The sequence below is a fragment of the Euprymna scolopes genome, chromosome 13 (assembly GCF_053919585.1).
Source record: "Euprymna scolopes isolate OS-2025 chromosome 13, ASM5391958v1, whole genome shotgun sequence".
NCBI lineage: Eukaryota > Metazoa > Mollusca > Cephalopoda > Sepiida > Sepiolidae > Euprymna > Euprymna scolopes.
Genome location: NC_136494.1, coordinates 87,102,313 through 87,174,401, shown reverse-complemented (window position 1 = coordinate 87,174,401; position 72,089 = coordinate 87,102,313). Strand labels below are relative to the sequence as shown.

Below are 72,089 nucleotides of genomic sequence, written 5' to 3'. Positions count from 1 at the left end.
ACCGTACTTTTTTAATGTACTGTCATATTTTTTTAAAGTTCAGTTTATGTAAGGGATGCTAAACAATTTGTTATGCAGAATACCAGACATGCAACACAAGCAGACCATCAGTTGCCCTTCTTGTCAGTTTCTTCAGTAAATGTTATATTTTTATTATTTTCTTTGTTTTCAAAGATATTAAATCATATTTTATGACTAAAGGTAAACTTTTGGCTCCGGCAGAGTGAATTGAAAGGTAGAATTACTTTACCGCTTTAGACATGCCAATGCCATTACTATGTACAATGTTGATAGTGTACACATCTTTGAATTAAAAAAAACGTCCTAATATCATTCCTCGCGCGAAAGAAACTCAGTAAATAAATGAAATATTAAAATATGTTACTTATTAATCATGAATTAAAAAAAAACACAAATAACTAAATATAAGTATACTTAAATCTTCATCAATATATATATGTATATATATACATATATATATTTATATATATATATGTGTGTGTGTGTGTGTGTGTGTGTGTGTGTGTGGGTGTGTGCTATAATTTCAACCTCGGGTGTATTAACTTAATTCATTACAAGTTGTTTCAATAGATGGGATAAAAATTGTCCGTCTATATCGTAAGATTATTAAAGGCAAAATAATTTAAAGGACATATAATGTACGGACTTTCTTTTTGTAAGGACTTTGTTTTTTACCGGCACTATATTCATTTATAGTGCAAATAAACAGGTATGTCCGCTATTATTATATAATCGAGAGTTATTTGTTCCGTTATTCCAAATTGTCAGTAAATAGAATTTGAACTAGTAAACAGATTAGTCAGCTCAGGATATTTGGAAAAGATAAATCTGCACTTTCTTAAAATATCCGCTGCTATATACGTTATGTCTTATTTGATATCTCTCTATATGAATAGTATATCAAAAGTGCGTACAAGGATTTATAACAACGTGAGAGAGATTAAAAATGTCGTTTCTCGACCTGGTTGAAAAGAGGGTTGTTTCCGACAGCCAGCGATGCTTAGCTCAGTGGTTAGACGCCGACGTAGCTCCACGACACTTGTCGAAACCTAAGTTGCATCAAAAGAAGGTCATATTGATTGTTTGGTGGTCTGCTACTAGTCTTAATCATTGCAGTGTTTTTTTTCTGCAGGAAAAACATTACGGAAGGGAAGTACTGAAAACAAATAGAAATAATGCATCAAAAACTTCAACAACACTTAGTATTAAACAACAGAAAAAGCACAATTCTCCTCCACAACAATGCCCGACCACATGTTGCTAAACTAACCCTACAGTAGTTTAACTAATTCGGATACCACTAAATCTCTGACTACCACTTCCTCAACCATCTTAATTACTTTCTGCGTAGGAAATGCTTCGATAACCTAGGCGATATCAAAAAACGCCTTCACTCACTTAATCACTATGAAAACGCAAGATTCTTATATTACTGGCAGAAATACACTTGTTTTGCGTTGGTAAACGTATGTTGATTCTGATGATGCTTATTTTGATTTTCTTTAGGCGAGATATGTTCATGCTTAATATTGAATTAATTTGATGCGGACCACTACATAGTTGTCTATAAATTTAATGTTAATTTTATAATGAGTCGTCTATAAATCTCATGTCAATAAATATTGCTATCAGCTGTTCTGAAAAATAACCATTTCTTATTCATTTTCGTTAACATTTACAATCCTTTCATAGTTTTGTTATAGTAATATTATACTGATATCTCTCCATCTAATTGACCCCTATCCTAGAGTTGCTTTGTTAATTTAATTGTATATAAAAGAATATAGACCTATATATTCATATATTATGGCCATGGACATTTAATTTAGCTATTATGGATATGGACAAAGGTAAACCTGAGCGCATGGTAACAAAGCCGATAAACCAGAATCATTCTGAGAGTTGCATAAAATATGTGGGACAAGGCAGGGGGAATAGCTCAAACGCAGTAGACAAAACCGCCAAAAAGGAACTGCTCTATTATTTAAAAAAAAAACATTGATTAGAGCAAAACAAAATACAAGAAAGCTTTGTAGGTGCATAGAGTGCATATAAACACATGTTACCTATATAAATTTTTAGTGCACCTTTCTTTATTTTATCCTTGTTTCCATACTTTATGCTCAACAGATCCAAAAATGTCGGGAATTCACAACATTTACATTGCATAAACTCAGATTAATGATACACATTGACTCTTAGCGATAGCTTTCTCTCCGTTATATTCGTTATAATTGACCAATCAGTCAAAAGACAATCATTTAAAATCGTAAATGAGATTAGAAAGCGAGGTAAGCCGTATACGTTCGCTTAGATATTTGGTATTTTGACATCATCGCCCGGAAGATATTTATATTTAATTGAAATCGTCAGCTAAAGACAGTCATTATAAGGGGCGATATTAGCAACAAGATATTTAACGATTTAACTCTTTAACGCATAGTATGTTGTACTCGGTATTCACCATCTAAATGTGTTTTCAATGTGAGTAATATATATATATATATATATATATATATATATATATATATATATATATATATATATATATATATATATCCTTTTTCACCATAATAGTAAATGATTGTTCGCCAATTTCAGCAAGGAGCTGTTGAGCATAAAGTATGGAAACAAGGATAAAATAAAGAAAGTGCCATTGACAATTATTATTGGTAACATGTGTGCATATGTACTCTATGCACATACAAAACGTTCTTGTATTTTATTTTGCTCTAACCGAAGTTTTTCAAAATAATAGAGCATTCCATTTTGGGCGGTTTTTTTTACTGCGTTTGAGCTATTCCCCCTGTTTATCTGACATATTTTATACAACTCTCAGAATGATTGTAGTTTAAATGTTAAACAGATAAAAAATGAGCATATATTTTCAGGTTAGGTTATTCATATAGCAAATCATTGATGGAGAAGAACGCATTTGCTGAATTCTTAATTTGGAATTAAAATGATACATTTTCGAATAAGTTTCCGTTAAAATACATTATTTTATTTAAAGAAAGATTTTCGCTCTATCTAATTTTTTAAACAATATTGTTTCTCTTTAGAACGTTTAATACAATACGGGGAAAAAGCAAAGTCGCACAATATTTTAATTTCAATTCAAGCTACGCCGATAAGCTGCTAAAGACGCTCGCGATATCAACAAAGCGTTTGACACAGAAACCACAACTGCACGCACAACACACTGGTGTTTTACGAGATTTCGTGGCGTAATGAGAGTCTTGAAGATGATGAGCGGGGTGGTCTGCTATCGAATGTCCACAAGAATCAATTTAGAAGCTTATCCACGCACAGCTGTTCGAGAACTTGCTTCTGAATAAGGCGCAACATATACTACGGTTTCCAAGCACTTGAGAGAGATTGGAAATACAAAAAAAAAAAATTAAAATAGATGCCTCATCAATTGAACGACAACCAAAATTACTGCTATTAAGTGTAATCTTCCCTTCTATGACGCAACAAGAACAACCCGTTTCTCATACGCGTTTGGCCTGTGGTGAAAAGTAGATTATTTACAAGAGATTACACTCAACATAGTAGTAAGTCACCGACGAAACTCCATGAACTTCCCGAAGCCACGGTTGAACCAAAACACCGTTTGGTGGTTTGCGACCGATATCATCCATTACAGTATTTTTCAAGGCAAGCGAAACCAAAACGGCGGAGAAGTACTGTCAACGAAGAGAGTAAATGCATCAGAAACTTTGACAACAACAACCAACATTAGCCAATAGAAATAACACAATTCTTATCCACAACAATGCCTATTCGCACGTAGCTAAACCGGCTTTTCAAAAGTTGAACAAATAAAACTACGAAACTCTACCTCATCCTTCACACTCTCAAGATATCTCACTTACGGACTACCGCTGTTAAAGGATCTCAATAACTTTGTACGTGAGAAATGCTTAAAAACCGAAGCAATATCAAAAACGCCTACAGCGACTTTATCGTCATCGAATCGCAAGGATTTTACGTTGCTGGCATAAATACATTTGTTTTGGGTTGGAAAGTGTGTTCATTGTAATGGTGCTTATTTTGATCAATAATTTTTTTGTTTGAGCCGAGATAAGTTTATCTGAATGAAAAAGTTAAAAATGTATTAACTAGCTTTCCACATGTTATACATGCGTTACATTTCCCATCCCGACACAAATCCAGTCTTTGTAGTGCCACACGACAAAATGAATACATCAGTATTTAATGCAAATAGTTTAAGAGTGAACAGATCAGCATTGCCAATAGAACCAAACATTAAATCCATTAAAACTGGGATGTCTTATCTTCATTACAGGTAGGGTCAAAAATGGTTACATCTGTTGTATCTTGTATTGCAGCAGTGAATTAATTTATGATGCGTTTATTTTAATGCATATCCAAAGATTGAATAACAAAACAATTGTCTATTTAATATACATTCTAGAAGACATTCTCTGCTGTAAAGCAAAATACAAGCATATTAACACTAAAGGACTTTTCAACCACAGTAATGAACTGTGCCTGGAATAAAGCAATGGAAATGCAAACTTATGGGAAATAGAAAAATGGTAACTAAACTATATATTTTTTTAGCTTTGTAATAATATTCTCACTGAACAGCACCGTTTGTATTTGAACAGTTTATTAAATGTGATGTATTCACCCTGCCAATTAAAATCAATTTAAATGACTTATTTTAAATATATGTCAAGGAATAGATAGCTAAGTACAGTTTTGTAGACTGCTTAAATAATGGATTACTCTACTGTGACAAAGAATTGGATATGATGTTTGGCCATGATCAAGGACTGATGACATTATTGTAAGAATATAAGTTGTCTCAGCAGTGACAGCAATTTAAGATTCTTCCAAAGAGATTCTTAGTGTGTGAGTTACTTAACATCCACTTATAAATTTCTGCTGGGAGACAACTACTGCAAAATTCGACACAACATAGTGTGCAAATATCTATAGTAGACGATCTGTAAAAAGTTGAATATCGAATGTGTCATCATCTCCCGTGAACATCTAGAGGTAAGAGTAGTTTAATAGTTAAAAATTAGTTATACATCATCCGCTTTGACTATGCAATATATAATATTTATTAAAAACGAGGCTATTAAACTTGACAGTAAGTTGCAACCAAAATAAAACAGAAGCAACTATAGTAGAATCTAGTGTCATTACTGATACCAACTGAAACAGAACTGAGAGGGCAAAGATAACAAAATATCATTGGTCTTATGTAGGGTTAAAGAAAAAATTGAAATATTATTAAGATTCCATAATTTCAGTAAATAAAGGATCAACTCGAACCATGAAAAGAAAATTAAAACTAAATGACAGATATACCCGGCGAATTTAGTGTAAGAGGGATACCAAGAAACTGAAAGGGACGGTTAGAATCTTAAAAAGATCTCTCGGTTAAAATTATGAGATAGCAGGAGAATATCTAGCATCCGTTAGGATGTCTTTTACTCATCTATACACGAATAAGACAACTGGAAAAATATTCAAAGCATATATTGCTGTTCATTCTTTCTTGCAAGTTAAATGTTGACCACATGAAGAATTAGCCTGCAGACATTTTTTTCACTGGCCGAAAATAAGGAGCAAAAAATATACTAATAATTAGACACAACGGTTGTAACCAAAAATACGTTTATTCATCTTAGACCCTCTTGTCACTATGGAGGGAACAGAGTGTTACTAATTACTATCTAATCGTATTTCATTAGTACATTTTCAAAGGCGCTGGCTCGAACCTCAAGCCCTCTGATAGAACTTACGGCAGTGTTCTCTTACATAGACTTTGACCCATGTGAATTCATATGGGTTTCCACCATACAAGGGTTCGTACTGACATCTGAATATATTAAGCTGGCCACGATTGAATCTTAATCCATATAAGTCTAAACTAGCAAACTTATAATCCCTTCATTTTCATCAAATATAAAATATATGATTCTCTCGTACGGTAAACAACGGATTATCTTGGTTTATGCAGGAATCAATCTTGAAAATGTTACACATGATATACACCGTTTACCATAAATTGAATAAATCAATTAAGATGGAAGAATGTACAAACTTCATTGTATTGTTCAAATGAATTAAAATGTTGCATACATCGATAGACATTTATTTTATCCCGTTTTTCCTTGCTGTTTTCATATTTTGTGGATTCCTTTTACAAATATATTAAAACTATATACGCATGGATAATATATTTTTTTCAATTTAAAACATTTACATATAATGTGACGGAACATTCTGCTATATTGCTGTCGTCAGCAGTTTTTATAATAGTGACGTATTTGTGCCTTATTTATTGCTGTTACGATTTACTCTAATTTCAGTAGTAAATTCGCTCAATGTTTCGTAAATGTATGGGCTAATCGAATCTAACATATAATATATTTACATTTTAATGGTTCAAAATTAAATTATATGTACTAAAGCATTAGTCCTTAATATCAATGTAACCACCTGACTGCGGGGTGAAATTATAATATAAAAATGTTCGTAAAGTTACATAACCCTATTCCAGAGTACTACACATTATCACGTGGTATCATGACATTTATTAATGTCCAGAAAAGCCTTACTCACCATAATGTTAACGATTTATTACAAGAAGGAATTTGTAAGATCATTGAGGAAGTCGGGAGCATCGGGCTAGAAGAAATACTTCAGCTGCCAAAAGAACAATCAACTAGAGTTACAACGGCTGCAATAATAACGGTGATTTTGCCCTTTAGAAACTTATGCTATATAATATATCGCTTACTATCTATCTATCTTTCTATCTACCTATCTATCCTTCTCTCTCTCTCTCTCTCTCTCTCTCTCTATATATATATATATATATATATATATATACATACATATATATTATTTTATAAAAACAAATTTCTTTCTCTATATCTTCCTTTTTCTCTCTTTCTCTCTCTTCCTCGTTCTCTCTCTCCCTCTTGTTCTCTGTGAGTTACTTTTCACATTTTAAATCCGAAAAGATTGTAAATGCATCTTAAACTGGTCGGAGGTAACATTGTGAAATAAAAACAAAAAACAAACGCGACCAGAGCAATAGTCCAGACAATCCAAATAATAAAAAATAATTATCAAGCCTCATCTAAAAAAATTACACATAAACGTATTCACCAATAACATCCCGTGTGAATGCACATGAAGACGGTCGGAGGTTACATCGGCCCAGACGTTGTGAAAAAAAAAACAAGCAAAATAAGGGCAATAGTTCAAACAACCAAAATAATACAAAACATAAGACTTGTATGCATTGAACTTTAAAACGACCAGGAGGTAAGCATCAAGATAGCAGTCTCTTAGTATAGAGTTTTACATCCAAGCAGTAGAAAGTAAAATTACTTCATTCATAGAATGTACGTTTAGTTGTATGCAATGATACAGAGTGAGAGGAATTGTTGACGAAGATTTTAACTAGTTGAGTGTTGCGAACATTTTCCAGGTTTGAAGAATATAGACTTGAGCTCAGTCGAGAATCTGCCATGAAAATTAATTACAGAGCAGTGATAAGCACGACAAAGGCTATTCTGTGAGCAAGATGATTTAAGGAGAAATTTGCATCGTTTAATAAGTTCTGGAATACTGCATGAATATTGTTTTTATTTTCAATATAGATTATATATGAAAACTAATGGAATGTAATATTCCAACACCATATCTTTCTTTACCATTCATAAATCCGTATATTAAAAACAAAGTTCACTACATATTAACAAGTAGATATACAAAGTGACGCAAAAAACGGGCCCAACTCTAATTAGGCCCCGTTTCTTAGTGTTTTGTCCGAATGAAATGAAACTTTGGTCATAACTAGTTTATTATATTCAAAACATCACATCAAAACATTAGGGTCTTTGGCCTTTTTTTCTCCGTTCTACAGCATATGTTCTAGATGGCCTCCATTTTGCTTTTGATTTTTTGGGGAACACCCTGTATATCTATATGTGTGTGTGCGTGTGTGTGAGTGTTCAAGATTTCCCACACGTGTGACCCTCTTTATGTGGTAGAAGTCGTATTGCGAAACAAAATAGCAATACAAAAAACAGCATTGACAATGTTCGAAGATGATAAAATGCAATTTCAGGAAAGATTCATTAGTAGTGAACGCACTGTTAATCCTCTAAAATCGAAGGTGTACTATTATTTTATTTTATGTCTTTTATGATGTTTCTGGACAAGATTTCATCACATGTGAAAAATCGTACGTAAGGACACTTCAGGATATATGACTATACTTATTTGTTTGTTTATAGACAGAACTCTCAGTTAAATATAAAGAGTGTTTCGAAAGATAAATAAAGGACAGTAGCGCAAATCAATATATATATATATATATATATATATATATGTGTGTGTATGTATATATATATAAATGTAATTCTTGGTTCGTTCAAAATCGATAAAATCATATTTCGACATTACCAATTTAATTGAAATTTTCAAACAATTAATCTGTAAAGTCAAGGAATGTTCTATATTATTAAAATAATTTAACATTGCGAATTATAAAAATATTAAATAAAATAAAAATATTATTCGTAACTCCCGGACTGTCCGCCATTTCATTCCCAGTAGAAATGATCCTTTCACTTATTGCACCAAGAGTTGACGACTTTCGAATTACAACATTTCATTATCTACTAAATAGATAAGTACAAAAAACATTCCCTACTTCTTTCAATTTAAATTAATTTGTCTATCTTATTTTTTATTTTTAAATTAATTTGTTTATATTAAGGTTTTCCACCCATCAAACATTACGTTTTGTTTAGATTTTTTTTCACGGCATCTACCGATATCTCGATTTCCAAGAATCCATTTTTTGGCTTAAAACTTTCCTGGCGAAGCCTACCAGAAATAAATTTGTCTAATTCTTAATTTCTGATGGTATTGAAAAAAATAGCATCCCAAAATTTTGATAAAATTTTCCATTAAGGCCCTTCACACTTTTCTATATATAAAAAAAAAATTTTTTGGGTGGGCGTTGAGTTCCATGGCGACCAGCAGACTTATCCGCTCATGCAAATTCAAAATGTTTAAAAAAGTGAGAAATTATCAATAAACGGTTTAGTTACTTTTTTTTATAATTCATGAAAAGAGTTAAGCCAACGTAAGTACGGGAGCATTTATTAATGCATGTTTAGTAACGTTTTCCTTTTATTATTCTTATAGAGAAATTTTTTATTCATGAAAGGAGTTAAGACAAAGTAAATAAAATAAATGTGTGTACAAGTTACAAATTATCAATGAATGGTTTCGTTAATTTTTGTATTATTTATGAAAGTGTTAAGCCAACGTAAATAATGTTTGTAAAAGTGCGAAAGGCAACGTAAGCAAATAAATAAAAAAAGTTACGTGCGCATGCATTAGCCTTGACTAAGGGGGGACTAAGGGAGCGACCATTAAACAATTCTACGAGTCGCAATGGAACTCACCCCCCAACGAGTACTAAAAATAGTTTTCATGATATTACGAAGTTACTTTTACGAAAAGTGGGTGATCACTTTTCCATGTAAATTTAACTTAAGATGAGCATCCATTTCTGGCCACCTGAGGAAGGTGGTATTTATTTTCGTGTTTATTGGCTTAAAGGTTTTTTGACAAAGAAATTTCGTACGCGAGTGCATATTTAACAGTCTTCGTTTATGCTCGCGCGTAGTATAAACGGAGGCTACATACGTGAAATGGAAAATAGTCCCAGAGTTCAGGGGTTATTACCAGCAAAAGAAATCAAACAAAAAATACTTTTTAGCCAAGAAACACACAGAAAAATAAAAAAAAATAGCATCCATTTTTTTTTTTTGTAGATTTCGGTGTGCTAAAAACGAATCTGCAAACCGTTTCCGTCTCACAAAATAGTTTCTATGATATGAAAAAATGACTTTTTCGAAAAGTTGGTGATCACTTTTCCATGTAAATTGTACTTAAAATGAGCTCCCACTTTCTAGCCACCTGAGAGAGGAGGATTTTTTCCTGTGTTTGTTGGCTAAACAGCCTTCGTTTATGCTCGCGCGTAGCGTAAAGGAAGGATACGGCTGGGAAATTGAAAATAGTCCCAGAGTTCAGGGGTTATTACCATGCAAAAGAAATCAAACAAAAAAATTTTAGCCAAGAAACACACAGAAAAATGTTCCTCTCTGGTGGCCAAAAAGTGGGTGCTCCTTCTAATTTAAATTTACATCGAAAAGATATCACCCACTTTTCGAAAAAGTAATTTCTTCATATCATGACAACTTCCTTTTTGCGACAGAAACGGTTTGCAGATTCGTTTTTAGCACACCGAAATTTACAATAAAATATTTTGTTATATACGAATGTGAGACGGGGCTTAAAGTAAAATAATACCCGATTTTTAGGGGCAGATTTGCCGTTTAGTTGTACAAATATCCTCAAACAGGTAATTACTAAAAGGGACTCTTCGTCACCTGTATTGAGCAAACGTTGAAAACCACCGATTATATGTCAACTTACGTCACGGTAACATATATTGAGTGAGTTCCTAACAGTATTTTGTATAGCTTTTTTAGTTTAAACACATTTTCACAAACTCTCCCCAAACTTAACGTGGTCGATACAGTCTGCCGCCATGTGTATTTTTCAAATATACTGATAAACACTGCATGTGCATGTTCTGAACCGATTAAACATTATACATTACATAAAAACACTAACATCGTATCCAGTTAGGTAGACCATTTACTTTTCTTGCCTTTGATAACATTTAATTTTTATATATTTATTTTTTGACTTCTTTGTATCTGTGTTTAGTAATACAAACCCTTTTCATTTAATGTAACGTTTAGTCGGCTCCGAAACAGTGTTTATCGGTGTATTTGAAAGATACAAATGGTGGCGGACACTGTTGATTACGTTAACTTTGAGAAAGTGAGTTAAAACTGAAAAATAAACTATACAAAATACTGTCAGAAACCCACCGATTATGTCAGCCTATGGCATGGTAACATATATTCGGTGGGTTCCTGACACTGTTTTGTATCGTTTTTAATTTTTAACTTACTCTCCCAAACTTAACGTATTCAACATAGTTCGCGACCATTTCTGTTTTTTAAGCCGATTAAACATTTTACATTACATAAAAACACTAAACAAGTATCCAGTTAGGTAGAAACGTAACTTACCTTACCTTTGCTTTCATTTATTTGTTTTTGGACAACTTTTTAGAATCTGTGTATAGTAACCCCCATCACCCAAATATTAGTTACTAACTCACATTTTAGTATACAAAAAACCCAAAAAACATTTAGCGTTTCAACATTTTTGCTACGTTCGGCTTCATCCACTGATTATTGGCCGAGCCCAAACAATGATTGACGGAAACTCCCGAGGACCCGGATCAAATTCTGCAAGAGTAGCAGTTGTTTTTTTATTTTCGCTTTCTTTTTCACTTTTTGGAGTGGATTGCTGTACTAAGAATATAAGAACCATACCTCTTCTCTTTTTATTAGATTTTTCCATTACACCAAATTGAGCCACTGCAACGCGTAGCAGGTTACATCTAGTATATATATATGTATCTATACTTCTATAATGTTTTTTTTTAATTAATATTCATAATAACACCCCTTTTTTCTAATTATTTAAAAAGAAAATATAACCTTGCTATATATGGTTCATAGAATTCCAAAGAGCAAGCTTATATATATATTCTTTTAAGCATTCATTTTAAGTAATTTCCTATTCGTTTTTTTTTCGGTTTTCTTATGGGATGAACATCTTTAGCAACTATTACGTAACTTTATATCAATTCAAATATTCTACATGATTTTTATTTGCGTAATATTTGCGTAAAATGTTTATAGTAAACATAAATATCTTTCTATATATATTTAGGTAGGAGTATATATATATATATATATATATATATATATATATATATATATATATATATATATATTTATATATATATATATTTGTTTAAAAAATGTTTCCTACTAAACTCTTTTGTCAGTTTTTGGTCTAGAGACCTGAACAATATATAAGGTATCGGACCCCATGCGAGACGTTATATTTGGAAGGGACAACCTGTACAAAAGTATGAAAATTAAAGAAAAATGGATTTGCCAGATAAAGGTAGAAAGACAGCATGCGTAACATAATAGATATTGGTTACTGTTTAAACATGTTTTCATAGCTCAAGTATTAACGTGAAAAGAAAAAGTAAATCGTACGAAAACCATTTGTTTTTCGATAATCGGTGTTGGCGCATTATTAAAAAAAAATGCTTTAATTATGACTGTATATTAGGTCTAATAAATTATAATAATAAATACAAATTCTGCATTAATAGAAATATCATATTTAAGCGTATGTTACGATGGGGCAATTTTAGGCGACATGTAAGGATATGTTGTATATTGGTTTATATTTAAGGAGATGATATATTAAAACGTGTCATATGTTATCTAGTGGATGTAAGATATTGTTCTTTTACCAGACAATTAATAAACGTATGAATCGTATGTATGTTGTCTAGCGAGGAGGACATGATATTGAGGTGTAAACTGAATAATGTTGTATCAAACTTATCACAAGGAATATTTTTACAATTCATATGTAAGAAGAATAATATATATGCCTCATACCTTTTGTTTTCTTGAAGAGTTCTTCTGTATCTTTCCGCTGTTCCGTGACGAACCATGAAGCGATCAGCACCACCCAATTGAGACATCTGTTCTTCTTTGTGGAACCATTAAAACAACTCTTTATATTTTTATAATATAAATTTATTACAGATGTCTCAAATGGTTTTCAAAGGATCTGCAGTTTGTCTACATTTTCTATTCTTACAGCTCGCTCCCTAGCTGTCTTTACACCCCTGTCTAGACGTCTGTCCGCTTTGGTGGTCAATTCTCAATTCTCTGAATCTCTCCAAAACTAACTACATCACGCGTTCTCTTACGTCACGTAATTACGTGTCTCAGGCTAACCTAATGTCCACAGCTAGTTATTTGTTTATTCAAAACCCCAAAATAATGTTTACATATATTTTCTATTTCCCCATTCCTTTTGCGATTCACATGTCAATCATTTCTTCCGCAATTTAATTGTTTATTCTTCTAATCATAATAACTGATCCAGCGACCATCCGTCGTTCAAATCAATTAATAAGAATACAATAACAATAATAATAATGTTTTGACCATTGACCCCGCTTGTCACAGTTAACAGATACTACGCTATGATCAAAGCCTAAAGGGTTATAACATTCCATACATACATATATATATATATATATATATATATATATATATATATATATATATATATATACGTGGTATCATTTCTCATTACAAAATTATGTAAAATATTCAGAAGAAGAAGTTTTGTAATTTAACATTAAAATTTCAATTTATGAGTAGTTGGCTGGCAAGTATAAAACGCACACACACACACAGACATATATATATATATATATATATATATATATATATATATATATGGTAGTGTTCGAATATATGGTTGAATGTTAATTTTACTCATTTAAGAACTGCTTTGAAGCTTCACAGCTCACTGATTTTGTGACTATATTTCAAACAATTTTTACATTTCATGTGTCACCTTTTTGCTATGTTAAAAATATCAATTTTCGTTCAGTAAACAAAAGTAATAAAACAATTACTGTGTTCAAATTTCTCAGAATCTGTGTGGTAGGGAGATAGAGTTCTTTTTCATTGGCTGTTGGTTACCATAGTAATTACATCTATTACGCTAACTCAAATCTGCTGGGAACGGCGAGGATTAAAACGAAATAGGATATAAGCTGAAATGTTGCTAATAAGTCACAGGTAACAAGTGAAACGGAAAGAGAGAAAATTTTATTTCAAAGCAAAGCCTGGAAAATCATGGATTATATATATATATATATATATATATATATATATATATATATATATATACACTTACTATTCCGCGTTTCATCGACTCTAGGACTCGTCAGGCTTATGAGCATAAGCCTGAAGAGTCCTACAGTCGATGAAACGCGGAATATTCAGTGTAGCTTAATCGCCATATACATTTTATAACTTACTAACCTTTGAAGTAAATACTTAAAGTTTACGCATAAATCTATACTTTCATATATTAATTTTATGTGAGTAGAGTAAATTAAGTAGTTATATATATATATATATATATATATATATATATATATATATATATATATATATATATATATATATATATATTCGAGACCCCGCGGATTAAGGACTATCCACTTATCTAGTGTTTCCTTTGCATATTAAGTATGTTTTTAACTCATTTCAAAGTGTTTTTAACATGTTTTATTAATTGTTTACTCGTGTATATATATATATATATATATATATATATATATATATATATATATATATGAAAAATGAAAAGTAATTTGTCTATTAAACTGGATCTGACTTTTTGTTGCAATTCGAGAAGCACACAAGATAAAGGCAGCCACTTCTATATACACACACCCACACAGACACATGCACACACACATACACAAACACACACACGGACACACACACACACTTATATATATATATATATATATATATATATATGTATGTTTGTGTGTGTGTGTGTCTGTGTGCGTGGGTGTGGGATTAACCTTTTATTTGGATCTTCCATTGTGTTCATATAAGAAGAAAATAAAACAAATGCCGTAAAACTGCAAGTTATGTTATTGTTTTAAATGTGCGATTATGATGAAAATCAGGATGGTTATTTTAAATGCGCTCTTTCGTTTAAACTTCCCTGTTAAAATTCTTCCAAAGATAACACCTTACTTTGATTTTTTTTGTTCATTTTGTTCTTAAGACACGGAAATAAAAAAAAAACTGCCTAAATGAAATAACAACGTGTGTTCCTAATGACTGGACTCTGATTAGCATCTATACAGTATGAGTATTAATAAAGGATCGCATATTACAGTACTGTTATGGCCCTTGATGGTTCACTAAGGAAAAAAAACACGGATACAGAGATGAGTTCCATAAGGTAAAATATACTGAAACTAAAACAGCATATACAAAGAGCAATCATCGTATTTAATGTCATCAAGATGGTAGACTACAAAAGTAAACTGACCACTCAAAGAGTTGAAACTCTCAGTTAATTTATACATTTTCGAAGATTTCATATAGTGCGCATGGGGAAGTCCTCACAACACCCCTTAAGCTTTTTATGCTCTTCAGAAAGCTTGTAATTTATTTCTGTTTAGGGTCAATAATCAGCGGATGGTTATTTTTATTACATCTAGACAGTCGATTCTCTGGTTGAGGCAAGTCGCGAGCGAACGTCTTAAAATGTTCTCGATCGGATTGTCTTGTACGTATAATTTTTATATAGTATTTTCTGTTAGACTTTTTCTTTGTTTTGTTGAAGTATTACGAGTACGTCCTGTCCCATTTTTGATGTACCCACTTTGACTTATCCTGTAATTATTGATTAAAGGTCTGCCTTACTAAATAATGATTTTTATAAATTTCTGAATTATATTTTAATTCCATTACGCCATCATAAACACAATTGCAACTACCTTTCCGTTTTTTGTTTTTTTTTGGATTTATGCAATCATGCCATATTTTATGGTTACGTATTTGCCACTCCTTACGGTGTTATTTCTAATATTATTTAATTACTTACATATGTATTATATACTATAATGCATTTCCTTCCTACATCTTACTACCGTGTCCGGGGATTCTACTGTATTGAATTTATCTGTGGATCTTTGCCCGATACGTGTTCTGCTCCTCAATAGTAAAATAACGATTTGCGCGGTTCCCAAGTAAGGCGGTATTTATGCTGCACATTTTATTAGTCTGTAAAGAAATTCAATTCAAATTTAAGTTGCGAATCAATCTTATTTTTTAAATCATTATGGCGTAAAAAGCGAATTAGAATTTTTTTCCGCCAAACAAATCTATTTTCATTTTTAATTTATTTATGCATGTGCAGACACCCTTACGCCTCTTTGCAACAACGATCATTTTAATGGAAAGTGGGTTTCGTATAAAATGTTAAACAACAAAAATTAAAGTAAAGAGATGTCCAGAAATGTATGTTACCAAGACATGCCACGTACACTTTCTGGCACCACTTACGTTTGTAAAAGAAATAACTGTTTTTTTTAAATATTATTTGATTTTTTTCTTGATAGATGAAATAAAAAAAAACAATTATGTAGAGTTTCTTTAATAATAAAGACTAAAATGAATCTCAATTCTCTACGTTTCTTATTCTGTCCAGTTTTATAGCTATTATCGAAAAAATGAATGAATTCGTGATGATAAAGGTTTAATGAAATTACCTCAGTAGTAAATCAAATCAAACATGATTATTATCGGGACTCCGATTATCTGAGAAAAAATACATCGACTTGCATTAGATATTAGTGTTCGATATCGTAGCCTACATATTTAGAAATAACAAGATATTTATCTATTCTATTTAAGTATCAGATGTGCGTAATCCGCACTTTCAATCCATATTCTTTCCATCCAATAACGCATTTTAAAGCTGTTTATGAATTTATCTTCAAATTACTGATATATGCTGGTCGTACTTTGTTCCAGACATCTTGAAACCGATCAGTTGTATCTTGGCTTAGAAAAAAAAAACTCTGCACAGGTATTAGTTTCTGGCCCTGACACCATAAATCAACCAGGGATGATCTCCCCTGAATAGGAAGTAACCAGTGGTGACCTCCTCTGATGTCTCTATATAATACAGCCGGATGGTGTAAATGTTTGTATTTTGTGTTGAGCTCATCACTGAGCTGGGAGGATACATTGTCCCATATTTTCCTACCATTAGATAGCGCTACACATAGGATTACTACTGTAAAGCGTGATAATTTGTGAAAATGACATTAAAAATTGAAATATTCACCATCAAAATACCAATGAATAAGAAAGCGGGTTTTTATTAATGCAAATTGTTGAGCTTAAGAAAAAGAACGTCGGGCTAAGGGAAAGGATGCGTTCAGTCGTCCTAATATGTCGCGAACGAACAATCCTGAACGATAGGACTAGATACCACTAACGGGGAATGGGTGTTCTTTTTGGGTGTGCTATAAAAAGGTTTGCAGATTGGAAGAGACAGCCGCAATCCCGAAAGAACTACGGGAGACCTGTAGGCCGGAAAAAAACAGGTTACTTTTTGAACTCGTAGTGCTAGAAAAGGTCCCTACTCTGCCCCGGTCCTGGATATTACCTTAAACTATATTCAGTGGTGAGGTCCCAGTTTGTGGGCTTTGGGGAGTGTGGAGCCACCCTTTAATTACCATTGCTCCTAGGTCCACTCTGACCCGGAGTGGTAGTACCTGTTAGGGTCCCAACTATGGGTTAAATAGAAACCGACGTGAAAACAACAAATATATTCTATTAAAATATTTTTTCTTCAAAACTTTTGAGTTCGGCATTAAATAACCCGAAAAGGGTTGATATGCCGTAATACAAAAACAACCAAGCAACCAACCTACTCTGCCTCAGAGGAGTACCTTCTTTGTCAGCTACGACTAGTGGTTGGGGGAGGATTGTACAAAGAGGTCACCAAACGGAAATTCCACTTCACAAAACAGAACGAGGGTGAGTCAGTAATTAATTTCTTATCGAGCCTTTGTGACCAAACAAAATTTAGTTAATTTCGAATTCAACGTCCGAACGAACGGTAGCAAGCGGACTATTTAGACGATATGGTTGTCGAGCGGATGATAGCTAGGCTGAAATATATTGAACACCAACGAAAGTACTGGTGACGCGAGATTCGCTTTCTACATTAGAGCAGAATTTCTCACAGTTGGCTGGCCTGGAGGCGACAGGCAAGCCAACTCCCAATTTTAACGATGCCACGCACCCTCTTACATTATTTAGTGTACAAAGGTCGAACCAAGATAAGCAATACTAGGAGAGAAAGACTCCTTACACCCAACGATATACTATACGTTGCAAGGGTTACAGGAAGACAACACACCCAAGAGGATCGATGAGTCAAAGGGATTGTCTAGCAGTTGAACTCAAGGGCCATATTTCCGGGATGGTGGGGCATCTGAAAAAATATGCCATTAATTTGATACAAGCAAAGTATCGAGAAGTGGGAAGTCATTTATGTTTACTGATGGTTATTCGAATATTTTTCTGCTCATGAATACTATAGTATACAGCCGGTGAGGTACCACACTTTGAGGGGGGATGGAAAGCAATTTCAGGTGCGTGTCCCAGAGTTTTTCTCCTAAATTATACTTAGTGACTATGAAGGCTGAGACATGCCAAATTCGAATATATACTGAGAAAACCGGTCAGCTAGCGCAGCCATCGGATCTCTGCTTGTACAGACGCAGGTGCCCAGACATGTTCGAGTGGGCCAGAAATCCAGAAACTGCTGGGATATCAAGTGAATACCTTGTGTCATCCACTCATCGGATACGCGGTATAAGGAAAGGCAGTTACACAGCAGAAGTGTTTTGTTTCTGCGCAGAAACATTAAACGACAGAGACACAACATACCGTCTATGGGCTTTATTTATTACAAACGACCTTGAAAGAGCTAAACTTATTGCCTCGCAATTTCCGGTCCTAACTATTAAGGAATAACTTTTTGAGAAATATAAGATAATTTGCTCCATGTGGATGCTCATGCGGAACGTATGCCCCAAGACAACTAGAAACCATCTCATTCAAGCCAACAAAATCTAACGGACAGGGATTTGAAGAATAGCCAAAGGAGCACTTTAACTTAAGCGCGTTAGACACGTGTTGACATCAATCACTACAGGCAATAGAATTTACGCCCTTACCACAGACTACCTGTATCTCCAGCCTCACGGGACGCTATTACGTTCGTTATCGAGTGGAGCCGATATATATATATATATATATATATATATATATATGTATATATATATATATATATATATATATATATATATATATATATATATATATATACTGTCAAGCCCCTCTAATATTCCATGTACCAGGTGGTGGATTCACCCCTCAGTGTGATGACATCGCTGTGGATATGGCTCCTTAATCCCATGTATGTATGTGTGGTGCAACTTAATAGAACCTTCGTTCTGATACACGATTGACGATATAAATCACTTCAAGATAGGCGTTGTATTTAATCCCGACAAGTTTCACTTTTCGGAAAAAAGTTAGAGTTCGCAGAATTTCTAGTTACTGCAAACAAAAAGAGTGTCAATAGCGATCCTTAACTTTCCTACCCCATCAAATACCACTGGGGTTTGATCTTGGTTTAGACATATGAACTTCTCACAAACAGAAGCCATGGCTGCCTTCCAGAAGTTATTGAGGACGAAGGAAATAGTTATATTGCCACGAAACTCTAGAAAGCCTATAATACGAACGTATTGGAAAGAATCGATAAAGGTATGCGAACGTTCAGAATGAATAGAGTGACCGAACTTGTAACAGATTATAGTTAAACAAGAATATTGTATTTTCTATTTAAGAAACATTGAAGATATGAGTGTAAATTTAACATAAAGTGTCGGGTATTTGTCTTAATCCCGTTTTACAAAAGTACGTGATATCACGATAAGCACTAGTGAAAAGAGAAGATGTAGCCGAAGTTTTTGGGCGAGAGTCTTGCTGGATGTTCATACTCGGATGCCTAGACTTGCTAATAACAGTCACTCACCTACTACTAATAAAAGTATTTTCATATTTCAAAATATCAAAAGCTTCCTTGTAAAATATCAAAGAAAAGACACTGTACAAATTCTAGAAAACATTGTCTTGGAAAACTCAATTTAGCAGCTGATTGTACATTCTTGTACCCACCAAAAAACCATGACCAAACAATTGGCACTGAAATTAAAGCCGCTTTCACACTTATGTCCGTAAACGATTCTAAATTGAAAGTTATTACAGAGGAAATGGGTATGACTATGGCAGCTACAGATGAATGATGCAAAACATTAAGAGATCTAATTTAAAATAGCTTCCCTAAGTCGTGCTTCGATATGTCACCCATGGTTCCAGTTTTCTCGTCTATTGATGAAGAATTATGTGCCTGGAAGATTTATCATCAAAGACAACAAAATCATGATAAAGATTTCGCGTAGAGGTATTAGAATTTTCACTTTGCCCGTCGACGCGTAAAGGATATGCTGGCGAATGCAATGCAACGATTTTTCTGGACAGGTTAAAATGCTAAAATTAAGCAAACCAGATCTCAGTGCCGAACTTACAACACAATTGCATCATCTCAGCCCAGGGAACTTAATTTCTCCAGCTGATCCTTAATTTGCATTCCAACAAATGGTTGTCGACTTTGTCGATATACAGGGTAGGTATCCGCGAATCGATATACTGCATGGGCCCAAGTGCTCTTTTTGACGTTTGAAAGGGTCAAAAACGTATGCGATACTTTTGGGTCTTGGTTTTGTACTTACGGTGCAGCTGAAGAAATTTCTTCAGACGGCGGATTATCATTTGAGTTCCAGGAATACGACTTCTTTTGGGAGAACTGATGTATACGGAGACCTACATAATCGGCGTAGTATGCACAAAGAAACGTTTGCACAGAATTAGTTGTTAAAACCGCAACACGCATACTAGTCGACAACATGGAGAGTTATAGACGTCTATACTACGGTTTTGCTGTTCGGCTATTACTAACCCATCGAAACACTCCTGTCCAAATCCTTGACATGTCTGTAGCCGTAATGCTATGTCAAGTTATTAAATACCACTTCCCTGTCTTGCGGAATAAATACCATACGAGGAAACAGTGGAGGGAAATATGTAAATTAAGATAGGTGGAAATAGCTAAGAGGTTTATGCAGAACAAATATTTCTACAATTGACATTGTTGTCCTCTTCAAGAACTACATATCGGAGATTTTCCCAGATTCAGAACCAGGATGGTAATTACCTACGTTGGTAGACGAAAACGGAGAGGATCGTAGAGACACATGAGAGCCGATAGTACAAAGTGCGAGTAGATGGGAACAATAGAGTTACATTGCACAACTGTTGGTTACTTGGGAAAATAAACCCAGTTATGAATGGTCACATTACGACACACCAGGAACATCGAATCCGCCTACCATCCCTGACCCCCGACAGGTACAACTCTCTGAGGAAACAATTGAGGTCGAACAGCAACGTTGAATCGCTCAGCGAGAATGAAGAATCAATGGGCATTGATAATACTACAGGAAAGTATACACACCTGGTCAATCCTCTTTCGTTAAGGAAAACTTCATATCGGAAAAATTAAGCATAAAGAAATCTACCGCCACAAATGCGCGGATAATCACACGAATTTTCTATTGCACGTAAATATGCCCACAATAATTCATCCCGTGGTCAGGGGAAGGACGGGGCATATATAGGTATAGGTTGTCTGAAAGTATGAGGTAACGGAGATGATTTTCCCTGAACAGGATGTAACGAGTGATGATAAACCCTGATGTCTATATAGGTAACGGACGTTGGCGTAGATATTTGCATTTTGTGTTGAGGTCTGCAACGAGCTGGGGGGACACATTTTCACACTTTACACTACCATTACACACCGTACACGTATTTTTGAAAACTCTGTTCATTTAATGAATAGCGAGTAATATTTATTTGATGAAGGACTCATTCTCAAGTTATAACATCCTAAATTTAGCCAGGCGTATTGTGCATATTTAGTAATACAATGGACCGACGTCAAGAGAAAATAGAACCGACTGAAGCCGTCACACTACGGTCGAATTGGTATACAATACAGCGTTAAATTCGTCGTGTCTTTCGGTTAAATGCACTAAATTTATACGTGTAAAGATAAAAGATTATCACCTGATCTAAATGCGAAATGAAGTAAATATTTGTTATATCTAGCTTAAGTAGTATGCGGGGCATGTAATAATTTGATTATAATGATGTGATTATAACATCTTATAATTTAATCACTAAAACGTCACAATTATCGATATAATTCATTGGTCAACATACTATTGCTCAGTAAATGACCTAATTTAGACATATGTACAAAATTACGCCAGTAGTTGGGAACAATTATTATTTAATATACAGTAGCATGACACTATAGAATTTTCAAACGTGTTAATACAATCACAATCTTTTGTAAAAGATAGATTGAAAAGCAGAATCTCCAGTCGAACGATTTTTTTACATAGCCATAACTACATATCAAGGCCCACAGACCACTCAAGGATAAGGGTTAAGAGTGTACAGTAGTCAATTGGACAATAGAGTCATCGTTAGTAATGGAAATTCGGTAAATTTGTTAACTTAAGTGGAACGGCTCATCAAGAACTTGTTTACTTTGGAGTTGAAGACAACCATATTGTAGTCAGCTGGAAAGCAGGAAAACGGAAAACAATTCCACAGGCGTGCAGTTCTAAGAAAGAAGCTTTGTTCATGGAATCTACTTTTAGGCTTAGGAACAGATAAACAGTGGGGGATTATTCATAGCGTTTTTAGCTAGACGAGTGTTTCCTGTGAAAGTTTGATGAGAAGGGACAATAGATTGAAGCTCAATCGTGTACCTGCTATGAAAATAAAGCAGAGACACACTCGAAAGAACATCATTTACGCACTTTACAAGAGTTTACGTAACACGTATATAACATGGTAATTAAGAAGGCAAACTGACATTTCTGATGAATTAACCTATTTATCACTTGCCTTGGGGAAAGAAAAATATGATTTACTAAGTCAAGAAATTAAAGGTATATATACTCAAGCTGAGCTATAAATTATGTGTTATAAACCTATTAAAACCTAAACTAAATCTTGTTTTCCTTTGCCTCGCTCAGAAAATGTCCGCTGCATTTGGAAAGTCGAGAATCATCGTGCTACTCGAAAATAGAAATATATTTTAAGGCGGAAATACCTCCCAAATATTTAAATATCTTACGAATAAACTTATTAAAGCACCAATGCTGTGTTAGTGTGGCTATTGCATTACCATTTCTTTTTAGTAAATACTATCAGGTAATTCAGTTAGGATTGCTTAAGATCGTAATGTTGAAGTAGAAACGGTTGTATGCTCTATGCAAATCAGGGTGGTGCTACTCCTGATGGAAAATCTCTTCTACTGTCGCTTATAAATATAAAAGCCACAGCTCAGCAGATCAAGCAAAGCCATCTGAAATACATACACGCGTTGGATATTCAGGCAGTATTAAAGCATTAATGACTTTTTGATTCATTAAAACTCTCACATATTCGCGCCCCAAACATTCTCCTCCCTTGGAATTGTCTACTATACTATTAAGAAAAATTCTACACACTTAATTCCTATTAATATTTTAGGATTGAGCAGAAACAGAACGGACGTGACTGGTAAGATAGCATTTGATGTTTTGACGCTATAAGTCAAATGATTATAGAAAACGTTTCCAACAACGCATGAAAAAATTGAAGTCACCATTTTGAAGATATCATTGTAAAATTCACAAGAACGTAACATATGATATTTTGTTAAAAAAAACATGCAAATTATTTATCATTTCCAAAATATTTTTATTTTATAATTTCTTTAATGATTTTGACATAGACATTATAGTCTCGTAATAATCTATGTTAAAATAAATGATAAAGAAAATGGTAAAAGAAAGAAAGAAGATAAAATCATATGTATCATATATATACTCCAGTAAGACTGGGAAAGGAGGTACTTATATCGAAAGATATATATATATATATATATATATATATATATATTCAATCCGATAAATGTGCAATGTATTTCTTGTTTAACTATCTATCACGGCTCTGGAACAAAGGACTGCCCGTAAATAATGCAAACCATGTAGGATTTAACCAAGTCACAGAATAGCATACTAATGCTGCATTAACAGAATGCATGATTGATAGCGTGATCCCATTCACTGAACCGAACGCAACCGTGTGTCAGAAAAATGTCAACTTAGAATATACATATAATGAGCAAGCTGTATGGTATTTTGTCGTTATCGAGAAGCTCAACTAAAAGTTTAAACTATCGAAAATACAAAATATCACGCTGGAGAGCTCATTAGAGGAACATTTTTTATGTGATTTTTCTGCACTAATGCATAACACTTTCTCCTGGTATCAATTGATGCTTTTAACGGGGTAATAGTTTTCCCCAACACGAACACAATATATTCACCTTATAAACGGCTACAATATTAAATACCATTAAGAGCGTCTCCTGTACTGTTACGTTTGATTGTTTCAATTACAATCACATGTATCCATAATATATGAACGTCCTGTACTCCATGAACCTAGTCTATACTGCTTCTTTATAGCTTCTATTTTATAGAAAATAAGGTATGCCAAGCAAAACAAAACAACTTTATAAAAATAAATGGGCGACTGAAACTGGAGTTATATTATCATTGTATAACTATGCAAGCATCAATCTCATCATGTAACCCTAAGGTGACTCCCAAACTCTTGATTTGGTTGATAACAAATTTGCAGAAATTGTGTTAATAATTCGTATTTCCTAGTATTTCGATATACACGCACACACATATATGTATATATATATATATATATATATATATATATATATATATATATACACAAACACACACACACACCCACACACACACACACATATATATATATATATAAATGCTATTTTATGCTATACTAAAAATTGAAATTTCTGAATGTATTTCTCGTCAATATTTATGTTGCTATTTTGTAAAGACTCCTCACATATAAGCCTGAAAATTAGATCAAAGATTATCAATGTGAGTTGTACACAAGGTCAATTGACAATTACTTACAATATTGGCCATTTTATCCAGTGCATAGTCTCCTGTTATACTAGGGTCTCTGATACACTGAATCTACTGAATAATATCCCTCATGCTTGTATTACATGTGTCGCTGTAGAGTGCTTCCGCTTATATATTTCTGGCTACTTTGAGCAGCCGTCTAATATTACTAGGAAGAAATTTCCTTCAAATTGACCTGTGTATTTTATATGTCGTCGTGTTTATAGAACGTCAGTTTTGGACTAGGGTTAAGATATTAATTGTGGTGCGTTAGACTCTAATTTACAACCTTTGCGATATTTAACAGCATTAACAATATCATGGTTCATTTTAGGCCAATATGTGCAACATCAAATCAATGCGTTAATCCTGGATATCCAAAGATGACGTAACTGAAAGATTTAAAAGCCCGTTTTCTGGAAGACACGAGAGATGACTTCTCTGTTTCAATACATTAGTGTATCATCACATAGAAAATCAAGGCATCTCGCTCATTTTTTCTGGCGTTCATGCAATCAACCTCTTATGCTTCAATCTTTCTATGTACTCATCGATACTACAAGTGTTCTTAATACCTTCAACCGTAACCACTAACTCGTAAACGGTATTCACGAGTATTTCCGTCATTACGTTTTCTTATAAAAGCGCAACACTCACTGTCTTCTAATTCTTGTTGACCATTTCCTATCAGTCTTGATAGTCTACCACCATGCGCAATTTTCAAATAGCAAAGGCACTATTTTGAAATCATAGTTCCATAAAATGATATTCCATCTTAATAACCTGTTTTGGCTATAGATTGATATCCTTTAGTCCATGCAAGAATTGAAAGAAAGGGTTAATGATCAGTTTGCAAAATAAATGACCTCAATACACATCCGAAACTTCTTAAATGTGAAAAGTCTAGATACAACGACATAATTCCATTTCCGTTTTAAGAAAGGGTTTTTTATTGTTGCAGACCATCTAGTAGTTGGCCAGTTGTGTAAAAATCCCAAGAGTGATAGGCGCCTTCTATCATGTGTGAAAGTAACACATTGTTCATTGAGCGAGATCGGAAATGCGCCGATGTACATCTAATACTGTTCACCAATCCATATTATGAAAACAGTACTATTACCAGCACCTTTAAAACACATCGCCGGATTGCCACGAATAGCAGGGGCGTGCGCAGAGTGAGGGATACAATGTATCTGGCTAGAGTTATGTTTTTGTTGTTGTTTAAAGTGAGAGCCACATTATGCCACCTCAGATTTTCGAAGACAGTTTGAAATTAAACACAATAGTGTACCTGGATGTGATGATGTCCTGATACAATCAGGTGGCCAGTGGTAGACTCTGCGTGTTGCAGCAGATCTCAGCGCAGGCCCACAAGTCTATAGAGACCCAGGCTTTGCTTCAGAAGCAGTGCTACAACTTTGCACCCTTCTCTCACTGACTACTCCCCATTCCCCGTTCTGAACCTGCTGGACTAATTCCATTTGTTATCAGCCGAGAACATCACGAACAGACTCTCCCCACAACACCAAACTCAGCCTGATCGCTCCAATCCGTCGAGTATTCACCGAACATCCGGCGGCGCTTGTGGTAAACACATGCTCCCAGTTCCGGACTCGTATCGAGGCGCGAATTTAGGCTGAAGAGGGCTACATTTAAGAGGTATCAGCTCTAATACATAATCAAGTTACCTGAATACATTTTGTTCAATAAAAGTTTTAGAATAAGATTGTAGTGCTTTTTAGTTTTATTTTATTTATGTTCTCACCTTGTCTACCTTAGCAAATATATAGGAAACATACGATTATTCATTTTAAGCAGCCGCATTAAGTCCTTCTGTTTAACAATATTAAACTATCTTACTTAATAACTTAATCAACGAGTAAATAAAGAAAATCTATTTGTATGTATGTATACGCCCCTCAGTGTAAAAGGACAAATGACTCAAAAGCAGCATCATGTCTATTTCGACCGTCAGGTTATCGAAAAAAGATGAAAGATAAAGACGTGAGGCTATGGTTCTGTCATGTAGATGGGGCATTAATTTGCGTAAGTTAAAAAAGGCGAGTATGAAAACACGGAATTAGAGATAACAGTATTTCGAATTTTTGATAGCTGAGAGTGAACATACACATTGATAGCTAGTAGATTATGATAATCAGTACGTATTAAGTGGTGGAAGAATTTCAGGCAGTTTTTTTTCCATATTAGACGACAAGGTATTTCTGCTGAAGGAATCTGTGCGTCAAAGAGATTAGTAAATGAGGTAATACCGTTTTAATAGAGAAGATGATTTGATTGATGCATTGAAAATTTCATATATTTTTTGTTATATCAGACAACAATATATTTCAGAAAATACATTCTCACTACAAACCAGCGAATAGCATAACATATACAAAAAAAAACGTTCTATTAATTATTTTTCAATAAATAATTCTAAATTTCTTCTTAAAAATATATATCTTCAAAAGTAAATTGTTTTCAAATTTAAAATTCTTTAAGTACAGAATTAACAACGGAGACAACTTTTTATATTTAGTAACTAATTTACACGTCCATCAGTCATGGAAAACAGCCCAAACGAAATGCATATATAATTAAAAAATACTACACGAACACATAAAACTCATGAGAAAAATACACATACCTTGCGATGAATGAATTGAATTCAGATTTATATAAAATGAACAAAAGTAACAAGTAAAGTTATATTTAATTAAACTTCTGATTAAATTCAATTTAGTATATAATAACTACATCCCTGCAAATCAATCTCTACTTGTTTGCTTATCTGTTTGTTTTCTTAAATAGTGAATGAGGTAAGCATTCATATCGTCCTCAATTGACACCTACGTGGATATAGTTTCACTTTATGAACAGCATAAGTAACGGATAACTCTATTTGATAAAACATACAGATGCAGGAATGCCGTTAATAATAGATCGTGCTATAAGTTATAACGCCATCCATCAAATTAAAGATATACGTGTAGAAATTTAATCATATATCACGGTTTATCTAGGCGATCCGTTACAGTGATAGTTTTCTAGACTGTTTTATCACGAATAATTAACTTCATAAACAGATATTTGATTGATCATCTCCATTACAGAAGTATGTTATGGACATTTGTGGTTTGAGTTGTCCCCCTTTGCAAATTGGCTGTTTGGAGAAATAGAAAACTAGATGGATCTGGTGCATAGTCAATTTGTATAGGTGGAGAAATGGGCAGCATATAAACGGTACTTTTTTTTAAGCAGGGGAAGAGCGCAGTGAGTGAAACGACAGTTGGAAGAAGTGACGGTGAATTCTTTTTGTGACGGTGAATTATTTTTGGACGTTGAAGAGCTCAACCTTTTGGAAGGAACAGCTGTGTCTTATATATATTTTTAAAGTTCTTTTTTTTTTCTACTTCACTACAACATTGAAATGACTTTAAGTAGTTGCCACAATTTAAAAATTGGAATATTGGGTAAAAAGCAGATTTATTTATGAATATTATCTACAGTTAGCTATAATTCCGGCATTTAGCTGTTTCAGAAAACAGTTTAATAAAGACCCACCCTTCAGACGAGGTATCGGTAAGTAAGCACACAAGATTGCCCTATATTTTAAGAGGCCCATGAAAACATCAACGTTGGTTTTCTCACATTTTATTCTCTTTGGAAATTAGGTCAGCAAAACTCATTTTAAAGGTTCGCAACTTTGATTATTAGGTTCAAACTTCCGAATATGTACATGGCGAAAGATAGAAGCTATATCAGCTTAAATGTTGTAAATATAAATACCGAATGTGAAAGTAACTTAAATAATCCAAATAATACATCTGCTTATGTACATTTTCTGCTGGGTAAATAATGCGTTCTTCCTTTACGCCGCTTTTCTTCCCTGTCTATTAGCGGGTGATGTAATTTAATATTTTATATTTATATATATATATATATATATATATATATATGAGAGAGAGATAGATTATGATAGCTAGTGGAGACAAAAGTCAGTATAGTCTAAAACGAGGAAATATTATATTTGAATTATTTAGCGAAGGGCGAATTTTAATGTAATAACCTTTGTATTTCCCAGAAGCGTATCTCTTGCCATTCCCCTCTCTAAATATTCACACAGCAGATGTTCTACATCGGTTGTGATATACGATTTCGGAATGGAATCGTGCATTAACTTCTTTTCACTGTAAAGCATGATACTGTCTTGTTTATGAATAGAATTGAAAAGATCTTTGCAAATCTGGACAAGGAAAATAGAACTGTTAATGGTTCTCTAGTCGCTCGGCTATTTCTCAACCTTTACTTTGGTTCAATCTTGTTAATATTGCAAAAGACTCGCGCCCGCTTGTGTATATTTGACATAGTGCAATAGGGAACCGACCAAACGCATTTTTGAATTTGCATTTACGCTTGTTCTCCTCTACTTCTTGTGGCCAGAGTCAATTCGCAGCCGCATCGAGTGAAATGAGAAGAATTATTCATGGCGATTATATTTTATCACCAGGTTGCAATATTTAATATGTCGCATCGTTTTAAAATCTTTTAAAGTCTTCCCATATTAGAGGTGGATTTGCAGGTTTTAAATATAGGGAACTTGTAGAGGCGTACAGGTACTTTATTTAACCACAAACATAGGTTTTCCTCATATTATAGCCTAACTCTAATTTATGCAAATTGGGTACAATTTAAAATTTACTTTTTTACATCATTTGATAATTATCTTCTTTTCTCTCAGGAGAAAAAAGTTTTTCCTATGCTATTTTTTGTAATCTTTTGTAATCAAAGTTATCAAAGTCCCGTCAGATTTACAACACCTACTACATATTTTTATCGCTATTCCAATCAGTAACTTAAAAATGCTGATCGCAGTATAAATAATAATAATAACAACAACAATAATATTAATAATAAAAATAATAATAATAATGATAATAATAATATATGCATATAAATGTAAATTTGAAATTAAATACAGTATATTAAAAACGCAACAATTATTCCACTAGAAATACATACCATTATATAGAATATTTTACAGCCTTATACAAGCAGTTATCCGAAAGTATGCAAAAATATCACTTATATATATATATATATATATATATATATATAAAAATAAAAATAACAATTAAATTTACCAAAATGATCCAAGATGGTAAAATAAAAGTATATTATGAATATTAAAGAATTAATATTTATAAAGTAATCTCAGCCAAATGTAAAAGCTCGATAAAATCAAATAGGAGATAGAACTTATAATACGAGCAAACAGTTAATAACACATGTTAAAAAACACTTTGAAATGAGTTAAAAACATATTTAATCTGAAAAGGAAACACTAGATAAATGGATAGTTCTTAATTCGCGGAGTTTTGAAGAAATACTTTCCTTCTCATCAGAGGGTAGGAATTACCAAAATGCAGGATCGGATTTTGCATGCAAAAGTATTTGATGAAACAACAAGTAAGTAAAATATCTTACTTGATAACAAAAAGGTGAAACAGAGGGAATATGGTGAAGAAAAAGGTGATTACACGTGAATGGAAAATCTGGTGGAAGATAAATAATCCAGTGACGGTAAAAGCCAAATATATAAGTTCAAGAAAGTTAATTGAATTTCCATTTGCACAAGTAAAATCCAAGGAAATCCTGTAATTGGACGATGGTCCAAAATAATCCAAATGCATAAATCAATAGAATAGTTCACAAAATGTGTACAAGGGAAAAAAGGAAAAAAATTCCAATAATATTAATAAAAGAAAAATAAGATGCACTTTTCACTCTACTACCAAGGCATAAATATAAATTAGAAAGATCAGAGAAGAAAAAGAGGAGGAAAAAATAAATGGTGATAGAATTAAATATAAAATAGAGAAACAAATGTTAAAATGACACATACTATATTATTATGGTACTTTCTCTATATAAGTACCATGTTTTGTTTATTAAATTGTTAGGTGAAAGTACAGTACTCATGCAGAGAGTGATCCGTGTTGAAATAATAACGTTATTATTTAAAAAGCCATTCTTAACATGGGGAGGGGAGGATGTTTTGTACCTAATCTGTATTTTAACCTTACAGTTGAATAAAAAAAAACATATAATAAAACTGTAATTAAACCTGGAAATACGATTTAAAAATAGCACTGACCACTCTGCATTAGCACTACCAACCAATCTTATATCGAAAAACAAAAAAACAAAAAAAAAAACAAAAGAAAACTCCAAAAGCAAGCGACAAACATTTTCTTGCCTTATATAATAAAGAAAAAAATTTAAATTAAAAGAATTTGGAAGATAAACAAATGGATTATGTGTTTTTTTTTTTTTTACTTATCGAGTAAACAGAAAATGAAATCTACTTCCTCTCGTCAATTCGTGACTGTGAAATGAATCGAACCGGAAGTTCAGTTTTATCAACAGCACAGTTTCGCACTAACGGTTACGAAAATGTATGTATTTTATTTAATATTTTAATAATTCGCGAGGAAAATTTATTTTAATAACATAAAAACATGCCTCGACTCTAAAGATTGATTGTCTGAAAATTTCTAATAAATTGGTAGCGTAGAAATATGGTTTTATTCACTTGTAACGAACCGAATTGACATTTATATATATATATATATATATATATATATATATATATATATATATATTCGCATCCCTCTCTGTTGGTCATTTTGTGTATTTGTTCAGAATTTATGTATATATACAAAAACTCCACTCCTTTACTATTTGAGTTATTTCTATATATAGCATGATTCTTGCAAAATATACAATTAAGAGGCCACCTCATCTGCATATTGCATTAAGGAAATCGATTTTACTAAACAGCGAAATGTTAGTAAATGTTTCTAGCGAGAAAATTGTTATAAGTGTCCTATTTACAATTGTTATCTGATAAATTTTAAATAGCAATTTAATCGATAATATATTTAATTTAATTTTTTGAAATTATTTTCGACATAAACTTTTTTAAGACGTAGAATTATCGACCCCGAGGAACCTCTAAAAAATAAAACATTTTGGTAATCTCAAGAAGTTTCTAGCTTGATTAAATAATTCCGTGTGTACCAGAAACTGTTTTTTAAATATTCCTACAAAATACGAATAAACTGCAAAAGATTTCATTTATTTGTTTTCAATATTCATGGAGTGGCTATACAGAAACTTTGACCGCTTCGAATTAAAACTTCAGCCACACTTTTAGAAAGAAAAATATCTCTCACTCGAAAAAAGCAAATTGAAAAAGCCCCTCCCTCTAAATAAAAAGAAAATCGAAAATTTTCTCTTATTTACGTAAAAAAGGAGTGAAAAAATCCTTTACAAAAAATAAGAACTTAAAAAGTAACACATATTACGCCTGCGTTTAGCTAATTTTTTTCGGTCGTTCGGACAGTCGCTATTTTAATTGAAAGACAAGTTGTTTCGATTTATTTTTATTTATTTATTCGGGTACTAGAAAAAGTGCTCAATATCCGGAGAAAAATTTATTTCCTTTGTATCTCTTCTGTTGAAACAGAATATCACGCAGATCTTTATTGTGACGATTACATGTTTTTGTCTGTTTTTATATTTTTGAAATTGTTGCCCAAGACTGAAATGATTAATATCCTTAGGCTTGGTCATACGGAACTTCATGTAAACCCGGGCAATGCCCGGTATATATATATATATATATATATATATATATATATATATATATATATATATATATATATATTTGTGTGTGTGTGTGTGTGTACGTGATACATATGGTAACACGAGTTTATTGTGGTTGCTTAGTCAATCATTTTTCGAACACGGCGTGATGAAAAATTCACATATACTTAGAGTAAACGACGAATACTTTGATAACTGTCGTGAGGTAATTTCCCATTTCATATGTTAAATGAAAGGTTTGCTATGATCTACAAATACGTTCTCATAATTTAACTTACTTGGTGAATCGTGTCCCTTATTAGAATTTATCATACGTTTAATACTTGAAATTCGACACCTTCCTGCCCTCAATTAAATTTAGCAAGTGTTTATTTTTACTTCATAAATGGATAGATGCTCGTTCTGATTATCCCCGAGGAATGATAGATTATTGGAGAAATAACAGTTGCGCAATCTCTGAGAATATTTGCTACAGTGATCACTGCTCGATTCAAGTAGAAAGAAGAAATCGAAAACGATTTGAACCACTGATTTGATAAGGAAGGCACATACAGTATCTGATACTCTTAACTTGGTAGCCACGTTTATCATTTTCAGTTGCAACGATGCCTTAATTCGTGAACTTATGTTTAGCGGTGTGCCAATTTTATTACGCCGTATATTACCTCCGAAATAACGTGCATGTCAGGTAACAATATCACAGATGTGCCTAAACTAACATTTCACATTTATAATGAAATAATTACAAAACGATTCATTATATATTGGCTTTGGTATTTCAACTAAATTTATCAAGACTTCTAGATGTGACATTTTCCAATAGGCCCCTGCAATAGATATGCTATATAAAATGTTATAAATATAAGTAATATTGTCAGTTTACGTTAAACACAAATAATATTGCTATATTTAAACTACCCTAAAATATGTGGTTAAGTATGTTGGCTTAATAAAATGTATCGAACTAAATTCATCTTTTTTCTAATAAACTGTTATAGTCTTTTAGTTAATTTATGAATATCCAAATATAATCAGCTTGAAATCGACCATAAGACATAATAAAATGACTTACATTCGTTGTTTGAGGTTATAATTTTCTACAATTGAATTTAAGTTAGAATCTTGTCAGTGTTGATGTAGAAAGAGGTTTGTTCTTCCGCCACATGAAATTTGCTTTCTATTGTGTTCTTTGTACAGTTTTCCAGGCGGTAATTAATTGATAATAATGCGATACACGTCACTTTATCTAAGTTTCTATGATATCCAATATCAAAACGATCGTTTGAATGAGGATCACGTACATCCGTACATGTTGGTATGGAAATACAAAAAAAACAAAAAAAAAAACAAATACCATAACAAAATAATACTTTATTTTGATCATATCTATGTATCTTAATGATAGGAAATAACAATTGTTCAGTGCATTATTTATGTTCCAAACAGTATGTCCCCATTGATTTATATTATACGTCTACTCTTAAATTAATTAAAAAAAATGTACGTTTGTTTGCTTAGTTTTCATGCCTAAATTAGAAATAAAATCTCTATCAACAGTTAACACAATTTTTCTGTTGAATGTTATTAAGTAATCTCTCATAAAAATGTAACATTTAAGACACATTCACTAAGTTTTGCAAGAACCTCGGTAAATAACTCGGTTTGTCAAACTAATATATAGAAATCCCGTTTCGTTAGGATTGAAAGTTGAATTCCTCTCTCCAATGCATTAGTTTAAATTTTAAATCGAATTATATATGCTCAATATTGTGCTAAGCGTACGGCACAATCACGTGGACACACCTGCTCTCGCCAGATCACCGAAGTTAAGCAACATGGAGCCGGGCCAGCACCAGATGGGTGACCATTTGGGAAAGTTAAGCGCTGTATGAACCTTCTGGGAAGTTTGGGCGTGGGACCAGCGTCCTCACCTTGTAAAAAGAACTCCTCGCTACACAAGCATCTACAAAATTGTAGATGGCCTATCCCCTCCAGGGGCTCAAGGACTATGGATGGATCGATGGAATATTGTGCTAAAGAAGTGTGCCGATGTAATAATTCCATCTTCCAATAAGAACATGAGAAAGTCGTGAAATTGCAATAAAAAACAGCTTAAATATTAAAGAAAATGACTGTGGAAGGCAAAGCATAAGAACCACGAAAGTATGAAATCACGTGAATACGACTAGAAAATATATTAAGTACCATCATATGGAACTAAGAGAGCTGAACCGCAAAATGTTTTCTTTATTACCTCCACCCCTTAAAATAGTTGGTGTCCACATCGAAAGAGTCGTCAATGGTCCCGAAGGATTGAGCGGAAAAATCATTTAACCAGACATTATTTGTAATAGTTCCGAGAGCACTAGGATCATGGGAAGTCGTTTTGCCCGCCAATTTCAAAGATATAAAAACCTCTATATTTTATGTACTGATTTATGATGGTTTTTGTATGAGGTAGACGGAGTTATGCCATCGAAACATTGAAAATGGAAAACAATTTACTTATTGTGCGTAAATGTTCCATGGTTGTTACTGTATTGAAAAAATCCCCAGATCAAAATTACATTTGAAAAAAAAAAAACACTTGTTAGTTCAAATATAATCAACAATTCTACGTTGATGCAATGGTCAGGGTCAAGGTGAAAATAATGCGTGACATTATTTCTATAATCCGGGATAAGTAACGCGTTTACTTAGGAAAAAAAAACTGAAGTTATCGCTAACAATGTCGTCCCTAAGCCTGTCCGTGATATTGATATTGTCTTTTAGCTTATATATCAGAAATAAGGAAAACATTAGTTAGGCCTGTACCGATATTTTTATGCGGCGTAACGACGCGTTTTTTAGGCGATTTAGACCATGGACTGTATATTCATGGGTAGGAATGCGGCTAGAAATGTAAAAAATCTTTGGAAGAATTAAAATGTTGAGTGCCGGAAAGAGGAAAAACTAAAGATCGAATGAAGAGAAAACGCTGTCACATGAGAAAAAAGAGGTTAAATAAGTTTGATATATCACGAGAGTATGCGTACACGAGGAAAACGTGGCATTGTTTTTTAATTATTATTCGATTAAATAAGTGTTCAACAATAGTTGAGAAACGATTATTAGCTTTAATAGCATTTTGTACTGAAATGCAAACTGTGTATACTTAAGCGGTTTCAATTCAATAAGCACGTTATTTAGAATTTAAATATGATCAAGTGACAAAGGCACATCACAGGGATAGGTGGTTTCATCTACAAATTAAATATGATAAATCGATGAACGGACAAGCAGATAAATCGGTTTATAGAGATAATTAGATACAAATAAACAATTCCAAATATAATAAAAACGAAAATTAAAAACACAATATTTACTAGCGAAATTGTGTCCTGACGGACAAAGCCTTAAACAAAAACATTAAGCGCACCTATAATGTGTGGTTTTCATCTATAAATACTTGTACTGATATTGGCGTTCAGGGTGTCAAAAATGTTATGAAGGGAGAGGGTCGTCCTTTATATAGGTGATCGTTTGCGAAAGCGTCAAGCACAGGAACGTTCATTATTTTGATCGAAATCTTGTGCGGTTTACTCTTGCATAAAGTTTAAGCGTCCGTTTGAAAGCGCATTCTTTCACTTATTTGCTGTACGACCAGACGTCTTATCATTGTTCCACAATGATCTCTCGTGGGATTCTCTGTCAGAGTTATCTTCTCTTAGGGGATTATTCATTCTGACCGCTGAGCCGAGAATCATTACACTTGATCAGTTTTCTATCACCAATCTCTACCAGACGTCAAGCGATAACATTTAAAGCCCAATTAAACCGTCCGTTCAGTGGTGGAAATAGTGGACTCTTTGCTTTGAAGCAAGACACGATTATATCGCGAAAATGCAAGCCACAAACAAACACGTGTTCTTCCTTCTACATAATAGTACTTTCTGTAAGCCTTAGTTTTATTATATTCTCCCTAACGTTGTCTCATCTAATTATTTGAATTTTGTAAAAACTTCATCGTTTTAGTCATCGAACAGTATATACGATAGTATTCGTACATAAATAGGTAATATGTAATGTTTCAGCTCAAATATCGTAAAAGGGGGTATCTGTAGATATGAACTGATTCTAATTTAATAAATGTACATTTTTATATAGCAGTGCTCAATATCGTAAATACCAGTAAAATATTAAAAGGGGTAAAATATATGACGAAAATATTTTCGCTTTTTTCTTATACATATGCGAACAAAAAAAAAACACCAAACCAACAAAGAAGGTGATTATTAATTAATATAATTTTCCTTTAAAAGGGTAAAAGATATGACCTCTTTGTAAAGCATATTCCTCTACGAAGAATTAAATGTATTATGCTGCAAATATATTTTCACTTTGTGCAAAACAATACTGCCGTATATAGACTCAAATATATATATATATATATATATATATATATATATATATATATATATATATATATATATATATATATATATATAATATATAAAGTTTATACGTTGAATTAAAGGAAATACATTATCGTTTTAATTTTAAAGGCGTAAATTGTATATTTAAGATTAGCTTCTAATTTCTAATCACAATTGCAAGTGTTATTGCGATCGAGTGTCTAATGTCTGCTTGTTTAACCAGAATATGTACTTTTAGAATAATATCAGAACGAAAATATAGCGAAAAAAAAGAAAGCGGCTATGCCTAATAGTTCAATGTTCGACAAATTCACTATTATTTTCTGACTAGAAAATTTCTATAACGATAGTTATATATATATATATATATATATATATATATATATATGCATATATATAAGCATATATATATATATATATATATATATATATATATATATATATATATAGTGCTAAGTTTTGTTGAAAATTCAAAGACTCACGTTTTCTTTTTTATAACCTTCGTTTATTTCCTTGATTTTTCCATTACAGCTGTTTCATAAATGAATGGCAATTTTACGATTTATGTTTCCGTAAAAATATCCTGTCCTCACCAACTTCTTCAGATGTGTATCCATTAGATTTTCAGGACAAATGATATATTTTTAATATGCTGGACATTGTATTCGGGTAAAAAGATTTCCACAGCCATGCTTCCTCATTTCACTTCATTGTCACTCATTAATGAAACGGCTGTAATGGAAAAATCCAGGAAATAAACGAAGGTTATAAAAAGGAAACGTGATTCTTTGAATTTTCAACAAAACTTTGCACTGTATATGCTCTGTATCTATTAAATAGACACATTGAGCTTAACTCCAAATTAACGGTGAATGGTTTTAAAATATCAATCTAGACCCGTTAAACAAAAACGGTATACATCAAAAGTAACGATATTTCAAAAACAAACTTTAATATATATATATATATATATATATATATATATATATATATATATATATATAATAAAAATTACAATTAAATTTACCAAAATAATCCAAGATGTTAAAATGAAAGTATATTATAAATATTAAAGAATTAATATTTATAAAATTATCTAAGCCAGATGTAAAAGCTCCATAAAACCAAATAGGAAATAGAGCTTATAATATAATTTTTATCTTCCACCAGACTATCCATTCATTTGTAATCACCTTGTTCTTCACCATATTCCCTCTGCTTCACTTTTTTTGTTTTCAAGTAAGATCTTTGACTTACTTGTTGTTTCATCAAATACGGCTGCATGCAAAATCCGATCCCGCATTTTGCTAATTCCTACCCTCTGATGAGAAGGAAAGTATTTCTTAAAAACTCCGCGGATTAAGGACTATCCATTTATCTAGTGTTTCCATTTCAGATTAAATATGTTTTTAACTCATTTCAAATTGTTTTTTAACATATTTAACTGTTGGCTCATATATATATATATATATATATATATAATGTGTGTGTGTGTGTGTAGTTACATTTTTTCCATACACCCCCAACTACAAAGATCTCTTAAAAGCCTACGGATATAAAAACGCAGTCAACTTAACCCCCTTCTCACCCTAAAGCTAAGAGACAACGCTAAATAACTTTACAACAATATCGACATCACTATACGAATGGCTGAAAATATGTACCATATCTTAAATAAAACGACTCCTTGAAAATAAACAACATTCTCCGTAATAAAATAAAATATTAACTACTCATAAAAATCCTACAGAACAACTAAAACAGAAATTAACCATATTATAGCAACAAACAACGCTGAAATCGAAACAATAAAATTTAATAAAATACCAGGATACTATAAACCCGGCTACATATACGGGGAAATTAAAAATCAGAAGACAGAATATCCTCTAAGACCATTATCTTTTAAATCCCCTCCCCACCATGTAATATCGCGAAAACAATCTCTAATATTAACCCAATTTACATACTTAGTAACTACAGCATAAAATCTATCACCGACTTTATAGACCATCTTCATCCCTCGAGGGTGAAAACCTTTTTACAAACGTCCTTATAGAAGACTCAATTAAAATAATCTTTAATCGCGTATACAACTACAACCGATACCCCCAGCCATAAAATCCCAAACCCTCGAAAAATTACTACTAAAATTCACCACTCAAGTTCTCGCCACTGACCCTAATGGGAAAACATACATCCAAATAGAGGTGTGTCAATGGGATCACCTCTAGGCCCTACAATCGCCGAATACTATATAACTCCCCTAAAAAATGGCACCCTCTCAGATCCAAGAAATAAACCCATTCATCGTCGCTGAATCGGTTCAAGACATTGAAATACTCAAACAAAACTTGGAAACACGCTCCGCCCTCATATGTACAAGCGAAGAAAACATAAATAACAAAATATCATTTCTGGACGTATTAGTAAATAAAGAAACACAACTTCGTACATAACCTCAACCTACAAAAACCATCAGCAATCATGCAATACTCTTTAATTAAAATAGCGAATGCCTCGAAAAAATATAAAACTGCCTTCATAAGAAATTTATTCACCGATCATAAAACATAACATCAGCCCGAGAAATATTTTACAAAAACTAACGAACATAAACATACCCTAATAAACAATATTTTCCCAATAAAATTGCCGATAAGCCCATGAAATTTTATTTAAAATCACTTCACAATAAAAACATAAACCCTAACTTTAACCAAAACAACACTATCAAAGTATAATATAAAAAACAAACCACACACTAACTACAAACAGACGAAAAAAATAATAAAGTGAATTAAACAATACACCACCCCACCGACCAGAACAAGCAGATTAAACTAATAATATATAATAGTAAATTTAAAATCTCCAATTTAATAATTAAAAACAATAATAATGCTAAAACGAACCAAATCTGAAATCGTATACAACACATACTAGGATTACGAGAAAAAGTTATTAAAATTCCTTATTCCCTGGACTTTCAAAGATTGGATCTTCTCCTTAAAGAAAAAATAATAAAAGAAATATATAAAAAATATCTCATTTTGCTGGTAAGCGGCATTTATGACGGTAGTTATAAATGTTTTGGAAGTAAGTAAAAATGATATTGATTCTTTTAAATCTGGATAATGGTTATTATTCTATAGATATATTTCCGTATATTTATAAGTAATCTCTTCCGAATTGGAAAATATTTGATTAACGTTTTCTTTAATTTCGAAATATTGTCCTATTATATATATATATATATATATATATATATATATATATATATATATATATATATATACATACATACATAAACAAACACATTCTTTCCTAAAAAGCGGTAAACAAATATATATATTATGTATTTACATATATATATATACATTAAATATAGATGCTTATATATATATATATATATATATATTTATATATATATATGTGTGTGTGTGTCTCTGTGGATGTGTGTGTCTGTGTCTGTGTGTAAGTGTCTATACGTATGTGTATGTGTCTAAATGCGTCTATGGGTCTGGTGTGTGCAGAGTCATTTTTGAAAACTTCATTTTTAATTTAAATTGATGATTGATTTATCCCTAAAACTGCAATAACTGTTCCAGATAAAATACACTTATTATTCATTGTTCTTATATGGCTTCATCCGTAAGAATATTAAGATTGCTGTTTGTTCTCGCTGCAGGCGGGTTCTGAAATGTTGATGGAGAAGCCGTTATATACATGGAATATTAGCCGCCTACGCTTGCATGCATCTGATATTAACGTATGTTATTGAACATCTGCCCAGAATAAAAAATGACTGAATTTTAAAGTAATTAAAATAAAAATACATTAAACATCAAGATTTAAATATTATGCAAATGTTCACTGTGTATTCTTTAAACTTTGCAATACAATCGTTGTAATGCCACATTTTTAGATTATGTATTTTTATTATTAATTACTTAATTATTTTAACAGAGAATAGCGTTAGTTTAATTGAACCGTCTCGTCTTGATTTGCATTTTTTTTGTTAACGTTAGTTGAATTCTGTCTTTTCATTTACCACAAAGTCACTACATACCAAGGCTGAAAAGACATTAGAGAATAAGGGCTTATTAGTGTACGTTGATCACTAAAACAACAGCGTAAAAATCCTTAGTGATGGAAATTGTGGCTTGATCATGCTTGCCTTTGGCTGAACAAGAACTTGTTTTTATTTTACTTGAAAACGACTATATTGTATTTAGCTGGGAAGCAGACCACGCGAACAGAGTGCAGAAGTCGAACAGTTCAGGAAAGAAGCTAAATATTTTTCCTTGAATTTGCGTTTAGATTTAGGCACTGATTGAGAGTGGGTGAATTTCTTGATAGTGGATCTAGCTAGAGGAATGTAGTTTGTAAATCTATTATGAGAAACCATAGATTAAAGCTCAGACGCGTACTATCCCTCGAAGTGCCAGAAAGGTAGAGGAAGATTGCAACGTCTCTTCTGTAGAAAAGAGGACATACAGAACTGTAAAGAGAATCAGCTACGACGTTTTTAAACTTTATCAAGGCAGTATAGGATCCTCTGAGCAGCTTCTGTGGCAATAATTCTCCATTTTAGGAAGTATTTGCCACTTATAGAGTTAAAGAATGTCACCAGGAGTGAGATAGGATTCTGGAGAGGTAGCATGACAATTATTTTTCATGTAGTTGAATTTCCTGATAGTGGAATGCATTTTGTAGTTTAGTCAAAGGAAACCATAGATTAAAACTCAGACGCGCACTTTCCATGAAAATGAATTTAAGGTAAAAGCAGACTCCCAACGTTTCTTCTGTGCGAAATAGGTTGCAAGAAACTGTAAAGAGCATCAACTACAACGATTCGAAAACTACTTTGAACTTTGTCAAGGCAGTAGAGGTCATCTGAGCAGAAATTACGGCAATATTTCTGCATTTATCTCATACTTTTACAATCAGAGGATATCATTGGGAATGAGATACGATTCTGAAGTAGCAGCATGCCAATCGTCTTCCGGTGACATTGACAACAGATTTAATATAATTCTTCTATTTCAGGTCAAGAATGAGAATCAAACCCATAACTTATCAGGAGGGTTCTTTTGGGTGAGTGCCATTCACCCAAACCGGAACTATGTTGAGATTAGATCGTTTATGGAGAAAGAAAAAAAAGTAGTTTCATATACGTTAAAATACATCGTCTACATTTTGCCTATTTTACCACGTGCTCAAGGTCGGAGGAGAGAGACTATGAAATGACAGGGTTATTGTTGACATTTGGAGTGTTCTAATAGATGGTAGTGTAATCCACGTATATGTCGATAAATGAACTTAGAATGTGAGTTGGGACATACTTAATGAAGATAAGGAAAAGAGTTGGATTCATGATGGAGCCTTTAGACACACCAACGTCCAAACTTTCAGTTTCGGATTTCTGTCTATCGACAACTACTTGTAAAAACCTATCGGAGAGAAAGTAGTATATCGATAAGAACAAATGCAGAATTTCCATAGTGACTGTATGAGGTGAGGACATACGCGGAGAATAAGTTTGTTTTAAAATTTGTTTACAAATAGAAAACAATTTTGGATTTCTAATAGTATTTAGCATGCTATGTATACATATTTGACAGTTATTTTTTAACTATATAACTTAAAATTAAGATCGTCATCGTCAGCTACTACTCGTATCCGAGCACTGGGTCCTGTCGTCAGGTGCGTGGGTGCCTACATGGTACATGGCCGTACAGTCCGATTCTATGGCGGAAGAGCCGGGGACAGTGCTCACAGGGGAGGCGAGGAATATGGGTTGCTCTCGCCCCCTTCTCCTCCTCGCAGCCTCTTCCTTTCTTCTCCTTCCCTCCTAAAAGTAATCACTGCCACGGTGTGCAGCCTTCCTTCACACCTTCCTGTTCCTGGCAATCTCTTCCCACGAGGAGTGATCGATGTCAGTTGATTCAGCTGGTATTAGTAGCACATTTTTGCGGCTCCTTGTAATCTGGCTCCTTTCGCTATGGATGTGGCCTCTCCAGCGGAGGCGGTGGCGGATTATAGTGGACTTAACACTTGTCAATTTAGCACGGTCCAGTACCTCAGAGATGGAGGTATGGTTCTGCCAGTGTATTTTCATAGTTTGCCTTAATTTTGTTTGTTGGAAGCGTTCCAGATATTTTATTTCAGTTCTGTATAGTGTGCACGTTTCACATGCGTACAGGACAGTGGAGAGGACAACTGCCCGGAACACCATTATCTTCGTGGTCATCGTAAGTGCGTGGCTGTTAAATACGCGGCAGTTTATTTGTCCAAAGGCGGAATGGGCTGCCTTATTCTGCTCTCCACGTCCTTCTTGTATGTAGGAGTAGATGTTAAAATGCTTCCAAGATAAGAGAATTTATTCACTTCCTCTAGTGGTTGGTTGTTAATAGTGATATTAAGGGCTGTGAGCGTCTGTCCTGGCGGATATTGGATGAGGGTCTTGTACTTGTCCGTGTTGACCTGCATCCCAAACATTTCATATGCAGAGTTATATGCGCTTGCTAACGACTGCAGGTCGTCTGCCGTCTGACCATGAGTGGCGTTGTCGTCAGCATATTGTAGTTCTCGTACTTCGCATAAGGTGGAGTGGGTTTTTGCACGGGGTCGTGCGAGGTTAAAAATCTCTCCGTCCAAGCGAAATTGCAGGCCAATTGAGAGTATGTATGGGGGAATCTCGCTGAGCATTTCTGCGGTGTACAGTGAGAAATACGTTGGAGCCAATACGCAACCCTTCTTCAGATCACCGTTGATGGGGAATGCGTCTGAAAGAGGGTTCTGATGGCACACTCTTTTAACCATTCCATAATGGAGGGCACGCACCAGGTCAACGAAGTCGGGTGGACAACCGTATGTCGCGGGGACAGCCCACATGGCAGGTCGTGCCACTTGATGAAAAGCCTTTTTAAGGTCTCAAAAGAGGAACATGATGGGCTGTTGCAGTTTCCTTACACATAAAATCATGTCCAATGTCGCCCGGGAAGAACGAAACCCGCATTGGGTCTCTGGCAGGACGTCCTGTGCGAGGATGAGCAGGCGGTCAAGGAGAATCCGAGCGAAAATCTTACTCGCGATTCGAAACAGCGATATTCGCTGGTAGTTCTTACTGTTCTCCCTGTCCCCCTTCTTGAATATAGTAATGATATTAGCATCACGAAAATCGTTGGAGAGATTCATGGTCTCCCATATTTTTAATCATGAGCATCAAATGATTTCTCAGCTCGGGGTAACCGTGCGTGAGGTGCTCCAGCGGGATGTTATCTGGTCCTGGGACCTTACCAGGATTAATACCTTTCAGGGCCCTGATGAAGTTCTGGATGGAGGGTGGGAGTGCCATCGAGAGACGGACAGGATGCTGTGGGGTCATTCTCAAGAAATCATCTGGTGTTTCAGCGTGATCATTAAGTAGGTTCTTAAAATGACACCTCCATCTTCCCAGGGTGCCCTCACGGTCAGAGAGTACCGTGGTCACATTTGCGTTCTTTAGGCTTCCTACCGATGATCGTGTGGGACCGAAAATTTCCTTCGTTGCTGCGTAGAAACAGCGCAGCTCACGTTGGTCAGTGAAGCGCTGGCTCTCAGCAGCTTTTCTCTGCCACCAGATGTTCTGGGCTTCTACGAATCCCTCTCTGGCAGTCTGCTACAGCTACATTGTGACCAGGTTTGTTGGCAAGTGTAGGTCGGTTCTTTGAAATCAGATGTGCTTGTCGTTGTTCTTCAATGAGAGGAGCGATGATGGCGTCATTCTCATAAAACCAGTCCTGCCTTTTCTTGGGGGTGTAACACAGTACCTCCACGCGGCATGAGTTAGGGCGTCTTAGGTTAAAGTCGGGGCGTAGACTGAAATGAGCATAAGGTGTCTATCCCGCGTGATAGGGATACGATGAGTCATCATAGGTAATTGGTGGCCTTGGGAACGAGGTTGTGCTGCTGCACCAGCTGGGAACAGATGGCAAAGCCGACACCGTGGATGCGTTGCTCCTCTGGGGCCCTGTCTCTCTAGAAGTTGGTGTAGTCGGTTCCAGCCTCCCTGATGTGCCCTCTTCGGGTAGTCGGGTTTCACTTAGAGCCGCCACATCAACATAGAAGCGGGCGAGCTCTTTGCAGACGAGAGCTGTTCTTCGTTCTTGGAGGGTGCGAATGTTCCATGCTCCTATTGTTAAAATCCTCTTGCTTTTGCGACCGCATTATTGGGGTGTCCGCCAGTCACGGTAATCTGACCAGACAGGTTTTCTGTGACCGAGGGTTACCCCACCTTTTCCAGGGGTCTCCCCATATGGGGTGGGCTGTGCTGGTCCTAAATACACGCTTGGCTCATAATCGCTTCACTGCGGCCCAAAACAGATGAGACGGCAGCTTCTCCAAAGAAAGTTGTATCGGGCTTCCTGGTTCTTAGTTTATCAAGACCCGTCTTGTCGCCTGCCCGACAGCCGCTACCCTCTTCTGTTGGAGCTGGGAAGCTCCGCCGTTGGGGCTTTTGGTTTGATTTCGAGGTTTTTCCTTCCGCTACCCTTTGCCTTAAGAGGCATACCCTACAAGGCAGCAGAGTATATATATATATATATATATATATATATATATATATATATATATATATATATATATATATATATATATGGAGCTAGCTGACCATTGACACCAAGAAGTGTTTATCCGCACTTTATAAGGTATTGTTTTTAATCCTTCTGGGAGACTAGCCACCCTCCATTGCAACCAGGCAAGCTAGGGGGGAACCAGTTTAGTCAACGGCAAGCCGATCATGCAGCAGGTAGTATATGGGTTACATTGTAACAAAGCACATTACGTGACCTGACTTAAGAGTTAAAAAAATAAGATGGTTATTAATAAATGATCAATTACCAATGTTTTCCAACATTACTTTCATTGAATAAACACGTAGTTTTACATAATATATATATGAGATGGATACTGTAAGTGGGAGACATATATAATATGATCCATATTTATCCATGTTTTTACTGATCACCCTTCTATATTCAGTAAGCTATTTTCGAATTCCTTCGAAAAAGAAAAGCTTCTATACGTATATCTACTAAGACTGGTTGAGAAAGTGGATACCAAATCCGATTTATAGCATGTCCCCTCAAGTGAATAGAAGAAGGATATCGACCCAAACTTTGGACGATCGACATTTGCTGGACTTTTCCGGTCTTCCTCTATTTTATTCAATTATTCCTCGTCTGGAATGCGCATTTGACGAGATAAAATGTGCCGCCAAATGTTAATGACAATTTCTAAAAGCTTTTTCAACTGGGAAAGCATAGGATAACCTTGTTACGTAACTTTCATAGAAGACTCTTCGCTAAAAGGATTTCATTTTCTTTCTTGCTTTCTGTGTGCATGTCTCCGAGTGACGGCGAGATTATTTGTGTTTATTCTGTTGTATTTTTTCCCAATTTGTTTATCTCCTTTTTGCTATTTCCTGCCAGGTAACAGCTTTCTCAGGTGAACAGACTTAAATACGGAAAACACACTTACCGTTCAGACATTCGTTTTGCCATTTCTTTTAAAACCACCGCCAACCTTTACGATGGATTCCCAGAGAACACCAAGAGAACAGGCAGACACACCAATGAACGATGCTTGGTTTAGATTTGATTTGAAGTTAGAGTTCACCTAGTGCATGTGTGTATTTACTTAATGTAGTGCTTTGATAACAAAACCAAACGATAATATACTTTCACGGTAAAATAACCAACAGTTGGTATCCTTCTTTTGCTGAATTATTGAAGTGAAGATTCATAATTTGTATTGTTTGGATTATTTGGACTATTGTTTTATCTTGATTCTTATACTCGGAGCATTTCAGTTGATGAAACATCCGATAGCCGCCAGGTGTATATAGTAAAACTCGGGAATCTTGTTCGCAAAAAAACCTTGAAGCAACGAATAAATTACAAAGTAACTTTAACTTCTATGTATTTGTATCCTTAAGTCTGATACTCCAAATCATGCTACTCTCAAGGATTAAATAATGAATTTTGTTTTAAATTCTTTACAGATTCTTTAATATGGCATCAAGTTTTGTGAGTTCAGAAAAAAAAAACACCAAAGGAAGCTCAAAGGTTTTATTAGTCGAATATTGTTAAAATAACAGTAAAGATGAGAACAGTCATCGGAATGATTCAACTAATACGATTAAGAGGTAAGGTGATACTTACATATTGCATCAGATTATAATTCATATTTTTTTTATTTTATATTGGATTGGTCCTGCGTCAATTTTATTGCTACGTTCATACTGTTATATTATTTTTACTGCCTGTTTTTTTTTCTTTCGTTTGAAGTCAATTGTTTTAGTCCATTCTAATATAAGTAATCTTGTATTAACAAAATTATTTTTGTCGGTGGGTCAGTCTATATCGTTTGTTTGTTTTTAATATCTTCATTTACGTTTGTGTTCTCGGCTAGAAGTAAATTACATTAGTCAGCTATAGTTATACGGGAGCCGGGGGCTTCCTTTCCATTAGCTACTAAACCGACGATCCTTTCTAATAATTGCTTCACTTACTATTTATCATATATATATATATATATATATATATATATATATATATATATATATACACACACATATATATATACACAGGCATAAGCCTGAAAAAATCCTAGCGTGAATGAAACGGGGAATATTCAGTGTAGCTTAATCGCCATATATATTTTATAACTTACTAACAAGCTCCACATATGTATTGAGCACTGTTGAAGTAAATACTTAAAATTTACGCATAAATTTATAATTTCGTATATTAATTTATGTGAGTAAATGAAGTAGTTATAGGCACGTATATATACACACATATATACACACACACGTACGCGCGCACACACACACACACACACACACACACACACACACACACATATATATATATATATATATATATATATATATATATTAAACTTTTGTTTTAAGTGACACGGCACAATCACGTTTGACACAACGGTTCCCGTCAGATCACCGAAGTTGAGCAACGATGCGCCTGGCCAGTAATAGATGGGTGACCATTTGTGACTTTCAGGTGATGTATGTGCTCTCCGTTTATCTTGTCATTATTTCCAGTCGTCTTGGACTTCTCCTCTCCTTGCCACTAGACTCAAGTAGTGCCGATTCAGGAGAGGCGTAGTTAGGGATTGGACAACCCTTAACACAATTAAACGCGCCGCTGCCCTTGCAAGGGATATCCTTTGTCTTTCGAGACTGAACGGATGCATCTTTGATTTAAGTGTACAGAAATAGAATATTTTATTAAGAACATTAATAAAAGAGTCAGATACTTCCGAAGATTGAGATACTTTTCCCATATCTTGTCTAAATAAAATATAAAATTGACATCGCTTTTTAGTGGGTTTATGTGTTTTCTTATCAAAGTAGATATTACTATATTTACCTATAGTAACTCTTATACACTTTCATAAAATTTATTATGTCACACTAAACAAAAAATATATTTAAAACGCAGAATAAATGTAGAAATGTTTGAATATACTTTGTTAAACCTGTTTCAAACAGGATTTTTCCAAATAAAAGTTAGATTAAGTATTAGAATAAAGCAATGAACATTCCAGTAAACGTTAATAAAACGAGCCTTTATATCTGGTTAACTCAAGTAAAACGATCACAACACATTCGTCACGCTATAACAAGTGCTAAGAAAATTCTCATTTTCGCATGCGTACTGAAAACTATACAACACTTCAATAAGCACAGTTTTCATTACAAGAACGTTTGTTGAACATTATTCCCCGAGAGTAATTCCGATCTGATTTCAACAAGAATGTGTTTATATTCAGTGTTGTCTAGTTGTATTTATGTGAATTGTTTCGAAAACCACACATAGGCATTTTGAAATCAACCACATAATAAGTAAAAATTGATCTTACTTTTAGGTCACACACTTTCTCTTATGCCATTATATTTTGCAACGTAATCAAAACTCTAGTTGATTAAATTTTAATGGAATGTTTACTACTTTTTCATAATGCTTTATCTAGTCTCTTTTGGAAAGCTACTCTTTTAAACAGTTTCACAAAATATACTCAAACATTTCTACATTTAGTTTAAGTTTAAAATATAGTTGTTGGCCAGTTTGTCATATGTAATTATCAAATGCGTACATTAAACTGTTGACTTAAAAAGAAATGAAAAATTTTATTGGAATATGACGTTTTCTCATTAAAATTTGTTTTTTAAACAACTACAATATTACTCAAATATATATATTTATGGTAAAAATAAGAAAATGATAATTCAAATAAAACTGTGGAAAATATGACTATTTTGCTTAACTATTTAAATACTCCTGCAGCCATTAGCTAAAGCAATCAGCGTTCTGACATGGAGCTAACGATAAAACAAACTAACAAACAAATGATTGACAACTAATAGAAGGGTGAAAATTCAGGAAAATGTAAATAAATAAACGCGATTTCTTTTGTCTTGATTGTGGAATAATTAATCCGTCAAAACCAATTATCTCCGGAATTGCTTGCGCATTTTTTCCTGACAAACTTTTACTGATTTTCGCAATGATTATATTCTTAGTATAAACTATCTTTAATATTGTTGATAGAATACACAGTAATATTTACTTAAATGTTTGATCAGTTTAAATAAAAGTTCTCTTTTTTACTCGGTTCTACAATTTAGATTAGAATAACCATGCTATCAGCAAACAAAGAGGCAACGCACGAAAATGTGCCCGAAAACACGCAGCTGCATTTTTGCCACCTCTGGTGTAGTTTATGTTCGACGTAGGGAACGGAAGTTATTTGCTCCTAATTGTGTGGCTCAACTTCCAAATACGGACGATGAGGGGTATTGATTTGGGGCATGCATGCCACTCAGACACTGGACTGTTGTACACATAAGAGTGCAGAAAGAACTCTATAATATATACCAAACTTCTTTGACTAGGATATTAAATAATAATAATAATAATAATAATAATAATAATAATAATAATAATAATAATCCAAGTGATATAATATTCCAACAAGACAATGCCCCTTGCCATACCGTAAAAGTTTCAATAGCTTCCTTTGATAAAAAAGGGATTACATTGATGAAGTGGCTACTATTAATCTCCAGACCTTAATCCCATTGAAACTTTATTGTCCAATCTAGGGAAAAGAGTAAAAATGCACAAATATTTATTAAAAAACCAATTAGAGACAAAACTTTATAAAGAATAGAAGGAAATGGATCCTACCACCTGCATAAATTTAGCCAATAATAGAATAACACCAACAAAGGTTTCTATGAAGCCAAAAGAATGACATGCCAAGTATTAATTGTTGCTAAAATAAATTTATCAATGTTCCACTCGCTATTTTTGAAATATATAAGATTTTATCATGATTGTTGAAATATTTGTGTCTTATAATGGGGTACTGATTTAATTGCTGCCCACATCAGCAATATTTGGCAGTAGGCTTAGAATTGGGGATCTAAAGCAAGCTCCCCTAAAGAAAGGGCATTCTTTCAAATTGCAAAAATTGCCTGAGTAACCTCGTCAGTATTCCCCGGTCAGGGCTCCTCATGCAACAAGCAATAAACTTTCCCCACCCAAACACCGGGCGGCAAGGCCTGGGAAGGTGATCCTCATGGGTGATACACTGTCTCCCTGCAGCCGAAGTCGCTAAGGGACACATTCCATCATAGGAGGCTTATAATTGATCTCGCAGAGATTCTATATATAAACGATGCTGCTGGAACTGACGAATCGAATTAATTCACGTTTTGCTACCAAGCAATCAGAAACCAGAATTGCTCAATAAATATTAAACCTTTATGTAGAAACTTCGCATATGTTTTCTTCGTGTCAACACGGGAAGAATATTTTGCTCTGGGGATTCCAACTCGAGAACTGTCTCCTGAGAACCAGTCACCTCCAGGACTTGTGTAGAAAAACTAACCATCGGAAACTGTTCTTTTACTGCGAAAAAGTCACCTCCAGTACTTGTGTAGAACACCGAAACTGTTCAGAAACTAAACATGGCTTACACTTCTAGAGGTTAAGGGGACAGCGTGCGTCCTTATTTCCATGGATCTGAATAAAAATTCGAATTGCGGCAAGTGAAATTTTTAGGATATCTTCGAATTCAAAAGCTACACAAAGTACTTCAGCAGCAACCTGAAAACAGAATCGACCCCGACTTCATTGAAAAGAACTCAACTGTCTCCGCGGAATTAATACAATGCTTTGATGACCGAAGTCTATCATTGGTGATTAGAGAAGCCCTAGAATATGGCTGCAAAGCATTGGACATATTGATAGAACATTATTTATCGAAAGGAAAACCCAAAAATATTTCTTTATATACTGAACTGACCTCTCTAAAACGAATGGAAGCCGAAACCATTACAGATTATATTATAAGAGCCGGAACTAATGCAATTTTTTAAAATGTCTGGTGAAGTTATTAGCGACAGTCTGTTAATTCCCATGGTCTTTAAGGGATTACCGAGTGATTTCAAGCTTTTTACCACCGTGATAACACAAAAAGAAAACCCCATGACTCGTAGTCAATTCAAGGTAGCGGTCAGAATTTTTGAGGAAACTGAAAATATAATCACAGAATAAAACGAATCTACAAATATCATGAAATTTAAAAATGCACACATAAAAACACCAACATTACATTATACACATGATTAAACAACCGCAACTTTGACAAAAACAAGATCTAAGAATATAGATATAAAATCCAATTTCATTAAAATCGAGGTCAAAAAGGAATTCATTGTTTTGAATTACATATCATCAGAACAAAATATCGTTGATGTATTCACGAAACCCGCAACAAGAATAAAGTTAAAGCGTTTTGCCTCAAGACTTGTAGGGGGATTTGACTTATACTAACTTTTCACTGGCCAGTATGTATATAAATTTCTATATATTGAAAAAAAGTCCTGGGTAAGACGTTAAACTGTATCTATTTTGCTTGTAAAAAACCCGGAAAAGTCACTTTTTTGAAAACATTTTCTTTTTGACAAATACTTTTGTATGCCCACATTAAGGCGCACATAAATTACAATAGACTTTCATTTTTAATACACATTAGTTTTCTTTCCTCTTTATTTATAACGTTCTATTTTTTGCATTGTTTTAATTAACAAAAAACTCTTTTCAAACGGGTACATAATTTTGACCATATATATATATTTATACATATATATATATGTATATATATATATATATATATATATATATATATATATATGTATATAGTTATCAATCCAAAAGACAGACGATATGGAAGAGTCCGGCAGCTTTTTCCTTTGAGTAAATTATGTATGTTGAAGGAAACATGGTAATACAATGAAATAGAAATCTCATAAAGTTCGCAAATCATAAGTAGAAAAAAGTAAAAATATACCACGTACTTATTGCCATTATATCTTTACGAAAAAAACTCATTAGATTCAGAAATTAAGGAGAAGGGACACATTATTGTATAGCGCTGTACCTTATTCATCAAACCGCAATCATAATTTTTAAGGTTTCGTGTGTAGGTTCAAATTGAATACAAGAAAATACGAAATCTAGAAGACACCATTCGCAAAATATTAATGATGTAAATAACCTTAGGTTTTATCATATTCAATTTCCCATCAGAAAGTCTGAACGAATTTATTAAACTAAAAATATTTACATAACACACTTTCAACAAAAAATATTTGTTCCTTTTGGAAATTACTTTTCTTTTTTAAATTTTAAAATTGAAGTTGTCCGAAATCCTGATACAGATAATATGAAACGATTTTTATCTAATTAACTTCCATTAGACAAAGCTATAATTTACTATTCATGGGTTACCTACTGTAAACTTTTCCCATTAAAACGCAAAAAATATGATAGACAACTTACTTTTATTTTTTCTACTTATCTGCCATCCAAGAGTGGTACACAGCACGATACAACATTGCCTTGCCTGCCCTCAATTGATAAACCAGTGCAACTTGGAAGATCTTGAAAAATACGACGATAATATTAAATAGAAAATAAAAAGTGGGGAAATGTTGTATAGCCACATGCTCCAAACATACGCAAAAACAAAGTTCTAGAAAAAACTATACACTTTGGCGTATTGTTAGCTGAATTTACTGCCCCAAAGTTCAGATTGTCTTTAGACAATTTCCAACATATATAAACACGCCAATATTATACCACCGATCAAATGAAAGAACAGAAACAATAAAATAGCGTTTTCTTTTATTCTCGGAGAACAATGTTGATAATGACTTCTGCTATATTTATCAAGTTTATTTATTACATTCTTTTTATCATTTTAGCCCATTCACTCATAATAAATATTGTAATATCATATTAATGAAATTCAGTATTCCACACATTAATCATTCTAAAACAACAACGTGTGTCTTAGTGTCCGACTTGCAAGTCAAAAGTAAAATGTGTTAATAAAACCAAAAAGGTAATACGATATCTGTAAACCTTATGAACGGGGATATTTGCAGATTTATAAATAAATAATAAAGCCATTATTATGGAATGGCATTCGAAATGAACAAAAAAGTCGAGCATCATTCCAATGCTCCGGCAGTTATTGAAAACAAAGAACGGGTATTATTAAGATGGATTTATTATCACTTTGAATTAATAGTGTATATAGTAGTATATATAAACTAAAGTATAAAGTATCGCCCGTTGCCGGAACACTACTCAACCCTTACCAATAATTATAGGCAAACTTGTTCATATGTGTTAATTTACATTTGCATGTAAATAGGGGTCAAAATAATCGGTCTTCTAAAACAAGTCACCATGCTAGAGCCGAAAAATCACGTTACTTTTTGATAATAGTGTAACGCTGGCTAAGTTGTTTACGACACGGATCGATAACTCGTTCCACAGAAACATATTCAGTAATGATGTTGGCAACCGTTAAGGGATCCATTCCGTAGGGACCCAAAAAAGCTCAAGAAAGAAACCTATGTAGGAAAATATACGGAACACCAAATCAATAATAGACTAATCTGATTCATATAAAATAAATGAATGAAAATGTTGATGTTTTTTTATACTATAACATCGAGAATAAATCCACGTAAGTTAATGAACAGATTGGCGATGCAATTGTTAGATTATTTATCCAAACATTTCACAGTGATTTCGTTATGATAGTTAACATTGCTTATCATTTTAGGTGTTCAGATGTTATTATTAGCGCATCATTATTATGTAATGTTTACTAAGTATATGGAATTGTAAACATATTTTCTCTCAGCAGTTGCATTGATTAAAGTTATAATCTTATCAAATACAAACTGTTTGTTTATTTATTATTATTATTATTATTATTATTATTATTATTATTATTATTATTATTATTATTATTATTATTATTACTTGCTGTACCCGTTCACGCAATGCTATGGCTCAGTTTCTATAAATGAAAAAAAAACACAAAAAAGGCGACATGTATGTTTCTGATGTTTATGTTCTCAGTACTGGTGGATACCTTAGGTTGACAGATATGTAAATATGGAGGTTTAATTTTAGTATGGACATGTATGAGCGTACACATTTGAAAATCTGGTAAAATAACAATGGAAGCCGATTTTATTTATGTATGTAAATATAGTAAACTGATGTGAAACTGCAAAGAAAACTCATAATAAATAATAAAAATAATAAAATATACTATAAATATAGTGAATCTCTCTCTATATATATTAATTAAGAATCGTAAAATTTATAATATTTACATACATTTGATATTTTTTGCACTTAATCTAACAAAAAAAATTGTGTTTGCTTTTTCAAACGAAGGTTCAACTGAACACACGCACAAAAACACATACAATTGTTCCGAATGCTCCGAATTTCAAAACAAACTAACGGGGAAAAATTGATATACAATAAATAAAAAAGTAAATATACTGAATATATATATATATATATATATATATATATATATATATATATATATATATATATATATATTACAGGGATTACAGCATTAATATATATACAAACATTTATCCACATTTTTTTTACATGGGGGATAACCTCTTATCAGGGCCCGGAAGCCACTAGGGGTGAGGGTTATTGATTGTACAATACTCAATGGGATAATATCGTAGTAATAGTTGGTATTGGAGATCTGATAAAGTTTCTTACTTAAGGGGGTGATTAATCAGAAATTAGTTTATATTGCACTTGAAGGCATCCAAGTGGTAGTCAGGTGGGAAACAGGCAGACAGAATAGAATTCCACAGGCGTGCACGTCTCAGAAAGAAGCTTTGTTCATGGAATTTACGTTTTGATTTAGGCACAGATAAAGAGTGGGTGAAATTACTGAAGTGGTTTTAGCTAGATAGATGTGTATCGTGAAAGATTGGCGAGGGGGGACCAGAGATTGTAGCACAGACGAGCACTTGCCATGGAAATAACGATAAAACAAAGAGAGGCTCGCAACGACTCTTCTGTGGAAGAGAAGGTGCAGGGAAAAGAAGAGCGCATCCCCCACTAAGCCACGAAGTCTATTTTGTACTTTGTCAAGGCTGGATCGGCTGTTTTTAACCTTGATATACCTGTTCCATTTCAGATCAGGATAAAAGGTCCAATTCAGGAGAGTGTCAAAACATGAAGCCTCCCCAAGACGAAAGCCATCCGGTTCAATTGATGCTAGATGAGGAACAGAGCGTTGAAAATGGAGTTTGGTTTTAAATGCATTAAAAGTAGCCAACCACCTATCCCCCCACTGTACCACGCGCTCAAGCTCAGAGGATAGTGAATCAGAAAGAGCTTTGTCATTTACTGCCTTTGATGTGTTGCCATAGATTGTTGTGTCATCAGCATAGATGTCAAAGAATGATTTAAGTATGTGTTTTGAGAGATCATTGATGTAGATCAGGAAGAGAATTTTGCCCAGGATGGACCCCTGAGGGATTACAGCATTAATACTCTTGGCCTCTGATTGATGTCCATCAATCACTACTCTTATGAGCCTATCAGAGAGAAATGATTTAATAATTGAGAAAACATTTCCAGTTACACCGTAGCTGGAAATTTTGTGAAGTAGGCCTTTAGCCATGCCTTATCGAAGGCCTTTGATATGCCAAGAGCAATTGCCCTAGAAAGGAAGCCTTTGTCGAGAGATTCACTAATCCTATGGGATATAACTGTTGCACATCAGCTGTAGGTCTAGCAGAACGGAAACCATATTGCATGTCACTAAGGAGTGATTGATTAGTTTTGCGACATCACGCACAGATATTTGTATGTTGGATGGTGTGTTATCTGTTGTTGTATAGTGTGTTGTCTGTTGTAGGAGGAAATACGGGGAGTTGATGACCTTTTGTTTGCATTTTATTTAAAAAACAAAAATTGTGTTTTTCTTTTCAAATGCACGATAACCGAACACACAAACACACGCTAGGATTTCGAGAGTCACGAATTTCAAAACACACTAATGCAGAGAAAAGGATATATAAATATACATTTAATAATTCTTTTGGCTATGTCTTTAACAACAGAAGTTTATTTCTTGCATCAATGACGTCATATTTTAATTTTAGTAACTGTTTTTGTATAAAGTGAAGAAACGGAATCTCGGAATATGAGAATTTACAGAGCTAAACCAATTAAAATGGACGGACTTTGAAAAGGGAGGCTTTATTAATGTGACGGAGAATTGAAATGATTATGTTATGTCTATTATCTAATAGCCAGTTACTGTCGGTGTTATTCCAGTATCGTTTAGAAATGTAGAATTGATCCCGGTGACAACAGGTAACGGTGGTAGGACTAAATATTTAGGGAGAAAATAGGAATTTTCTTCTATGAATTTTGCGATTGTAATGGCGTTGCTCATCAGATAACATGTAGCATTTTATTTCTACGACCGACTGTGTCTATAATAGTGTTCAAAGCTACAATAAGATTGTGGTTATTCGCCTAGATGTTTGAAGTGAATGCTGTATCTATTTTTGCAAACCTACGATATTTTAACCCAGTGGTGAATTTCTACACTCGTAAATAAAATTGTCTCTGAGCTGGGTATATTTGCTGATGACACCACCCTCTATAACAGACATGAGGGAAATATGGGGGAACCTGTATCCAAGACAATGGCAGAAACACTAAAGGAAGGCCCCCAGTCTGTAGCGGAATAGGACAGAATGGATGACCACATCCAAAGCTTCTAATACTAAGCTTGTGTACTTTAATAACCACAAGAAATAAACTCAACCACTTATAGCCATGGCTAATTTACATTACCTGAAAGTACTTCGTTCACACTCTTCAGCAAAACATTCACGGGTAACATACGTAGGTACAGATACATTGAGGGCATTGCTAAGAGTGCTGCACAGAAGATAGGTTCTCTCTACTCTGCTAGAAAGTAACTTACGCCTGAAAGTATCCTATTTCTTCACAAAGCAATACTTCCCCCATGTATAGAGTATTGTTGCCACATTTGGGCTGGTGCATCAACTACTGGTCTCTCCCCATTAGACAGTGGCACCTACCTGCACTATCAGCTATGCTTCATCCACTATCCCGTTAACGAAATGTTGCAAACCCGACGAGCAGCAAAATCCCACACCTACATAGTAGATAACCCTAGATTTCAGAAAGTCTTCTACTCTAATAGTTTCTTCCCTAGAACTGTTATACTTTGGAATTCCTTCCGGGTTCCTGCTACCCTGACATGCAAAAGTTAAAATGTTATGAAAACAAACAACTTGCTGCTAAACTTCATACATAGTACCCCTAGCAAATTACATCCAAGATAGTACTCCAACATAAAGTGGCACTCTGCCCTGATCTGAGTCAAGTGCAAAAAAAAAATGGTAAATTATTAATTTATAGCTGGAAATAGAAAAACATTAAAAGTATGGAAGAGAAATGGTTAGAAGTAAACGTGTATGTTTTATTTAATCCTCTGTTTTGTGAAATTTATAACGGTTGCAAGTTTACTCATTCAAAATATTATAACATTACACAAGCTCAATTAAATGAAGCGTTATTTACCCTGGGTCGTTACTCCGACATTCTTCGAACGAGGTGTCTGTATATAATATTAAATTCACAAGCTGATTCCAGTCGCATGTGTATTTTTCGCATGTGCGATGTTGGATATTACAGTACATGTAGACATGTAATGCTGTTGTTCCACACAGTACACCAAGTATTCTCGAATTATGATCCACCTGATACACACCAGTCTAAACGTTGCTTAAGTTTGGCGATTTTTGTCAACACGTTTACGATCAACGTTTTACTGAATGAATCAAAGGTTTATTAATGTAAATCCAGTATAGATATATATGCAGATTTATAATTGCAAAACACATTAAGATTTTAAGAAAGCCAATTGCATCGGTTCCAAAATGAGTAAAAACATTGGAGAATGCATGTGTAGATTTTATAAAAAAGATTGCTGCAGATCAAGTTTATAACTAGAGTTCACTATGAGAAAATAACGAGCAGGTAATTTTTGACCAAATTTAACGTCGCAAAACGGATATATCAAGTAGCACGACTCGTTTATGATCTTAAAAATTTGACAATATTTGAATTGAATGTCTAAAACTCTAAAACATTATCTGACTGTAAGTATATTTACTGATTTAGAAAACGAAGTCATTCTATGTGAAATTATTAGTATTAAGAGAGCAACATTTTCAGTGTTTAAATTCTTAAAACCCACTTAACCTAAATTTGAAAAAGAATACACACATATATATGATTTTCAGAATGTGAGAGATTATATATAATAAATTTCACAGCCAAACAACGGCGCATCCCACAAGAGCAATAACAGCAACGAACCAGAAGTCCAAGCCTCGAGTTTCTCGCTCATTTGGGTTCATCAGTTAGACACATCCGAATCTGTCGTGCGAGCCGAACACTCTACCAACTGAGCAAACACCCCGCACAGAAGAATTTCAATTAACCAACACAGACCAAGCAAACCGCGCCGATATAAGACAGTGAAATGAACATACTTCGTCCCGGCAAGGGACGTGGTCATCTAAGCAGCTAATAACCCCAAGCCGATGTCTTACAAGTAGGAGTTTTAACTCTAAAGAAGATGCAATCCAGCAATGCTTACCAATCGAGTAACTTATGATAGGATTTTCAGAACGTGTGAGATTATATATAATAAATTCCACAGGCAAACAACGTCGCAGCCCACACGAGCCATGATACTCAACGAACCGGAAGTCCAAGACTTGGGTTTAACCCTTATTAAGGCTCATCAGTTCTTGGGTGCGGGGCGTTTGCTCAGTTGGTAGAGTGCTTGCCTCGCATGCAAGAGGCTCGGGTTGCGAATCCTGAGTTCGGATCTGTCTAACTGATGAGCCTGTCTGTTGAAGTAACTGAACTTGTGGGTGAATGTGTTACATCTTATCGGATGTAAAACCCCACGAAAAATAAATGATAAAAAATTAAAACAAGAATATGCTGAGTTCATACTTACGTATGTGTACGTATTGTGATGCCTCAGATGCTCCCCGCAAGCAATGCCATGCCCCATAGCAATACACTTGTATGAGTCTTTCAAATAATGTTATAAACAATTGAAATGAACATCTCATTCATATTTTGCTGGGACTTGACTCAAACGGAAGTTTCACACATTCTGTGATGCTTAATAGCGTTTCTCATCCATAAATGTTGTTTATTATATCTATCAAGTTCGTTGCATCAATAGATTAGGCAATTGTATTCATTTTCATTTCGGGAATCAGAGGGGAATCTATCACCATACGTTCCCTTAAAAACGCCAGTTGGACTTTATTAATGATGATGAGGGGAGGTTCTGTCATGATTTCTCCATTGCTTGTGACCTCACTCAGATTGTTAACGAACCCACCCGTGTGTCAGCCACTGACGGCCATTATGCGAGTCTCCTATACATTTTTCTCACAACTTGTTCTGAACTATATTCAGTTTCTGTTCTGTGTCCTCTTGGATCTTCCGATCCCTCTGACGTATCGATTAAGATAAAAATGAAATGTATTACGTCCTCACGTACCTCTCTATCATACAGTATATCGATACACTATGGCTGAGTGGGATAGCTTCCGTACATTTATATCACATCTATATATGCGTTCCATGTTAAAAAGGATTTGTCCTCTGTAGTATCAGACCTGACGGAATGGTTAACTGTAGGTATAGACCGTTTCATATCCTCGAAAAAGTTCTAGCCAAAACCTAACAGCCAGCCATGATTCTCTCCAGAATGTGACGCTGTCATTTCATTTCACACAGAAATCACTTTTTCCCTTGCTTCCAACGTAATGGATGTATGGAGATCAAAACAGCTTTCTGGACTGCCAGCAACCATTGTAAGAAAGTAATAAAGAACGCAAGAGAGTTGTATGCTCAGTCCCTCAAGTCCAAAGTAGCTGACCAGCGGCCTGGTTCCTACCAGTGTTGGCAAATAGCAAAGAGAATCCTGAACAGAAGCGTGTGCTTTATCACAACTATCATTAATGGACCTGAGGTAATCTCGTCAGCATCAAACAAAGCCACACTCTTTGCCAAGAACATTGCAGTTAATTCTATCCTTTGCGACCAAGGCCGCCAACCCCCAATATTTCCTTCTGTATCAGAAAACCTCAACCAGAACTAGCGCCCATACTTACAAAAGTGCTTAAACGTTGTCTTAAGGAGAATTCCTTCCCATTACCCTGGAAAATCTCATCAGTATGCCCTGTATTTAAGAATTCAGGTGATAGCTCATCCCTTTCTCAGTACAGGCCAATAAGTATCCTGTGCTTCATTAGTAAGTTGCTGGAATCTGTGATAAATAGAGAAGTAATCAACCATCTCAGCAAAAATAACCTTCTTAGTGACACACAATATGGTTTCCATTCTGCTAGATCTACAGCAGATGTGCTTACATTTATATCTCATAGGTTAACGAATCTCCGACGGAGATAACATTTCTAACGCAATTGCTCTTGATATATAATAGGCATTTGATAGGGTATGTCATAACAGGTTATTTCATAAGATCTCCAGCTATGGTGTTGCTAGAAATGTCTTCTCAATTAATAAATCATTTCTCTCTGATAGGTCCATAAGAGTAGTAGTTGATGGGAAAAAATCAGAAGCTCACAATATTACTGCTGAGTCCCCAAGCCTCCATCCTGGGCTCAACTCTTTTCCTGATCTACATTAATGGTCTTCCAAATCACATCCTTACATCATTCGTAGACAGTTATGCTGATGACTCTACCATCTATGGTAGCACATCTAAGACTGTAAACGACCAAGTTCTCTCCGATTCTCTTTCTTCTGATCTTGAACAAGTGGTACAATTGGGAAAGGCGTTGCTGGTTACTTTGAATGCATCTAAAACCAAACTTCTATCTTCACATCATTAACACTCTGATCCCCATCTGGTATCAACTGGAATGAATGGCTCTTGTATTGTGGAAGCCTCAAGTTTTGACAAGCTTCTGGGCTTGACCTTTACTCCTGATCTTAAATGGACCACCTACATAAAATCTGTTGCAAAGGCCACTGGCAAAATGGTGGGATCCTTCTATCGATCCAGTAGATATCTCACTGTTGATGACATTCTCTATCTATATAAGAGCCAGATCCGCCCATGGATTGAGTACTGCTGCCACATTTGGGAAGGAGCTACTAAAAAGGACGTGCCCTGCCTTAATAGAGTTCAAAATAGATTTGTAGCCCGTAAGAGATGCCCTCTTTTCTTCCCTGCGACCTCTATCTCACAGACGAGATGTTGCAAATTTGTCTCTGCTTTATCATTTTTTTCGTGGAAACTATATTACTGAGCTTTAATCTATGGCCCCACCTAGCAAAACTTTCACAAAAACACTCGTCTAGCAGAAAACATTATCAATAATTCCCCCCACTCTTTATCTGTGCCTACACCTAAACGTGTATTCCATGATTAAATATTCTTTCTTAGAACTGTACGCCGGTGGAAATGTATTCCGTTTTCCTGCTTTCCAGCTGACTACGATATGGTTGGTTTCAAGTCCAACGTAAACAAGTTCTTGATGAACCCTTCCACTAAAGTGAACAAATTTACCGAATCTCCATTACTAACGATTACTATATTGTCCAATTGATTACAGTACACTCTTAACCTTTATCCTCGAGTTGTCTCTGTGCCTTGATAAGTGGTAATGCCTATGTAAAGCAATATCTTATACTTTTAAAATAGGAGACATTTCCATAAAGCATACCTGCTACAACCGAACATCAACAATTGTTTTCGATGATTCTTTATCTTCGAAACGGCTATTGTTGATAAAGCCATTAATTTTTTTAGAGCTAACGTTTTTGAGCTGGTCTTAGTAAAAGATACAATTGTCGCAATGTGTTAAATATAGGGGTTTCATTGAGAGAGTTTTAAGAGTAAGTATTAAAGGAGAGAGTTTCTTAGAGAGTCTTAGAGAGAGTTGTATTAAGAGGGATGTTGTATCTTAGAGAGAGAGAGAGATGTTGTTGTAAGAGAGATTGTTCGTTTTATGAAGAATATTGTTGTTTCTGTTATGAAGCGATTCATATATTAAAACGTGTTCATACGTTCATGTGTTGAAGAAGGAGAACTCTTAGAGTGAGGAGACAGTGTTCAGACCTTGTGTAGACAGTCTTCAGACAGTCTTAGTGTAGATATAAGATGTAGAGTTCACATTGTAGATATGAGATGTGTATGTCAAGACATTTTATAACACAGACATATAGACATATAATAACAATTCACTTTACCTTTTTGTAGAATCACAACACAAGGCGACGTTTTATAAAAACACATGATCGGTTTATTTCTTCATGACCGGCCGTGGTTTTCTCATCAAGAATTCAAAGCTTCACATATTAAGTTTCAAAGTGACCGTCTGGCTTCTAGACGTTCGAATTCCAAACTGTCTCTGAGTTCTCCCCGCTTCTACCTTTTTAACTCGCAAGTTTTTCTAACTATCTGTAGAACTTTCTATTTTCCATGACGTCATACACATGTTAAAACATGTGCCTTCTTTCACGTGTTCTGGACATTCGTGTCCAAAACGTTTCCTATTTTTACAAAAGGAATTTTAACCTATAATCAGTAACCTATTTTTCTAATATGTTAAAAACATTATCTTATAGCTGCATTCTTTCAATTAAATTTTCATAACAAAATTGACAGTGCACATTCTTTTCTTGAAATATTTTGTCTCTATTCTAAACAATCGTTTGGTTTACATTCCTTTTTCTAATTCTCACACGTAATCTATTTCTAAACCTACATTACGGGGTTCGAATTTCGTCTATTGCTATTTCATTTTCATTTTAACTCAATCTCTCTATTTTTATACTTACATGAAAAGGGGACAGCCCTTATCATGTAATATCCCTCCCTTCCATATTTCACAAAAAAATGTATGCATTTTTAATTTAGTACATTTTTTCTACATTTACACAACCACACATCTAGGAAAGATCAGGCTAAAAAAAATCTCTTTCAGTCAGCCCTCCACGGCTGACTTCATAATTATTATATTTTTATAAGATCAGAACCTTTCTGATCTTCTTGGCATTTACTTTTTGGGTGTAGGGTCTTTACCTATGAGTCACATCAGCTACTTTCTAGCCACCCATATGCCGCAGACTAGAGCTTTCCACCTCCCTCGAAATGGCCGACTCCTTCGTCCCAAAAGTGTCCTGATCAATTCTTTTTGCATAGTTTGTCTCATCAAGTATGGCTTTGTTTTTTATTATTATTCTATAACTACCTAATACGGGACATACCAAAGCTCATAACCAATCTTCTTGGTTGGCTTTTACTATCAAGATATACCTTTTTTCTCTCATACGGATTCACTCGGATTTCCTTGCTTGGATTCTTGAAACTTCCCCTAACCAAGATCCAGCAGATATATTCCACATTCATGCGTCTCTAAAAAAATACAAGGTTATATCTTTCTTACGTAATCTACGACATATTTTTGCCTGTCTCTTACTGCATTAAGCTATATGTGATTGCCTCGCGACAACCTATCATGTGTTTACTGGTCCCCTTAAGAATTTTCGTATTCTTTCCAACGCCTGTTTATTCATTAAGCCAAGTCTTACCACTTGCTTGGAGTCGTTACGTGCAACCAGCTTATTTTAAGCACTTAATCAACAAGATTCCTAAATTTTTCGAATAGGGGCACATCTTGTGCTTATCAATCCCTACCAGGTCACTTTTCTTGGAAAAAAATTATAGGATCTCTAAAAAAAACAAAAACAAAAACCAAATTCTAAAAAAACATCTTTCTTACGGCTTATCACATCTAAAAACTCTCTAAATACATGTTTACGTAATTTTAATTCTTGCCCACCTTCTAAAATTCTTACTGAATCTGTAAGCCAACCATACGTCTTAACTAGTTTTATTTTCTCCTAAACTGTTTAAATCTAATGTATATTTACAGATAACTTTGAATTATTGCTGTGAAAATCAATAACATTTACATTAAGTATAAATTTACATTATTGTTTAAAACACATTTTCAAAAGAAAATACCTTAATACATTTAAACATTTTGCAACAAAACACACACACAAAATAATAAACATTCGTTACATTATAGATTTCAAAAGTCCGTTGACACAAGACAAAAAGTTGTCTCTGTTTGCAAAAACAGAACAATTAAAACATACTAAAAAGCCGAAAATTATACACAGTGCATAAATTTGATTCCATTTCTGCATCTTTCGTTTTTCTATAGTGTATTTTATTTATTTATTTATTTATTCATTCTTTCTTTTAATACTCGAGAATTTCAAATGTACTTTCGACTTTTGACACTAAATTGTTATTTATTATGATTGACACTTCTCTCAACAATTCATACATTAACACACATTTATGAATTACACTGTCCTATTTTTATTTGTGTGCGGCTGTGTTTTTATTTTATTTATGAATGAAATTTCGTGGGTAGTTTTTTTGAACTGACCGTATCTCTTTTCATTAATTACGGCATATCGGCCTTTTTTTTTTCTTTTTTTAATATTTTCTTGTAAACTTTAGTTTTCTGTGTGCGTGTGCGTTCAATTTTTTTTCTTTTTTTGTTCGCATTTCTGTGATCGTGTAATTTTTTTTCCGTGGTATTATTTATTAATTTTTTAAATTATCTTGAACCCTTTTAAAACGTTGTGATTCTATTTATTTTTTTATTTTTCCGCGGTAACCGAAGTTTTTCTTTTTTTCCCCCCTTTAACTCACCCTTGCTTGGTGGTCAGGCCGCTACGGCTCTAAATTGTATTTATTATGTATACCCCAGGTTTGGTTTTGCATCGCTGATGCAAACTGGCTCACGGGCACCAAATATTTATATGTTACATATAGGGGTTTCATTGAGAGAGTTTTAAGAGTGAGTCTTAGAGGAGAGAGTTCCTAAGCGAGTCTTAGAGAGAGTTTTATTAAAAGGGACGTTGTATCTTAGAGAGAGAGAGAGAGAGAGAGAGAGAGAGAGAGAGAGAGAGAGAGAGAGATGTTGTTCTAAGAGAGATTGTTCGTTTTATGAATAATGTTGTTGTTTCTGTTATGAAGCGATTCATATATTAAAACGTGTTCATACTTTAGTGTGTTGAAGAAGGAGAACTCTTAGAGTGAGGAGACAGTGTTCAGACCTTGTGTAGACAGTCTTCAGACAGTCTTAGTGGAGATATAAGATGTAGAGTTCACATTGTAGATATGAGATGTGCTGACGGTTATATCTCACAGGATTAGTGAATCTCTTGACAAAGGCTTCCTTTCTGGGGCAGTTGCTCTTGACGTCTCATTTGCCTTCGACGGGGTGTGGCATTGGTGTCTTCACAAAATTTCCAGCTACGGTATAACTGGAAATGTTTTCTCGCTCATTAAATCATTTTTCTCCGATAGGCTCATAAGAGTAGTGGTAGATGGACAAAAATCGGACGCCTGCAGTGTGGATGCTGGAGTCCCTCAGGGGTCAGTCCTGGGCCCAACTCTCTTCCTGATCTGCATAAACGGCCTCCCTAAACACATACTTAAATACTTCGTGTACATGTATGCTGATGGCACGACCATCTACGACAACACATCAAAGGCTGTAAATGACAAAGGTCTCTCTGATTCTCTCTCCTCTGATCTCGAGAGCGTGGTATAGTAGGGGGAAGATGTGGTACTTACCTTTAATCATCCAACACCAAACTCATATCTTTACATCGTCAACGCTTTGATCCCCAGCTGCCATCAATTGTGATAGATGGCTCTCGTCTGGGTGATGCCCCGTGTTTTGACAAGCTTCTGAGTTTGACCTTTACTCCTGATCTGAAGTGGAACACGTACAACAAGTCTATTGCCAAGGTCGCTGAAAAGATGATTGGATCCTTCTACCGCTCTAGAAGATATCTCACTACTGATGCAATTCTCTATCTATATAAAAGCCAAGTGCCTCCAAGGATGGAGTACTGTTGCCATATCTGGGCAGGAGCTGCTAAAAACAGCCTATCCTTCCTTGACAGAGTGCAGGATTGACTTCGTGGTTTAGTGGGGGATGCCTTTTTCTCTACCCTGCAACCTCTCTCCCACAGAAGAGACGTTGCGGGCCTATCCTTGTTTTATCGTTATTTCCATGGCAGGTGCTCGTCTGAATTTTAATCTCTGGTCCCCCCGCTCGCCAATTTTTCACGAAAAACACCCGTCTAGCTGAACCCACTGTCAAAAGTTTCCCCCACTCTTTATCTGTGCCTAAATCAAAACGCGGATTCCATGTACAAAGCTTCTTTCTTAGAACTGCACGCCTGTGGAACTCTGTTCCGTCTGCCTGCTTCCCACCGGACTACAACATGGATATGTTCAAGTCCAACGTAAACAAATTCCTAATGAACCGCCCCCTTTAGTAAACACTTCATCAAACATCCACACTAACGTAATATGCTTGCAATAACCCTTATCCCTGAGTTGCTTCCGGGCCGTGATAAGTGGTGATCACTCAAGACATTTTATAACACAGACATATAGACATATAATAACAATTCACTTTACCTTTTTTTAGAATTACAACACAAGACGACGTTTTATAAAAACACATGATGGGTTTATTTCTTCACAACCGGCCGTGATTTTCTCATCAAGAATTCAAAGCTTCACATATTAAGTTTCAAAGTGACCGTCTCGCTTCTAGACGTTCGATTTCCAAACTGTCTCTGAGTTTCTCCCCGCTTCTACCTTTTTAACTCGCAAGTTTTTCTAACTATCTGTAGAACTTTCTATTTTCCATGACGTCATACACATGTTAAAACATGTGCCTCCTTTCACATGTTCTGGACAAGCGTGTCCCAAACTTTTTTTTTTTTTACAAAATGAATTTCAACCTATAATCAGTAACCTATTTTTCCAATATGTTAAAAACATTATCTTATAGCTGCATTCTTTCAATTAAATTTTCATAACAAAATTGACAGTGCACATTCTTTTCTTGAAATAGTTTATCTCTATTCTAAACACTCGTTTGGTTTACATTCCTTTTTCTAATTCTCACACGTAATCTATTTCTAAACCTAAGTTACGGGGTTCGAATTTCGTCTATTGCTATTTCATTTTCATTTTAACTAACTCTCTCTATTTTTATACTTACATGAAAAGGGGACAGCCCTTATTATATAACAAATGTAGTCATTTTTATCCAGTTTTCAAATTATAACTCTCACTGATACATTTACCTGCTTGATAAAAAAAACACACAGTAAGATCTTTACAATGCTAAATGGGTATGCCTGTTTTACTATACTATTTCTTTTTTATATGCTTATATGTTCCATGATCTGTAACAAGTATTATCTGTTGATATAATATGATATATGTCTACATAGTTCACGGGGAAAATAGGTTTAATTCTATAACATCTATAAAATATAAGCTCCTCTATGAAGAAATATGCAAATCATATATACATTTATTAGGTACATTAGTTATAAGTTATACTACAATATCTTAATATTTCTTTTATTTTTGAAAGAATTTGATGTATGCTTCTTTATATTCACCAGGTGTACAACTGTTATTTAATATTCTATTTATCTATCTCTCTTTTTCTTTGTCAAATGACGGGAATTGTCTTCAAACGCCGACTTTATAACACGTTTCTCTAATCACTCTGACATATTGTAATATTGGGAAAAGAGGAAAGTGAAACATCTGATCAGCACACCGTTTAACGTTATTTATATTGATTCATTAAAAGTTCATTCAAAAGTGAGAGTCGACTATTATCTTTATTAATACACTGTTTAAAATTAATGTATTATAATTAATTAATTAATGCAGTTTTAAAGTCGCAAGAGAGTTCATACTTGTACTCAATATGTAGACTGTGATTTTTTTAACGTAGGCATCACCACTTATCAAGGTCCAGAGGCCACTCGAGGATAAGGGTAAAATATAATATTATGTTGGGGCAAAAATAATGTCGGTTTTGACGTATATATCTGATTAAAAACGACATTATTTTCTTACCAACCTAATAGTACATTAACTTATCTCTATGGGTGAATTATTGAATTTGGGTTAGATTACTTGAATCAAGTAATAGTTAGTTGTAAAATGTAAGTAAAAATGAAAAAATACAACGAGAAAATTTCAACTTACCGTTCCCTCGACAAATGGAATATTGCCTCATGGTATTATATTCAAGTTCTTTTTAATGGGTGTTCGTATCTTTATTTTTTTGATGCAATAGTCGACGGCAAACCTGTATAAGGTCCCTGATGAAAATGGGGTCAAGTTTGAGTCTTAAATGAAAAGATGACTAAGTAAATGTTAGAACAAATTTGACCATCAACTATCATATTATTGAACTAACATATCTAATAACCCTCTCCTCTGCGTCATATTTCACAGACTTATGTATCATCGTTTCTTCTACTGCACGTTTATACAAATTCGGCTTACTCTTACACGCCTATATGACTTTAATTAATTTAAGGACATTCCACGTTACCCTGTACGAAATACAGGTTTTATTTGTTAATAGTTTTTACAGAATGAATGGTGAACTAGTTAACCGAAATATCTTGGTTCAGATTTGAAGTGAGTTCTTTTCCTAACCCTACTAGTCTGCACATACTTATCAATTCTTATAAACAAATGACACGCATACACACCCACAAATATATATATATATATATATATATATATGTATGTATATGTGTTAGGTGTATATGTATATATACATATATATAAGTATATATATGTATATGTGTTAGGTGTATATGTATATATATATAAGTATATATATATGTATATGTGTTAGGTGTATATGTATATATACATATATATAAGTATATACATATATATATACATATATATATATATATATATATTGGAATTAAATATTTAGATTTTGTATTTAAATATAAATATTAGTATACCACGATTTAGTTATATAGATTGATAATGCAATATTACAGTTATAAATGTGTTTTGTTCTTTAGATTTTCCGCTCTACTAGAAACAGACACCCATTTTTATGCTTATACCCAAAAGTCTCAGTTGATTTACTAAACATGCGTACAACTGATATCTTTTTTAATATATAGTTTGATGGATCAGTCAAACAGGATAGTGTTTTAATATATGGTTATTTGTTTGTATTACTCATTTACAACTGCTTTAAAGTCTAACCTTTCACATATTTTGCGACCTAATTTCAAACACATTTTACAGTTTTTAAGTCACTTTCTTATATATATTTGGAATTAAAAAATCCAATTTTTTTTCAGTAAAACAAAAGTTATGATTAATTACTGGTGTTATAGAATTCCCCAGAATAAATAAAGAACGTGAGCGACGTTTTCTTTTTGATTGGTTATTGGTTACCATAACAACCTTTTTCAGCAGAGGAGTTTTAGATCGATTTTGTTTTTTTGATTAGGTGTTTGTTATTGCAAGATTTTCCTTGTCGAGACCTTCATAAGTCATAGCGGGAATGTCGCTCGCATGCCATTTAATCAAGCTTATATCGAGACAGTTAACAAAAGTGATGAACTTTGTCGTGCTAGGGCTGATAATCTTTAGCTTACGGTGTCGCCCGTTAATTCTTTTTCCCTCTATTGCCCTGCTAGGGCTGATAATCTTTCGCTTATGACACCACCTAGTAATTCTGTGTCTCGCTTTTTTGTCCCTTCTTTTAGTTTATTTACACACACACACACACACACACAGCAGCACACACACACACGCACGCACACACACACACATATATATATATATAATTTAAAGGAGATTAGAATAATAGTCTAAAGAGCTAAGTGTATTTTAATGTAATAGTGAAATTACTAGTTTAATTAAAATACAGGAAATGCTCGTTGTAATTAAGTTAAACCAATTACCGCCCTTAGACTCGTAAATCAAATAATAAATAAAGCCAATAACACATGGCAATTATCTCCCCTTAAAAACTTGCAAAATAAATATTCTCTCTCTATAGATATTAACTGTAGCGTCTTTAAATCAAATTACGCTAACGGAAACAATTTACTGCACGAGCGTCGCCCTTTTAAAATTCATCATTCAATAAAATAAAAAGCTATAGCAAACATCTAAATGACTACTTTAAATACAGTTCCTGATTTCAAAAAAAGAAAAACTAAAAGGTAACTATATCTATATATTTTTAAATCAAATTTATTATGTAAATTCAAAAAAAAATATATTTTTCTACTCATTTCTATCTCTAACCTATACTAATTTTCTTATAAATTTTAAATCCAAACCTTTTACTTCAATTTTTCAGATTCATCTGCCTTACTTTTAATGCTAGGTTTATTTTTGGTGTCTTTTCAATTCAATAGAAATCCTCCTAAATTTGCTGATGAGGAGACCGTGCTTACCAAAAAAACTATGTATAATTGTTCTACGTGACTTCATGTATACCACAAATAAAAAGCACGGATTTCCGAAACGATCGTACAGATAATTGACTTTGTTGTTGTTCCTTCTTATGAAACTGATTTTTAATTTAATTAAAATTTGATTTTTAAATTTTAAATTTTTTTTTTACATTTTTAAACTATAAATCACATTACTTAATATATATATATATATATATATATATATATATATATATATATTAGTAAAAACATACCTAATACACCCACATCCAAGTATCTAATTTGTTTCAATCTACCATAAACAAACAGACAAGTTAAAATACTAATTTTCCATAATTTACACTAGGCCAACTATAATTATTATAATACCCTCAATAAAATAAATACCCGAATTCTAATCGTCCTCTCGCCAACACACTTTCTGCAATTCTACATCAGCACTTTATATATCGGTTTAATTAGTTAGCTATACCTATTCCTTAAATTTATTGGAAATTATCTAACTAGTGAATCCCAATAATATAGTTTTAATTACATACTTTAAACGATTTGCAACACATTAATGTTAAAATGATGTTTTCATAAGAAATAGGGCCATCAAAATACTAGAAACTAACAGATAGCACTATCAAAGTGTACAGATTAAATGTAACCTTAGATGATTTTTAAAGTTTTTAAAATTCTTTGATAAAATCTTTCGAAAATAATTTAGATATAAATACACCCTATATATATCAAACTTTAATCATTAAATAAACTTAATAATAATAATAATAATAATAATAATAATAATAATAATAAGTTTAATATAAGAAAATAATAGAAACAAAATAAGTAAATAATAAAAAGTATGAATTATAATGAATAACAATAATAACCAACTAATATGTAAAAATAATATAAAATAAAAAAAAACAAATGCAATAATACTCTATATAAACTAATAATAACTTATAACAGTTATACGTGTACATGTGCTTGCGTGCGTGTGTTTGTGCGAGTATATTTGTAAGTGTTTGTACGCATATTCATTTGTTTGAGTTTCTGTATGTGTGTGTATATGTATATCTGTGTCTATATATTGAAACTAAATCAAATATAGAATAACAACGCGGAAATATACTCGGGAGTCAAAACAATGATAAGAATAGTATTTGATCATATCCGTAGTAATAACGGAGTATGTCTATCAGCAGTATAGTACCCACGAACAGTTTAATACCCGGTCTTATACTGAATATAATGTTTCTTTTATCCACAGGCTGTTACGAG

The 72,089-nt window shown here is 33.8% G+C and overlaps 1 protein-coding gene across 1 annotated transcript; it reads right to left on the bottom strand.

The window, feature by feature from the left end:
* Nucleotides 1-43,200: 43,200 nt before the first annotated feature.
* On the bottom strand, nucleotides 43,201-43,812 carry LOC145292292 (uncharacterized). Its single transcript, XM_080138618.1, has one exon. The coding sequence runs from the start codon at nucleotides 43,810-43,812 to the stop codon at nucleotides 43,201-43,203; it is 612 nt and encodes a 203-aa protein (XP_079994744.1).
* Nucleotides 43,813-72,089: the final 28,277 nt, after the last annotated feature.

Excerpts from the sequence above, each read along its gene's own strand:
- LOC145292292 (XM_080138618.1), bottom strand. The coding sequence starts at position 43,812 with ATGTGGGCTGTCCCCGCGACATACGGTTGTCCACCCGACTTCGTTGAC.